At 38.2% G+C, this 72,089-nt stretch overlaps 2 protein-coding genes across 3 annotated transcripts in view; one reads left to right on the forward strand and one right to left on the reverse strand.

Annotated features, from left to right (window-relative positions):
* Positions 1 to 4,785: 4,785 nt before the first annotated feature.
* sts (steroid sulfatase (microsomal), isozyme S) lies at positions 4,786 to 42,502 on the forward strand. The gene is made up of 11 exons (XM_028800867.2): positions 4,786 to 4,929; positions 5,412 to 5,482; positions 18,054 to 18,200; positions 24,338 to 24,459; positions 28,480 to 28,602; positions 33,334 to 33,739; positions 35,369 to 35,505; positions 35,786 to 35,923; positions 38,003 to 38,162; positions 38,649 to 38,770; positions 41,970 to 42,502. The coding sequence occupies exons 3-11, from the start codon at positions 18,055 to 18,057 to the stop codon at positions 42,356 to 42,358; spliced, it is 1,743 nt and encodes a 580-aa protein (XP_028656700.1). The 5' UTR covers positions 4,786 to 4,929; positions 5,412 to 5,482; position 18,054; the 3' UTR covers positions 42,359 to 42,502.
* A 20,581-nt stretch (positions 42,503 to 63,083) lies between these two features.
* pnpla4 (patatin-like phospholipase domain containing 4) overlaps positions 63,084 to 72,089 on the reverse strand; it is a 23,136-nt gene continuing 14,130 nt past the window's right edge. For both annotated transcript variants that reach the window (XM_051927280.1, XM_028800868.2), the window contains 2 exons: positions 71,732 to 71,884; positions 63,084 to 63,310 (listed from right to left, as the gene is read on the reverse strand). In XM_051927280.1, the coding sequence (XP_051783240.1) occupies positions 63,179 to 63,310; positions 71,732 to 71,884 (285 nt within the window). In that variant the 3' untranslated portion in view covers positions 63,084 to 63,178. The remainder of the gene's footprint in view (positions 63,311 to 71,731; positions 71,885 to 72,089) is intronic.

The following is a 72,089-nucleotide window of genomic DNA, read 5'->3' on the forward strand; positions in this document are numbered from 1 at the left end:
CTTCCTGATGTAACCCTCCCCATTTATCCGGGCTTGGGACCGGCACGAAGAAACACACTGGTTTGTGCATCCCCTGTGGCTGGGTTAAATGCAACAAAGTTCCATGTCCTTTTACTGCTAGTAATTCCTATTTACTGGTATATAAATTCACCCCTGACACTTTACAGAATTTTTAATGATGTCCAAGGGCCTCATTTATAAAACTTGAGTATGCACAAAATGAGGCTTGAAATGTGCATACACAACTTCCCACTCAAATGTCGGGATTTATAAAAGAAAACGACTCAAAAGCTTGTGTATAATTATGGCAACTCTGAACCATGAGCATGCAACATTTCAGAGAAACTGGGAAATGACGACACCCTTGATTAAGCATGGAAATGCAGCCAAACCTATTAATGATGACTCATGCATAATAATTCATATCACAGAGCCGTTACTATAATGTGCGCTGATGTGGCAAATATATTACACCTGAAAATGATTAATATAATGTACAGACTATATTTTGGTTCACATTTTTAAAGTGCCAATGCTGTGTCTTTTCACTGAAGAACATTTTCTTAACACACTGGTGTATGGTGTAGGTGTACATACATCACAAAAACAAAAATGCAATCTGCAGTAGTATCCTGTTCTCCTAATTGGAGCAATTTACTGTACTAATCTTGCAATAAGTGAAAGTGAAGATGCATTTGTCAATCATAAGTAGGTACAGTACATTCCATTAATACACAAGATGTGTCTGGCAAACATTGTCTCTCAGTCACCAGTGTCAATCCGTGATTCATTTATTTTGAGGCAAAGTAGCTGTAACAGATGTGATGATATTGTATGTGGTGGTTGGCTTATTGACTAAGGTAAAATTTTTCATATGGACAAGTCCCCAGGAGCATAGTGTCCCACAATGTTTCTGATGCCTAAACAGGTTTCTACAGGGGCCCCAGTGCAGTACTTTGCCCTTGGGATCTATGATGTTGTTAAGACAGCCCTGACTATACTATTCATTGTTAATAACAATCATGTCACTACATGTGCCAAGTAATAGCAGCTACCCGCTCAGACGATGCTGCCATACATCTTTCTTGGACCACCAGAGCACCGAGAAGAAGCGCAGTGCATGATCTTATGTTCTCAGTTGTGGAGCAGAGTGAGACTGTGGGATCTGGACATGTCAGGAAGGAGAGGCTGCTATACTGGCCAATGATGTTCTGCAACATCGAGATTGCATATGTATGAGGATGATTAGCATACTCCATATATTGATGTTTCAGGGCAGCGTTCGAAGCATGCGCAAACATGCACATTTACGAGGTGATTGCTATTTTATAAATGGTAAATTGCATAGTAATTTGTGTACGTCAGATGTGTTTTTTTTGTTGGCGTACGAATTTTCCCATTTTTTTGCGTGTACATATTTTCACACTTGAATCCACGCAAAGAGTCCTCAGGGCTTTATGCGCTTCATTATTGTCATCTTTTAGATCTTTTAATTTCATTTTCTTTGAGTTTATTTACTTGAATTGACTTTGGCTTACCAAGAAAATAATAATTTTAGAAATAAGGTGAAAGGCCGGAGGGATAAAGTGCAACCTTGAAGTATTATTTCTGTTACCTCCAAATCGTGGGGTGTCTCAGGAAACTTATTTTTTTCATATAATTTGTATTAAATGCTTTTCACATTTTAAAAATATGTAATACCTATATTGTAACAATTTTTATACACAAAATAAAGAAAACTAAAGGAAAAAATTGTCATAGAAATTCTTAAATTCAATAAAGCTGAAAAGCCACAACTAAGCAATAACCTTTGGTTTTGCTGAGATCAGAAACTTCTTAACGTAGTGTTTCTTAAGCTATGGGTCGTGGATATGTTTGTGAGGGATCGCGACATGATTGTGTAGTAAAGTTAGCCGAGTTCATCCAAACGCAAATTCAGTGTCAAGTGATATAGCGCCACTTCTTTAGCTTTGCATTTATTACGGTAGTTATGTGAAACAATGCCATTGACGTAACATAAACAGCCTTCGTTTCTAAGACCCCTTCTCACAACCTGAGAAACAATCAATCTGAAAAGTATACACACTCATGGACCCCGTGATCATCAGAGGTGACTGTGTGCAGAGAGTGCAGACCTATAAATACCTGGGAGTGCAGCTGGACGATAAATTGGACTGGACTGCCAATACTGATTCTCTGTGCAAGAAAGGACAGAGCCGCCTGTACTTCCTTAGAAGACTGGCATCCTTCAACATCTGCAGTAAGATGCTGCAGATGTTCTATCAGATGGTTGTGGCGAGTGCCCTCTTCTACGCAGTGGTGTGCTGGGGAGGCAGCATTAAGAAGAAGGATGCCTCACGCCTGGACAAACTGGTGAGGAAGGCAGGCTATATTGTTGGCATAGAGCTGGACGGTTTGACATCCGTAGCAGAGCAACGGGCACTCAGCAGGCTCCTATCAATTATGGAGAATCCACTACATCCATTAAACAGTGTCATCTCCAGACAGAGGAGCTGTTTCAGCGACAGACTGCTGTCACTGTCCTGCTCCACTGACAGACTGAGAAGATCATTCCTCCCCCAAACTATGCGACTCTTCAATTCCACCAGAGGGGGTAAACGTTGAACATTATTCAAGTTATTGTCTGTTTTTTACCTGCATTTTTTTATTACTCTTTAATTTAATATCTATCTATCTATCTATCTATCTATCTATCTATCTATCTATCTATCTATCTATCTATCTATCTATCTATCTATCTATCTAATATTTTTTGCTGCTGGAGTATGTGAATTTCCCATCTATCTATCTATCTAATATTTTTTGCTGCTGGAGTATGTGAATTTCCCCCTGGGATTAATAAAGTATCTATCTATCTATCTATCTATCTATCTATCTATCTATCTATCTATCTATCTATCTATCTATCTATCTATCTATCTATCATATAAGAAATGTGAGGAGGATTGTGGTGCTTGACGTGTCAAAATGAAAATAACGGATGTGAACAGTTATGAGGGTGAGTGAATAGATGGGAATATACAATATGTACAGTGACAGTGCTGTACAGTATGCTGAAAGCAGTTTCTGTAACCGTGAACAATGTGCTTTATCACGTGTTCGCTGTTACCTGATATATTGAATCAAATTATGTAACTGACGGACAAAAAGATAATGCATTGATTTTAACATGCCCCAGGGAGGAAGAACTCCTTCTTGTGACACAATTTAAAGTGGTTTCAGTTTACTGGTAGTGTAAAGGACCTGTTTGGACCATTGAGAACTATACGAACACCAGAAAATATCCAAAAGGTTGACACAGGCGGCAGACATCCAACAGCATTAAACATTTTTAACTGGATTGTTCGCCAAATTCTCAAGATTGACCCTATCACCCATACAGTATAAACTAATAGTGAATACATTTTAAGGAATAATTTACTCAACTTAATAAACATTGATTGAAAAAAGGAGATAAGTTGAAGTATTTGTGAACCCACTTAGAAAAATCTATTTTATTAATGGTGGAGCTAATTTGAAAAACATTTTAAAATGTTATTTAAGACATGGTATATAACCTGGAAGTATTACTTGTTTGCCTAATTTATTCTTATCTGGTGTCATAAGTCAGGTGACAAAGTTAAATGACCATTCTTATTAGTCTTTCAAAAAATATCAATTTATTTGTGTTAGCTTTACATACGCTTACACTAAGTAGTTACACTGGCAGTGATATACTGTACCTCAGGTTTCTATTTCCTGTTTTAAATGTAATAGATTTTTTTATCAATGTTAACTTTCCACTTTTCTCTTTTAGTAATAATCATGTGAGAGACAGATGGAAAAGAAACAAAAGTGTTTTTATTATTACATGGCCATTGTAATTTGTCTGTTTATAGCCCCACTGTCATTATACTAATAATCCAGTCGATTTTCTTATGTGGGTCCTCGGGTTAAAATATTTATAAAACCGTTGTGTAATTAAATAAATCAGTGCGTACTAAAGATATAAATAATGGTAACCTTTTGGAGAGCCTCATCTTATGTATATAAAATTTACCTAGTATAAAAACTAAATTAATTATATAGTGTTCAACCGATCTAAATGGGGAAATAACAAAAAATAACAAGACGTATGTAGCAACTTCCAGGGTGCCAATCCCTATCAATTCTTTGCTTTAAGTCTAGGAAAAGATTTAAACAAAAGGAGCTGACAAATACAGAATGAAAAAATAAATGTTCAATAGACTCTGTAGTCCTTTACAAAACATTACTCATTACTCATATCAAGGAAATTACATAGCGTTTTATTAACCGGGCAATATCTGTGCAATATTTTAAACAGCAATTCTCTGATTCTGTTGCTGACCTTGTTTCTGGAAAGGTGGCACTACTACCTAATCTGCTTCTTTATGCTTATGAGGCTGCGTTGTTTCTCCGCCACAATTCCCTATTCAGAAAATAACTCCAGGCTGATCGGCTGCTAAGGGCCAAACGATTTTTTTAAGCAGTACTCTGAAAAATTGTATTTGGAATCCGTTTAAGTGAAAACATGGGAGTTCAACCCTTCACTCATAAGCTCAGATGACGACAACGAGAAAATTTGGGCCGAGTACTAAAATCGCGAGAGCTGCCGTATATTGTAAACTATGTGAATTCACGCTTTACGGTCGTGTCAATAAAGTTGTGTTTGAATATTGCCAGCGGGGTAGGTTAGTGGGCGGAGGCGTGAATAGCTGTCAGTGCGAGCTAGAGCTTCAAGTTTGCAGAAGTTTGACATATGTGTTTGCAAATAAAGGATGTTTTCATTAGTTCATTAGTTACAAATGTCGTTATTTACATATTGGTGAATTCAGATTTTTTTTAATAATGGGATCGGGCTTCCTGAACGAACTAAACAGAAAGGCTTCATGAGGTGTCACGACGCAGGTACGTACAGTAGGCACCTGCAACAATTACATGTGCGGCTGAGGCTTTTGTAATTTTAGCGAGGAAAGTAAATTTACGTACAAAGGGATGCTGCGGAGTGTGCTTACCCCGAGTACAATACGTTTCTTTTTTCCAATAATGAACTTGTTTTGCTGCCATGTTGACATTACTGCATGGTAATCAGTTTACATATTTAGCTGACACCTTTATCCAAGACGATTTACAGTATTTACGATGCAATTGGTTGCATTTCCTTTGTTTCTCCATTTGGGGCACAGGCTGGTGAAGTGACTTGCTTTTGGTCAAACAGTGTCAGTAACGGGATTAGAACCTACAATCTCAGGTTTTGAAGTCCAAAGCTTTCACCACTGCGCCACATAAAAACCGTTGTTTGTTTATAAAACCTGCAATATCAAGATTGAAGTTAAAACTTAACTCGGTTCGACCCAACTAAAAAAATCTTCATGTTTTTTTCTCTTTAGAAGTTTGCAGCTTGACAGCTTGAAAGTCGGAGCTCTCAAATTTTTAAATTCTAAGACTCGTTCGTTTAAAGGTATAGTATATTAAATATGAATATTTTTATATTGCTGTATAAATCTTACTGCAGAAATTATACTTACTTACATCCCACAGTGGCGGTTAAATTGATCTTATGCAGTATGTCAAACTAGATTAGTTATTAATGTTTTTATTCTTTGTATGATCTGATGTTTTAAGTGCTATATGTGAGTATTCGCACTGATGCTCCATGGAGTCCAGAATTGAGCTAAGCATTTTAAGAAAAAACGGTTTCCTCCCACAGTCCAAAGACATGCAGGTTAGGCGGATTGGCGATTCTAAATTGGCCCTAGTGTGTGCTTGGTGAGTGGGTGTGTTTGTGTGTGTCCTGCGGTGGGTTGGCACCCTGCCCGGGATTGGTTCCTGCCTTGTGCCCTGTGTTGGCTGGGATTGGCTGTGTTCAGATTCAGCTGGTTGGAAAATGGATGGATGGATAGGTAGTCTGGCATTCATCCCACATCCAGAATATGTGCGTATCTGGTTAAACCGATGCCACATTATATGACGTCTCACAATGACGGTTAAATTGATCTTATACTGTATGTCAAAACTAGTTATTAATGTTTTTTTGTATGACCTGTAGTTTTAAGTGCTATATATACAGTTGTGCTTGAAAGTTTGTGAACCGTTTAGAATTTTCTATATTTCTGCATAAATATGACCTAAAACATTATCAGATTTTCACTCAAGTCCTAAAAGTAGATAAAGAGAAACCAGTTAAAAAAATGAGACAAAATATTATACTTGGTCATTTATTTATTAAGAAAAATGATTGAATATTACATATTTGTGAGTGGCAAAAGTATGTGAACCTTTGCTTTCACTATCTGGTGTGGCCCCCAATTGCAGCAATAACTGCAACTAAATGTTGATCAGTCCTGCACATCGGCTTGGAGGAATTTTAGTCCATTCCTCCGTACAGAACAGCTTCAACTCTGGGATGTTGGTGGGATTCCTCACATTAACTGCTCGCTTCAGGTCCTTTCACAACATTTCGATTGGATTAAGGTCAGGACTTTGACTTGGCCATTCCAGAACATTAACTTTATTCTTCTTTAACCATTCTTTGGTAGAACAACTTGTGTGCTTAGGATCTTTGTCTTGCTGCATGACCCACCTTCTCTTGAGATTCAGTTCATGGACAGATGTCCTGACATTTTCCTTTATAATTCTCTGATATAATTCAGAATTCATTGTCCCATCAATGAAAGCAAGCCATCCTGGCCTAGATGCAGCAAAACAGGCCTAAACCATAATACTACCACCACCATGTTTCACAGATGGGATAAGGATCTTATGCTGGAATGCAGTGTTTTCCTTTCTCCAAATATAACGCTTTTCATTTAAACCAAAAAGTTCTGTTTTGGTCTCATCCATCCACAAAACATTCATCCAATAGCCTTCTGGTTTGTCCACGTGGTCGTTAGCAAACTGCAGACGAGCAGTAATGTTTTTTTTGGAGAGCAGTGGCTTTCTCCTTGCAACCCTGCCATGCACACCATTGTTGTTCAGTGTTCGCCTGATGGTGGACTCATGAACATGAACATTAGCCAATATGAGAGAGGCCTTCAGTTGCTTAGAAGTTACCCTGGGGTCCTTTGTGACCTCGCCGACTATTACACGCCTTGCTCTTGGAGTGATCTTTGTTGGTCGACCACTCCTGGGGAGGGTAACAATGGTCTTGAATTTCCTCCATTTTTACACAATCTGTCTGACTATGGATTGGTGGAGTCCAAACTCTTTAGAGATAGTTTTGTAACCTTTTCCAGCCTGATAAGCATCAACAACTGTTTTTCTGTGGTCCTCGGACACACTTCCACAAACATGTGTTGTGAAGAGCAGACTTTGATAGATCCCTGTTCTTTAAATAACACAGGGTGCCCACTCACACCTGATTATAATCCCATTAATTGAAAAAACCTGACTCTAATTTCACCTTCAAACTAACTGCTAATCCTAGAGGTTCACATACTTTTGCCACTCACAAATATGTAAGATTCGATAATTTTCCTCAATAAATAAATGACCAAGTATAATATTTTTGTCTCATTTGTTTAACTGGTTTCTCTTTATCTACTTTTAGGACTTGAGTAAAAACCTGATGATGTTTTAGGTTATATTTATGCAAAAATATAGAAAATTCTAAAGGGTTCACAAACTTTCAAGCACAACTGTATGTGAGTACTGATGCTCCATGGAGACCAGAATTGAGCTAATCAGATTAAGAAAAATGGATGGATAGGTAGTACCAATGCCACATTATATGACGTCTAGTCGTTAGGTAGGTCAAATTTGCTAACAGCAGTTGTTAATTTCATTGCTAGACCATGTCAGTTTAAAAGACTGAAAGTTGCTCAGTTGGCAATGAGTGCTAATCTTCCAATACAGTCATCCTCATCCCTTTTTGTGATAGCTAATAACATGCTGTGCAAAGGGTTAACAGGTATTGCGTGTTCGGCCACTGTCTTCTCGCTTTCCTCTTTTTTCCATTCTGTCATGTTACGTAAAATACAAGATATAAGACAAATGAGCTCTGTTCTGTTTTTTAGGTCCAAACACCTGCATTCCTTATTCCTCATAACTGCATTCCATGAATTCTGCTTCCAGATGACAATTTATTGGTTGCAAGCTCTCATGTAATTCAAGCCCGCACCACAGCAAAAGCATAAATCAAACCTGTGTCACAGTGAATCATAAACTAATTAGATAGATAGATAGATACTTTATTAATCCCAATGGGAAATTCACATTATCCAGCAGCAGTATACTGATAAAATAAATAATATTAAATTAAAGATTGATAATAATAATAATGCAGGTGAAAAACAGACAATAACTTTGTATAATGTTAAATGTTCACGTTTACCCCCCTGGGTGGAATTGAAGAGTCGCATAGTTTGGGGGAGGAACGATCTCCTCAATCTGTCAGTGGAGCAGGACAGTGACAGCAGTCTGTCGCTGAAGCTGCTCCTCTGTCTGGAGATGATACTATTTAGTGGATGCAGTGGATTCTCCATAATTGATAGGAGCCTGCTGAGCGCCCTTCGCTCTGCCACAGATGTCAAACTGTCCAGCTCCATGCCAACAATAGAGCCTGCCTTCCTCACCAGTTTGTCCAGGCGTAAGGCGTCTTTCTTCTTAATGCTGCCTCCCCAGCACACCACCGCGTAGAAGAGGGCGCTCGCCACAACTGTATGATAGAACATCTGCAGCATCTTATTGCAGATGTTGAAGGACGCCAGCCTTCTAAGGAAGTATAACCGGCTCTGTCCTTTCTTGCACAGAGCATCAGTATTGGCAGTCCAGTCTAATTTATCATCCAGTTGCACTCCCAGATATTTGTAGGTTTGCACCATCTGCACACAATCACCTTTGATGATCACAGGGTCCATGAGGGGTCTGGGCCTCCTAAAATCCACCACCAGCTCCTTGGTTTTGCTGGTGTTCACTTGTAGGTGGTTTGAGTCGCACCATTTAACAAAGTCATTGATTAGGTCCCTATACTCCTCCTCCAGCCCATTCCTGATGCAGCCCACGATAGTAGTGTCATAAGCAAACTTTTGCACGTGGCAGGACTCTTGAGTTGTATTGGAAGTCCGATGTATATAGGCTGAACAGGACCAGAGAAAGTACAGTCCCTTGTGGTGCTCCTGTGTTGCTGATGACAATGTCAGACGTGCACTTCCCAAGATGCACATACTGAGGTCTGTCTTTAAGATAGTCCACGATCCATGCCGCTAGGTATGAATCTACTCCCATCTCTGTCAGCTTGTCCCTAAGGAGCAGAGGTTGGATTGTGTTGAAGGTGCTAGAGAAGTCTAGAAACATAATTCTTACAGAACCACTGCCTCTGTCTAAGTGGGAGAGGGATCGGTGTAGCATATACAGTGGTGTGAAAAACTATTTGCCCCCTTCCTGATTTCTTATTCTTTTGCATGTTTGTCACACAAAATGTTTCTGATCATCAAACACATTTAACCATTAGTCAAATATAACACAAGTAAACACAAAATGCAGTTTGTAAATGGTGGTTTTTATTATTTAGGGAGAAAAAAAAAATCCAAACCTACATGGCCCTGTGTGAAAAAGTAATTGCCCCCCTGAACCTAATAACTGGTTGGGCCACCCTTAGCAGCAATAACTGCAATCAAGCGTTTGCAATAACTTGCAATGAGTCTTTTACAGCGCTCTGGAGGAATTTTGGCCCACTCATCTTTGCAAAATTGTTGTAATTCAGCTTTATTTGAGGGTTTTCTAGCATGAACCGCCTTTTTAAGGTCATGCCATAGCATCTCAATTGGATTCAGGTCAGGACTTTGACTAGGCCACTCCAAAGTCTTCATTTTGTTTTTCTTCAGCCATTCAGAGGTGGATTTGCTGGTGTGTTTTGGGTCATTGTCCTGTTGCAGCACCCAAAATCGCTTCACCTTGAGTTGACGAACAGATGGCCGGACATTCTCCTTCAGGATTTTTTGGTAGACAGTAGAATTCATGGTTCCATCTATCACAGCAAGCCTTCCAGGTCCTGAAGCGGCAAAACAACCCCAGACCATCACACTACCACCACCATATTTTACTGTTGGTATGATGTTCTTTTTCTGAAATGCTGTGTTCCTTTTACGCCAGATGTAACGGGACATTTGCCTTCCAAAAAGTTCAACTTTTGACTCATCAGTCCACAAGGTATTTTCCCAAAAGTCTTGGCAATCATTGAGATGTTTCTTAGCAAAATTGAGACGAGCCCTAATGTTCTTTTTGCTTAACAGTGGTTTGCGTCTTGGAAATCTGCCATGCAGACCGTTTTTGCCCAGTCTCTTTCTTATGGTGGAGTCATGAACACTGACCTTAATTGAGGCAAGTGAGGCCTGCAGTTCTTTAGACATTGTCCTGGGGTCTTTTGTGACCTCTCGGATGAGTCGTCTCTGCGCTCTTGGGGTAATTTTGGTCGGCCGGCCACTCCTGGGAAGGTTCACCACTGTTCCATGTTTTTGCCATTTGTGGATAATGGCTCTCACTGTGGTTCGCTGGAGTCCCAAAGCTTTAGAAATGGCTTTATAACCTTTACCAGACTGATAGATCTCAATTACTTCTGTTCTCATTTGTTCCTGAATTTCTTTGGATCTTGGCATGATGTCTAGCTTTTGAGGTGCTTTTGGTCTACTTCTCTGTGTCAGGCAGCTCCTATTTAAGTGATTTCTTGATTGAAACAGGTGTGGCAGTAATCAGGCCTGGGGGTGGCTACGGAAATTGAACTCAGGTGTGATACACCACAGTTAGGTTATTTTTTAACAAGGGGGCAATTACTTTTTCACACAGGGCCATGTAGGTTTGGATTTTTTTTCTCCCTAAATAATAAACACCATCATTTAAAAACTGCATTTTGTGTTTACTTGTGTTATATTTGACTAATGGTTAAATGTGTTTGATGATCAGAAACATTTTGTGTGACAAACATGCAAAAGAGTAAGAAATCAGGAAGGGGGCAAATAGTTTTTCACACCACTGTAGATGATGGCATCCTCTGCTCCCACCTTCTCTTGATATGCAAACTGCAGAGGGTCAAGGGCATGTTGAACCTGTGGCCTAAGGTGGTGAAGCAGCAGCCTCTCCATGGTCTTCATCACATGTGATGTCAGAGCAACAGGCCGAAAGTCATTCAGCTCACTAGGACGTGATACCTTTGGGACTGAGTTGATGCAAGTTGTTTTCCAAAGCCTCGGGACTCTCCCCTGTTCCAGGCTCAGGTTGAAGATGTGCTGTAGAGGACCCCCCAGCTCCGATGCACAGACCTTCAGCAGTCGTGGCGATACTCCATCTGGACCCGCTGCTTTGCTGGCATGAAGTCTCCTCAGCTCTCTGCTCACCTGCGCTGTTGTAATTATGGGTGGGGATGTCTCTCCTATGCTGGTATCAGCAGAAGGATGTGTGGAGGGTGCAGTACTCCGAGGTGAGAGTGAGAGTGGGTTAGGGTGGTCAAACCTGTTAAAGAAGATGTTCATTTGGTTTGCTCTCTTCACGTCTCTCTCGATGGTGCTACCCCGCTTCGAGCTGCAGCCAGTGATGATCTTCATCCCATCCCACACTTCCTTCATGCTGTTATTCTGCAACTTCTGCTCCAGCTTTCTCTTGTAGTGCTCCTTCGCCGCCCTGAGCTGGACTCGGAGTTCCTTCTGCACGCGCTTGAGCTCATGCTGATCACCGTCTTTAAAAGCCCTTTTCTTCTGGTTCAAAAGGCCCTTGATGTCACTTGTAATCCATGGCTTGTTGTTAGCTTAGCAGCGTACAGTTCTTACTAGAACTACAATGTCCATACAGAAGTTGATGTAGTCAGTAGTGCAGTCAACAACTTCCTCAATGTTCTCACAATGTGATCCCTGCTGGATATCCAAGCCTGTAGTTCCAAAACATTCTCTTAGAGTATTCTCAGCCTCCGGGGTCCACTTCCTGAATGATCGTTTGGTTACAGGTAGGACTCTCACTTTTGGTTTGTAGTGAGGCTGAAGCAGAACCAGGTTATGATCTGCTTTCCCAAGCGCAGGCAGCGGGGTGGCACTGTATGCGTCTTTAACGTTTGCATACAGTAAATCAATAGTCTTATTTCCCCGGGTGTTACAGTGCACATACTGGGAGAAGGCAGATAATGTTTTGTCCAGCGTCACATGGTTAAAGTCTCCAGCGATTAGCACAAGCGCCTCAGGGTGCTGCGTTTGTAACTTAACAACTGCAGAATGGATGATGTCACTCGCTGTCTCCACGTCCGCCCGAGGAGGAATGTATACAATAACAACAATGACGTGTCCAAACTCTCTGGGCAAGTAATAGGGACGCAAACCTATGGCCAACAGTTCGATGTCCCTGCAGCAAGTGGAGATTTTGACGTTAACATGTCCAGAGTTACACCACCGTGTGTTAACATAAAGAGCGAGTCCTCCTCCTTTGTGCTTCCCGCAGGTACTTGCGTCTCTGTCTGCTCTAACTGTGCTAAACCCAGGTAGCTCCACGTTAGCATCTGGGATGGTGTTAGTTAACCACGTTTCACAAAAACACAACAAACTGCATTCTCTGTAGGTTCTGACATTTTTCACCAGCGCAGCCAGTTCGTCGATTTTATTTGAGATTGAGTTCACATTCCCCAGAATCACAGAAGGCACCGAAGGCTTAAAACACCACTTTCTCGCAAGCCGCTTCATTTTCAGCTTCGTGTCCGCTCTGCTGCCACAATACCGCCTTCTTACCTCGTCTGGTAAATAGGGAACCACACCGGCACTGGCATTTGTTCTCAGCGCTCGAAGTTGAGTACTTGAATAGGCGAGTCTCGGCATGTAAAAATCCATGCCCACGTTGTAAAAGTAAGTGTGTCCAGTGAACAAATCCACATAAAATAAAGTGATAGGATTGATCAATAAATAAAAATAGAAAAATAAAAGTAGAAAAGTACACATACACATACAGTCATACATGGAGCTGCTGAAAAGGCTGCCACTCTCGGCGGAGTCATACATGGAGCTGCTGAAAAGGCTGCCACTCTCGGCGGCACCGGATGGAGTGAGTTGTTGGATATGTCACATTCTGGAACTTTTCCAGCAACTTTCATTTGTAGCCTTTCATTTACATAATCTTAGCAAGTTGCCTGCAGTTGGTGGTGCGTTCCTTTGAACCAGTCACTTAATGTAACATTGCCTTTAATGGGCAAGTCTAAACTGTGGTAAAAATGAACTTGTTTGTTCCCTGCAATGAATTGTCACTCCTTGCTGGAACTGACTTTTAGTGTTGTTGCCCTTGCTGCGCAGTTAGTCAATGGTAGTGAAATTGGTTTAAGCTGGGGGTGAGCAATGTCGGTCCTGGAGGGAGAACTGCTGATTGTCTTGTTATTTGCGACTTATTACTAATAAGGAGCAATTAGGAACAGTGAATGAAGCTGTTTAAGATAAGCAATTAAGTGTGGAGAATCTTAACAAGTGAGGCAAGTAAAGTGAAACATTTAAGCAATCAGTGCTTCATCAGCAATAATTAACTTCTCATTAAGAAACAAAACAAAAACCTGCAGCAACTGTGGCCCTCCAGGACTGTTTTTGCTCACCCCTGGTTTAAGGAAATTTGCTATTTAGATAAATGGTTGATGGATGTAAGGATATAGTTTTAAATAACAACTTTGTGCAGACTAGCTAAAGAAAGATAATTGTATTTTGGTAAGCTTAACATGCATTTAATTACTTAATTTTTCTTGGCGAATAAATGCGTTGTTGAATTTTGCTGATTGACAATAGTCACCTCCGCTGACGAAGGACCTTCTTGCCCAATTACTTAAGTTTGGCCAGACTGCCAACTTTAGGTGGAGTCCTTATAAGGGTATAGGATGTACCGTATATACTCACGTATAATTGGGTCTTGAAACCCGAAAAATCAATCATAAAATCAGACCCCGACTTATATGCCCATTCAAAAATGCAACACTTCATTTTTTTTTTTTTTTTTTACATCTTCTTGCCTCTTCCAATCTCGCATCAGATTTTGTTGTAGCAGCGCAGTTACCAATTTCTTTTGCTACTTCAACAACGTTTAATTTAAAACTAGAGTCTTATTTTCTTCTGATCAAACTCTCCATCATAGATAAGGGTTGTTCTTACAATAAAGGTTTATGAAGGTGTGAGATACAAAAAACAAATCAGTGCAAACGTTGCTTTGGAATAGTTTGAGTATTATGTGTGGTCACATAGGCACAATAGAGAGAGAGAGAGAGGTTAGGAGCACACGCTGATACAGCGCATTGCCGCACCCACATAGAAAAGGAGACAGTGTGCTCCGTGGTTACTCTCTCAGGTGGGCATTAGCATATCATAATCCCTTGTACAAAGAGCATGAGTTTTCTGCATTTGACTTATACAACCGACATTATAAAATACCAGAAATTATAATGTAAAAGCAAGTCCCGACATATCCGCAGGAGAACTTATCCGAGAGTATATACTGTAGTTTTAAATAATAACAACTTTATGCTGACTAATGAAAGAAAGAAAATTGTATATTGGCAAACATAAAATGCATTTAGTAACTGACTTGTTCAACATTTTTGTTAACTCTTGTATTGTTAACAAAAATGTAGAATCATTATTATGTTAAGTAAATTGATGAGTCTAAATTGGCCTGATTTGAGTGTGGCTGTGTAAGTGAGTGTGTCCATGATAGGTGATTGCCTCAGCCAGGCTGGATTCCTACCAAATGTGGCCAGAACAGGCTTTAGTTCCCTGAGGTCCTATTTTGTCATAAGCATTTTAAGAATGGTTGGATGGGTAAAGTTTGAAATGGAAATGCCTATTAATTTATCAAATAAATAAAAAAAACTCTACCTGCTAGCAAATCTAAAGTACTGTATATTCAACAACCAAAATGTGTGTTTACCATGACTGGTTGGAAAATGAAAAGAAGCAATGTTAATTGTTAACTTGACACTGGCCTGATGTAATGAATTAAGTGTATACATGAGTAGGTACAATGTTGGACTGGAGTGGAGTTTTGTCCATTTCTGATCCTTACCTTGATAAATTGCTGAGTGAATTGGGCCCAGCGGCTTCATAAAAGTGAATTCAGATAATAAATGGATAAGCCATTCCTGTTAAGTGATAAGCTCAGAGATATGCAGGTCGATGAGCCTTTGGTGTCCTGGATAATAGACTATCTGTCAGGCAGACCACAGTTTATGAGACTCAAGGACTGTGTTTCTGATAAGGATGTGAGCAACACTGGAGCACCACAAGGAATAATCCTGTCTCTTTTCTCTTCACTCTGTATACCTCAGACTATAAATATAACACCAAGTCATGTCACTTGCAGAAATTATCAGATGTTTCTTCACTTTTGTGGTGTATTGATAAGGAGGATGAGACAAAGTGGAGAAGTTTGTTTTTTGGCGCAAAGAGAATTGTCTGCATCTTCACATTGGGAAAACCAAGGAACTGGCTATTGACTTTCATCGCACCAAAAAGCCTCTATTTCTGGTCACTGTTCAAGAAGTGGATATAGAGGTGGTCAACTCCTACAAGTACCCAGGGGTCTACATTAATGACAGGTTGGAATGGTTTCAGGACACAGAGGAACTATATAAGAACTGGCAGAGCTGGTTCTTTTTTCCTTAGGAGACCGTGACCCTGTGTTAGGATATAGCAGGTTGGAAAGTGACTGACTGACTGACTAACTGTGTTCTTTTATTGTGGGAAGTGGCATCCTTCACATCTTCTATAACTCTGTGATTGTCAGTGTGATTTTCTTTGCTGTGGTGTGCTGGGCTGGTAACATCACTTCAAGAGAGGCCCCCGAATCAACAGGCTAATTTAAAGGGCAAGCTCATTCACAGGACACACTCTGGACTCTAATATAGTTAAGTGAAACAATAGTAACATCTGATAAAAAATAGCAGTCATTCATGCAGCGTTTCAAAGTGTTCAAGACTCACAAAGTACTTGGTATTAGAACTATTTCTGAACCTGTAGCTCTGTGCATGATCCTTCAATCTCCTAGTAATCTTTTAACCTGTGTGGTTGTAATAATCCTGTTCGTTTTTGTGTCATTGGTAATTGTACTTTAGAATTATGCTAACAAGGTGGTCCTCTGCATCTTTGATTTTAGCAAACTGGACCACTAACGTATACGAAACATGTTGCTTCTTGTTTATGTTTTAACAGTTTTAATTTAAAAAGGGAATTTAAATATATATACAGTTTAATTTGTAATCTTTTATGCTGTTGAGTAGACTAAATCAGTTGCTTTCTCTATTCAGGTAAAGTGAATTGTACTTTACAGAATGCCTCTTTTTTGTAAAACTACTCCTGGATTTTAGTCATTGGAGGCAAAAAAATTAGCAAAAATATTTCCTGATCTGCATCTGGTATGTCAAATATTGTGGCTGTTTTGAAACACTGTATGCGTGGACCTGAGTGCAAAAGCTTGCACTACAGTAATCCCTCGCTATATCGCGCTTCGCCTTTTGCGGCTTCACTCCATCGCGGATTTTATATGTAAGCATATTTAAATATATATCGCGGATTTTTTGCTGGTTCGTGGATTTCTGCGGACAATGGGTCTTTTAATTTCTGGTACATGCTTCCTCAGTTGGTTTGCCCAGTTGATTTCATACAAGGGACGCTATTGGTGGATGGCTGAGAAGCTACCCAGCTTACTTTTCTCTCTCTCTCTTGCGCTGACTCTCTCTGATCCTGACGTAGGGGGTGTGAGCAGGGGGGCTGTTCGCACACCTAGACTATACGGACGCTCGTCTAAAAATGCTGAAAGATTATCTTCACGTTGCTACCTTCTGTGTGCAGCTGATTCGTGAAGCGACATGCTGCAAGGTGCTTCGCATACTTAAAAGCTCAAAGGGCACGTATTGATTTTTCTCTGTCTCTCTCTCTCTCTCTCTCTCTCTCCCTACTCCTGACAGAGGGGGTGTGAGCTGCCGCCTTCAACAGCTTTGTGCCGCGGTGCTTCGCATACTTAAAAGCCAAATAGACATATTGATTTGTTTGCTTCACTCCTTTGAAGAGGAAGATATGTTTGCATTCTTTTAATTGTGAGACGGAACTGTCATCTCTGTCTTGTCATGGAGCACAGTTTAAACTTTTGAAAAAGAGACAAATGTTTGTTTGCAGTGTTTGAATAATGTTCCTGTCTCTCTACAACCTCCTGTGTTTCTGCGCAAATCTGTGACCCAAGCATGACAATATAAAATAACCATATAAACATATGGTTTCTACTTCGCGGATTTTCTTATTTCGCAGGTGGCTCTGGAACGCAACCCCCGCGATGGAGGAGGGATTACTGTACACCATATGCATAAGTTACTTGAATTAATTAATCACATCAAAATATCACTTTTTTCGCAAACGTCAGGATACCTACTTTGAGGTTAAAGCATGAGACTATTCTGAGAAGTACTGGAAGTCCAATCACTATTCATAGGCAAATGTGTTTGAGCAGGTTTGCTTCATTAGGTCACCTACATTCATTAGCTACTAAAAGACATTTTTAAAAATTACTCTGAAGTGGCAAAAAACCCTTCCACTTTTCATGTCCATTGCTGCTGCTACAGTACATGCTTAGTAGCTCCTGAAAAATTCTGCTGTGTATTTGAATCCTTACAGTAAGTACATTGTTAGTGGAGATCTGCATCATTGTAGTGGTCCCACAGAACTCCACTTAATTTTCTGAGGCAAGAAATAAAATTTTAGCGCTGTAGATGGGAGTGGCTGGTTGAGGAATAAAATGAAGAACAAAATTTATATGAAGCTTTAATAAGTTTTAATTAAAGTTTTAATTTGCTGCATTGAACAAAAAATTTACTTATAACAACTAACTGTTTTGATACTATGTATGCCAACACAGGAGCAAATAAGGACAGAGACAGCTGTGCAGTTCTTATCACATCATATGATATACCTTAATGTATAATATATGCTTAGTATATGCTTAGTCTGCATGTAGCTTTTGATAACATTAATTGTGTTACTGTACATTAATCAAGAAATAACACAACAATGGAAGGTATATCCAGTATTTATGTATTTATGTTCCAGAATGAATGTTGTTTGGATTTTTATCTTGTACCATTCCGTTTTGGGTGTCCGATGCACGACAGAAGACAACCTACCAAACTTTGTGCTAATAATGGTTGATGACTTGGGCATCGGTGATCTGGGATGCTATGGAAATACCACCATAAGGTATTAGTTTAATTTTTTATAATTGTTTCCTTGCCTTGTTCCTTTTTAGGGACATTGTCGTCCGTTTTATGGTAGATGTTTTTCATTGCTTTCTGCCTCAGATTTTGGGCAGAATTAATCCATTAATGTATAATTGCTTTGGTCTGACATGTATTTTTTGTAACAGTTACCAGTTTTGCTTTACTTAGAGTAATTCATTTTTATTAGTAATAATTCCAACTTTAAAGCATTTATTTATTTAGCCTCCTAATAAAGAAGATATAAACATATACAAACTATTAACTACCAAAATTGACAAAAGAAAATGAAAAGACAGTTTCAAAAAAGTATAAACAAAACAAATTATTCAAAAAGTTTGGTATGTATATTTAAGCTTTCACAATATTAGATTTTCCTTTCTTATTAAGGTATTAATTTTTATGTGACATGTAAATGTAGCAAAAATGTAAAAAATTTAAAAAAAGAAGAAATACATTTATAACTAAACCTTTGCCAAATTATGTTTTACTGAATCTCCATTTCCTTAACACCATCCCTTTATTCCTGGTGTACCTCAAAATTCTATCATGTTCATTCCTGAAATCAAATACACTTAAATTTGAATTACATTCAAAAGAGACTGACAACTCTCCCTGTCACTATTGTTGAAGATTGCTATTTATTATTCCTGGATTTTTCAAATGGTTCTGGATCCAAAAACATTGAATTGGATTAAATTCCTTAGACCCAAGCGTCACTTGGGCAATTGTATAGATGTGTCTTGAGTAAGCATTAGACCTAAGGTTTACTCGGGCTGTAAAAGTACCAACAGCATTAGTACCAAACGATGGTCAGAAAACAATATAGGTATGTGTTGTGTAAGTAACAGGCCTGAGTGTTACCAAGGCAGCGGTGCAGACACGTTTTCCCTCACCTCATAATGGCGTCTCATAAGAAATGTTTTTCAGCAGCCAGGTGTTATATGCTGTTGACAGTGATACAAGTAGTGATGACGAAGTGAATCTGTCTTTAGGCAGCAAAATTGAAATGGACAGTGAAAACAAAAGCAATTCTGATGAATATGAAAATGATGCTCATGTCAATCGCACACGAGCCATGTGCTGTTCAAAAGCTGGTCAGTCTGGAAAGAAAATCCGCAAGGAATCATGCTACTAATGTCCCAACTGTGATGCTGCATTGTGTATTTCACCGTGCTTCAAGATATACCATACATGATGACACATTTTGACTGTATATATGGTATTATTATTATTTATTATTATTTGTATCATTATTATACTTACTACACTTCTGACTTTGTACTTTTAGTGTTTTGCACATTTTACAGAAATAAGATCAGATTTAATAAATATGTAATTTTTTAAGCAAAAAAATACAATTCTTTTTACATGTTTTTTCAAGAAAAAAATGCAACACTAAGGAGGTTAAGCAATTTCGAAAATATAATGTTACATTACACTATTTGCAGTTTGTTTGAATTATGCCTTTTAAATCTCCAGTGGTTTAGTTCCACTTCAAACATCAATGATTAAAAATAAAATGCAAACATATAGCATTTTTGTCAGTTGTATAGAATTAACTAAATGATTATATTAGCAGACGTGGTCAGCTGCTAATGGTGTAATAAGAACTATGAGCGGAGTAACAACTTTGTGAGTGGTCACCCTAAGGACTACAGAAGTGTGCAAAATACCTTGTGGTAATTGGTGTGTTCCACTAATGCTTAAGTGTTATGCTGTAACTTAGAATATGGCTATCGTAAGTTAGTGAATAACTTCAATAAAAGATTTGGACTCTACATTGAAAAGTCACACCGTCTTCTAACCAACATCACACAGAACAGCCACTGCGCTTACATGCTCTGTGTGAGTGCATGTGTGTGTTTGAATGAGTATCTGCAACACTACTCTGATCCCTCTGAATGCGTATTCCTTTTTAAAACTAGTATCCCTGAAACCTACGAAAAAACTCGGGTCACCTTAAATTCCCTCGCACCTCCTCATCAGCGTCTTTTGTTTTGCAAATGTGTCGATCAGCACCAGCAGCAGGCAGCCTGCTATCCCAAATCCCACCAACGCAGCTTTAGTCATACACAAAGTTTTCCCAGCTCAAGTCTGTGTATTGTGGTGTGAGGTGCCTTGAATTGTATTGGGTAAATAATATATCATTATTTGGAACACATACATTTCATGTGTGTTCTGTGTCTACAACGATCTGTGTAAATATAGGATGATAGGAAATACGAGGTAAGAAATGTTGAACACATAACTAGAACAGAAACTTTTTTCATGTTCTACTAATAACTGGCAAAATGCTGATGTAAAGTATATAATGTGTGAAGGCTGAAGACCAAATATCAAATAAACACTTTCACAAAAGTCACAGATATAACAAAACAAGTACGCTTTTTTTCTAGAATTTAACCAAAGTAAAAGAAATTGGGATAGGGAATGACACACACACATACATATACATTTGCTTGGCTGGTGCAGAGGTAAGAACTGCTGTCTTCAAGTCGAGAGGTTGTGGGTTTGATTCCAGGTCCTTCATGCATTACCTGTTTTGAGTAGTGAGCGGCTATTATTATTATTATTATTATTATTATTATTATTATAAAATAAAAACTTACATTTGATTTATTTGAGTCTGTAACAGCCAGTATAAATTTATGGTACTTGTAAAATTTAGAGTTTTGTTTTATTATTCACTTTTATTCTGTCAGTCACATTCACCATCCCCTCACTCTGCGTGTGGCAGATTCACTGGCAGGATGACACCCAACCTCTTGCTGCATGCAAACAGTGCCATCTTTCGCCTTTAGGCCTGGTGCAGCAGTGTTGTTCTTATATGTGAGTGGACGTTTCTTGCAGGGGGGCTTCTGTTCTCTTTCTCCAATGTCTTCTGAGTTCACCTGTTATAGCATGTCTTTATTTGAAAACTAACAGTGTCAGATCAGGGGGAGTGTGAAAATGACCGAGACTTTTTGAATGCACAGAGAAGGGTTAGGGCTCAATACAGTTAGCATCTGTTTAGACCTGGGCTATCACATTGTTATTCGATTACTGAAAATATTCAGATGTGAAATACATCTGAATATCCAGATCTCTCCACTCAATGCAGGTGCACCCTATTCATCTTTTTGATTGCATAGCTTATTATGAATAGCAGCCTTTTCTTGTCAAATGCAAGCTGCTGTACAGAGGTTCTTATGGCCCAGTACCACAGTCCCCATCTCCTTGTCATCTATAGGGGCATTCTTTCCAAATCTGGACTTGGATGTTTCCATTAGTCTAGACAAATCTAATGGCTTCTTTCAAAAGTGAGAAGTGTCTTCATTTTGATTAGTGGATGCATGTTAATTGCCCGTTCCCATTAAAGCATGTAAACAGGAACAGACTCGACACACGTAAAAAGGTTTGGGGCAGCCACCCGTATAATATTCCTGGCTGAAAATGTTTTTTTGAAAGTAGCACAGAGCTGTTGACAATACTGAGTCCAAAACAGAACTGATGAGGATTGGAAAAGATGGCGGCTTTAAGGGATCAGACCAGAAGTCATGTAGGGGAACTGGAAGTGATGTCCTTCTGACATCAGCCTTTGCACCGGAAGTGACCTTCTTCTGGGAGCCAGAATTGGAAGTGACCTGGTCCATAGAGATAACATGAGAAGGTTTAGTGCACTCCTCAGCCCAGACCCGTCGGTCGGGCATACCGGTTCGAGAAGTCTTGGCACCGAGAAAGGGCATCGGCATTGGCTTGCAGTACACCACAGCAATAAACGACCGAATACTTATATGGCTGCAGATCCCAAAACCACCTCATGACACGTGGATTGGACTCCTTGTGCAAGGCCATCCACTGTAATGGGGCATGGTCCGTTACAAGAGTGAATTGACGCCCCAAGAGGTAGTATCTCAGCTAAGTAATCACCCATTTAATAGCCAAAGCTTCTTGCTCCACTGCTGTATACCTAGTTTCACGATCCAACAGTTTCTGGCTCAGGTACATAATGGGGTGTTCAACTCCATCGACGCTTTGGCTCAGCACGGCTCCATGACCTGTGTCCGAAGCATCCGTCTGGAGAATGAAAGGCATAGAAAAGTCAGGTGCCTTCAATATAGGAGCTGACGTGAGTGCCATTTTCAGGTCACTGAATGCAGCCTCTGATGTTTCAACCCATACCACGTGATTAGGTCTTCCCTTCTTTGTAAGGTTTGTCAAGTGCGTTGCTCTCATGAAAAACCTGGGTACACACCGGCGATAGTTACCCGCTAAGCCGAAAAAGGCCTGACCTGTCTCTTGTTTATCGGATGGGGCCAATTTAAAATGGCATCTATTTTAGAACACTGTGGTCTCACCATACCCTGGCCCACTAGGTAGTCTAAATATTTGGCTTCTACCAACCCAAAGTAACACTTTTTCGGGTTAATACAAAGCCCAGCTTTTGCCAGTGACCACAATACAGCTCCAACCTTCTGCATGTGTTCCTCCCAGGTGTTGGAATAGATGACAACGTCATCCAAGTAGCACTATATGAATTATGAGGACAGAACACTTTGTCCACCAGATTTTGGAAGGTCGCAGGTACCCCATGTAATCCAAATGGGAGAACATGAGACTGCCAGTGCCCGCTAGGGGTGCTAAACACTGTCCGTTAAGGGAACCTGCCAGTACCCCTTAGTCATATCTAAAGTAGTCAAGAATTTGGTGTTTCCTAGCCACTCGAAGAGGTCGTCCACTCGCGGCATCAGATATGCATCAAATTGGGAGACTTGGTTAAGCCGACAGAAGTCATTGCAGAACCTCCAACTTCCATTGGACTTAGTGACATGACGACCAGACTGGACCAGGGACTATAACTTTCCTCAATCACGCCTAGGTCCAGAATTTGTCTGATCTCCAGTTCCACTTCAGCCTTTTTTGCCTCAGGAATTCTGTACGGACGTTCTCGGACTATAACCCCAGGTTTTGTCACAATGTCATGCGCAACCAGGGAGGTCCGTCCTGGATTTTCACTGACTACCTCAGGGACAGACAGGATAACTGCTTCGAGCTCCTGTCGTTGTTGGCAAGTCAAATTATCTCAGAAATTAAGGTTTTTAATTTATGAGCGAAGAGAGAGCGGGGCTGTCCAGAGGTGGGCTCGGAATCCCTGTCCTTCCACGGTTTCAGCAAATTGATATGATAAATCCGCTCACTGGGTTGACAATTTGGTTGTTTCACCAAATAATCGACCAGCCCCTTCCTCTCCTTAATTTCATAGGGGTCCTGCCAATGAACCAGTAATTTGGAACATGAGGTAGGAACTAAAACCATGACTCGATCTCCCGGGTGGAACTCCCGAAGAGATGTACCATGGTTATAGCATCGGACCTGGGCTGCTTGCTCCTTTTCCATGTGCGTTTTCAATACAGGTCTAATCTTCTCAAATCTATCGCGTAACTGTGCGACATACACCAATATATTTGTTGAAGAGAGGGCCTCTTCTTCCCAGCCTTCTTTTAAAATGTCTAATATGCCCCGGGGTTGCCGTCCATATAGTAGTTAAAAAGGTGAGAACCCCGTGGAGGCTTGTGGGACTTCCCGATATGCAAAAATGATGAGGAGGAGGAGCTGATCCCAGTTCCTTCCGTTTTCGTTGACTACCTTAAGCAACATCTGTTTATGAGTTTGATTGAACCTCTCTACAAGACCGTCGGTTTGAGGCTGATATACAAGGTCTTTAAGTGCTTTATTTGAAGTAACTTGGCAGCCTCCCTGAACATCTGCGATGTGAAAGGCATCCCTTGATCCGTCAGGATTTTCTTAGGGATGCCGACTTGAACAAAGACCCCTACTAATTCCCGTGCGATAGCTTTTGAAGTAGCTGAGTGCAGCGGAACAGCTTCCGGAAACTGGGTAGCATAGTCTACCAGGACCATTATATATTTATGACCTCTGGCTGAGGGTTCTAGGGGTCCCACCAGGTCAACCCCAATTTGGAATATTACATTTTTGCATTATATAAGGAAATAAAGAAAGTTAAAAAGAAAAATGCCTTTATTTTATATATTGTCCCTAATATAAAGAACCTGTCAATAAACATGATATATTGTTATACAGTACTGGATAACCTTCCATTTTATTTTCTTTATATAGAACTCCCAATATTGACAAACTTGCTAATGAAGGAATGAAGTTAAATCATCACATTGCTGCTTCGCCATTATGCACCCCCAGTAGAGCCGCATTTATGACTGGGAGATACCCTGTTCGATCAGGTAAAAAAATTATGCATTATTATTCATAATAAAGCACAGAGCACTTGTGATTTATTCATTTATTTATTTTGGTATACTGCAAAAATGATATCTAAGCTAGTGAAAACATTTTATATCGAACAATTAAGTCTTGTTTTCCTTATTGTAAGATTTATTCACTAATCAAGAAATTTGTATTTAAGATTATGTATCTTATTTTAAGAAGTCTTGTAAAGTAACTTTTGCTTACGTCATTGGAATATTTTGTGGTAAATGAAAGCAAAACAACTTTTTTTTTGTATTGCATTTTTTGCAGTGTAACACGAATCACAAATGTTTTAGATATTCAAAACTATGTGGCATTTTATTTCACAATATTCTTAAATAAAGTTCTTGTTTTTTTACAAGATTTGACACTAGTGAACTGTTTCACACATTTGGTTACTTTTGAAGCTTTATGTTCGCTCTTTGTGTCTCACTGCAGGGCTCAACACTGATTTTTAAAAGTGGTTGCCAGGTCTGTTAATCATGCATCAACTTTTGGTTGCTGAAACTGAAAATACGGTGGCCATATTTGAAATAATTAGAATGCTAGGCAATTATATGTTAGCTGCTTTATAGCATTTTAATCTAAAATGTTATCACTTAATATGACAGAATTCTGGCTCTGAGCACACCCAGTATTTGAGTATTTGAGTCAAGCAGTTTGTTCAAATATAATTTGATCCTGCAATCTGTTTTATAGTCTTTCTTTCATCTAATACTGTGCAGCAGTAAATGAAAATTACTTGCTTAAACAAATGTAAACTCCTAGAGTTGGTTCAGTATGCCATCCCCAAGTTCAATAAAATAAAAATGTTGTCCTACTTTTCGCATAAATCCTCAGTTCAAAACAGTATAAGCAACAGCATAGGTAGTCCTTGCAGGTTGCAATAAAGTATTAGCAATTTAAATTTTTTAACAAAGTACAAAGTAATAGATTCATTATACATACAGTGCAGCCGTTATGTTATGTTACAGTCTTATTACAAAATGGATTAAATTCATTTTTTTCCTCAGAATTCTACACACAACAGCCCATAATGACAACGTGAAAAAAGTTTACTTGAGGGTTTTGCAAATTTATTAAAAATAAAAAAACTGAGAAATCACATGTACATAAGTATTCACAGCCTTTGCTCAATACTTTGTCGATGCACCTTTGGCAGCAATTACAGCCTCAAGTCTTTTTGAATATGATGCCACAAGCTTGGCACACCTATCCTTGGCCAGTTTCGCCCATTCCTCTTTGCAGCACCTCTCAAGCTCCATCAGGTTGGATGGGAAGCGTCGGTGCTCAGCCATTTTAAGATCTTTCCAGAGATGTTCAATCGGATTCAAGTCTGGGCTCTGGCTGGGCCACTCAAGAACATTCACAGAGTTGTCCTGAAGCCACTCCTTTGATATCTTGGCTGTGTGCTTAGGGTCGTTGTCCTGCTGAAAGATGAACCGTCGCCCCAGTCTGAGGTCAAGAGCACTCTGGAGCAGGTTTTCATCCAGGATGTCTCTGTACATTGCTGCAGTCATCTTTCCCTTTATCCTGACTAGTCTCCCAGTCCCTGCTGCTGAAAAACATCCCCACAGCATGATGCTGCCACCACCATGCTTCACTGTAGGGATGGTATTGGCCTGGTGATGAGCGGTGCCTGGTTTCCTCCAAACGTGACGCCTGGCATTCACACCAAAGAGTTCAATCTTTGTCTCATCAGACCAGAGAATTTTCTTTCTCATGGTTTGAGAGTCGTTCAGGTGCCTTTTGGCAAACTCCAGGCGGGCTGCCATGTGCCTTTTACTAAGGAGTGGCTTCCGTCTGGCCACTCTACCATATAGGCCTGATTGGTGGATTACTGCAGAGATAGTTGTCCTTCTGGAAGGTTCTCCTCTCTACACAGAGGACCTCTGGAGCTCTGACAGAGTGACCATCGGGTTCTTGGTCACCTCCCTGACTAAGGCCCTTCTCCCCCGATTGCTCAGTTTAGATGGCCGGCCAGCTCTACGAAGAGTCCCGGTGGTTTCGAACTTCTTCCACTTACGGATGATGGAGGCCACTGTGCTCATTGGGACCTTCAAAGCAGCAGAAATTTTTCTGTAACCTTCCCCAGATTTGTGCCTCGAGACAATCCTGTCTCGGAGGTCTACAGACAATTCCTTTGACTTCATGATTGGTTTGTGCTCTGACATGAACTGTCAACTGTGGGACCTTATATAGGTGTGTGCCCTTCCAAATCATGTCCAATCAACTGAATTTACCACAGGTGGACTCCAATTAAGCTGCAGAAACACCTCAAGGATGATCAGGGGAAACAGGATGCACCTGAGCTCAATTTCGAGCTTCACGGCAATGGCTGTGAATACTTATGTACATGTGCTTTCTCAATTTTTGTATTTTAATAAATTTGCAAAAATCTCAAGTAAACTTTTTTCACGTTGTCATTATGGGGTGTTGTGTGTAGAATTCTGAGGAGAAAAATGAATTTAATCCATTTTGGAATAAGGCTGTAAAATAACAAAATGTGGAAAAAGTGATGCGCTCTGAATACTTTCCGGATACACTGTATAGTATAACACATTCTGTATAGCAAACATCATTTGAGTGAAAATATGTCCTCTCCATATTTAATTGTAAAATAAATCTAATAGCAGGCTGTTGTGCGTATCATCTCTGCCTACTTACCTTTTTTTGCATTTTTTTTAATATTTAGCAGCATTTCTCTTATTTAATATTTTATTTGTTTCTAAAATATCGATCCTTGTATCTTGTATTCAAATAAGAAAACAATTATTACTACTAAAATATACTATTTCATTAACATTGCAGTACTTTGAAGAAACAAAAAAAGTTAAGAATGTGTCAAAAAGTGCTGTTTTTACTTGTATGTAATGAAAATTATTGAAAGTCAACGTATTCTGCTATGTGATGCAATCTTAGCTGTCTTATCATGTTTGCAGTGCCAAATATCATAGCTGACTTTTTCCTAGCTGTTCTTGCAGTTAGTGTATCTTTCATTTTCACACACTTTAACATACTTCCACACAGCAGATATATTATAGTGACTGCAGGCTCTGTGTGACTTTTCAGCCTTTCATGTTCGTCTTATAATATTCCTGTTACGTGCACTACTGGCTCACATGCTCTTATATGGTGGATGGCTGTTACACTGTTTTTAACTTGCTTTACTTGCACAAAAGAAAGACATGAAGTGTGTTTTAATTGAAAAACTGACTAGCAATTGGCAAGTTATATGCTGATCTGCCAGTTATGCATAATGAGCAAAAATTGACCATTTTAGATTCACTTCCAAAAAAAAACAGTGGAACACTAATGTGGTTGACATTCTTGGCAATCAGGGGCAAAAGTGGGTGCCGGTTGTCACTGGCCACTATTTTAAGGCAACCGGCAAAAATGTGCCAATAACATATCCGTACAAAAGTACCATGCAGGTGGCGCAGTGGTAGCACTGCTGCTTTGTAGTAAGGAGATTGTGGGTTTGCTTCTCTGGTTCTCCCTGTGTGGAGACTGCTTTGAGTAGTGAGAAAAAGTGCTATATAAATGTAAAGAATTATTATTATTACAATGCTGGCAAGAGAACAGAACCTTATGGCATGTCTTTGTTAGTAGTTTTTAAGGATAACATGACAATATTTTATTTCTGTGATTTTACACATCAGGGCATAAATAAAAAAATAATTTAATCCTCATCAGTTTCTAAAATTAGGTAATCTTACAAACCCATAACATACTGTATTTTATTTTGTCATTATTTAATAGAAAACGGGTAAAAAGCATGTGCCAAAAGAAAATACTTTTTCTGTTTTCATATACTGTAACTAATAATGGCAATTAGTAACAGGTACTGATAAGCTAATGTGTTTGATTACACTAAAAAAAAACTAAATATCTGTATGTAAACTGCAGGAAAGTTTATTTTTGTGCATATCATATTCTACAGTATTATACAGTATTACAAATAACTAAAATATAAAATGTAATTCTCATTCCAGGAATGGCTAGCACAGGCAGAATTGGAGTATTTATAATAGCAGCTGCATCAGGCGGACTACCAACTGAGGAGCTTACATTTGCTAAACTTGCAAAGCAGAATGGGTACTCCACAGGATTTATAGGTGAAATTATTTATATTAAAAACTAGCTGAAGTACCCAACATTGTCTGGGTTACTTCTATAATGAGTTAAAGTAAGAAGGCAGATATTTATGTGTTTTTTAAATGCTGACCCTGTTGTCATTGCTGGCTAAAATGAAGTGGTCCATCCGTCATCTACAGTATGGCTCTAATAACTAGCTACATTATTTGTAGGTGAAATAAAAAATTTACAGAAGCTTCCAGAATAAATAAATATATTAATAAATAAAAAAAACAATATCCTTCATGAGTCGAGAATTTGCTAATTCCGTAACTGTGGAGCTCCTTGCTGGGTTGGAGCCATGAACCCTACCTCTTTGTATTTACTGGTTTACGGTGGTGTCACTAATAAATGTTTAATCCTTGATTAATACACTGGAAGATTTGTTAAATAATCAAATTACTGGTACAGTGTGTAAGTTGAGCAAAACTACCATTTTTATTATTGTTTCCTCTATTGAACTGCTATACATGATGAACGTTTTGAAAACTATGCAGGATATGTTAAGATAGGTTAACTGTAATATACATGCACAATTTCTTGAACATCACTTAGCTATTTTGGAATAACGGATGTTTTTTTTTTTGGTTATGGCTCTTCCATTACGACTTGCCTATGAAATTCTTACACTCATGTTTAACCCTGTATTTTAAATTGTAAGAATGTGCATTTGTTGCTAACCCACAGTCAGCACCAGGGATTGGCCTGCAGGTGCCAGGCATAAAAAGGCTCACGTTAAAGGCATTTTTCCTTTTCCATCAAGTGTTTACAATTCATGTTTGCCACAGTGTCTGCAAAACTGTAATTGAAGCAGTGCAGCTTGTGGGTTTTTCCATTCTGGACAGTTGAGTCACTGTGGGGAAAAACAGTGTAGGAATGTAATTTAGTGGGCAGTTAACAAAAAGGAAGAACAGGTTCTCCTGCACGTTAAAATGTGTTTAACTTTATATATTTTCCTTTGTGCCCCCTGCATCCAAACTGTAAATTATTTTAAAAGGAGATCTACTCCATTTTTAAAGTTAAAGTAACTTTAACACAAAATCTTCCAGTCTTAATCGCTCTCCTTTTAAAAATGGGTAAAACCTGGAGGATCGTACATACTACCACTCTGCTTCGTTTGTGAACATGAATCAATTGACAAGTTATTTTGTCGTGCCAGCATGTATCAAAAATTGTAACTGTCTTTCTTTCACAGTTTAAGAGTTTACCTTTAAATGAAAACATAAGAAACTGAAAAAAATCACGCATATATCACAGCTTTTAAATACGATATACATTTTACAAAACTTCCCTAAAATGCCAATAAAACGAAAAAAATATATATACAGTAACTACATAAACAAGACTAATGTACTTCTGTTTTAGGAAAAGATGAGATATCACATCCCAGACTGCCAGTTATTCCATTTAGCCAATATCCATGTGATTAGCAAGAAAAATAACACAGAATGCAAGAAATACCATTGCTTTCACACACTTTTTGATAATCTATGACAGTACAGCAATTTAAGTTTAGATTTGACTTTTATTCATTATCTGAGAATTTAAGTATGATCCAATCATTCCAATTTCATGTTAGGCATATTTTAATTCCCCTCAAAATTATACTTTGCATAGATCTTTTGCAACTTAGACTATCAAATGTGCAGCTTAGGTTAGAGCCTTCTGAAAGAGATTCCGTCAATTGCCTTCCTCTCTCAGTCACGTTTGTGCCCCCGCTACTTTGTTGGATTACAATTTGTATCTGTTTGAAAGCTAGGAGATACTATAAATTTGTAGTCATTTTTTGGAAAAATACCAGATAAGTTCTTTGACCATGGGAAAGGTGCTATAAAAAATTATAATTATTATTGTTACTGCTTGATAAACACTGTATTGTGATAACCAACACTATACTATTATCACATTCTTGCTATATGCCAAAATGGAAGGAACTTAAAAAGCAGTTTTTTTTGTGAAATTATATGTCCAACATTCTTCAAAGCTGTCCTCAACTAACACTCTTTTAAAGTTATCTGTGCTCCATTCCTGCTTGTTCTAGTTTTATGGAGATGGTGGTTTTTGTATATGACTGTTTAGTTATTTGGCAGCTGTAAATTGGGCTCTGCAAGCATGTGTGTTTATAGGTATGTATAAGCTGGAATACTTAATGTATTTTGTAAGTCTGTTTGGCTTGTTGACTCACATTATGTGTGGTTTGATACTTTGAATCAGACACAATTTTATAAATAAAAGCTCAACCAAATTTGTTCTATACATAGTGACTGAAGTTTCACCATTGTTGGCTAGTGGACAGTAGCTCCCTGTATTTTTTCATTTATAGCCATACACAGTACATGCACCCATCTTTTTAAGCACCCACTTCTTTATTATAGAACTTCTGAGAACCAAAATCTATCTTCTTATTTCGGCTGCTCCCGTTAGGGGTTGCCACAGCGGATCATCTTCTTTCATATCTTTCTGTCCTCTGCATCTTGTTCTGCTACACCCATCACCTGCATGTCCTCTCTCTCCACATCCATAAACCTTCTCTTAGGCCTTCCTGTTTTCCTCTTGCCTGGCAGCTCTGTCTTTAACATCTTTTTCCCAATATACCCAGCATCTCTCCTCTGCACAATCTCAAACCAACTCAATCTCACCTCTCTGACTTTGTCTCCCAACCGTCCAACTTGAGCTGACCCCCTGATGTACTAATTTCTAATCCTATCCATCTTCGTCACACCCAGTGTAAATCTTAGCATATTTAATTCTGCTACCTCCAGCTCTGTCTCCTGCTTTTTTGGTCAGTGCCACCGTCCCCAACCCATATAACATAGCTGGTCTCACTACCATCCTGTAGCCCTTCCCTTTCACTCTTGCTGATGCCCGTCTTTCACATATTACTCCTGACACTCTTCTCCACCCATTCCACCCAGCCTGCACTCTCTTTTTCACCTCTCTTCCACAATCCCCATTACTCTGTACTGTTGATCCCAAGTATTTAAACTCATCCACCTTCGCCAACTCTACTCCTTTCATCCTCACCATTCCTCTGACCTCCCACTTATTTACACACATGTATTCTGTCTTTTTCCTTCTGACCTTCATTCCTCTCCTCTCTACAGCATATCAACACCTTTCCAGGGTCTCCTCAACCCGCTACCTATTATCACTATAGATCACAATGTCATCAGCAAACATCATAGTCCATGGGGACTCCTGTCTAATTTCATCTGTCAACCTGTCCATCACCATTGCAAATAAGAAAGGGCTCAGAGCCGATCCCTGATATAATCCCACCTCCAACTTGAATGCATCCGTCACTCCTACCGCAGACCTCACCACTGTCACACTTCCCTTATACATATCCTGTACAACTCTTACGTTCTTCTCTGCCACTCCCGATTTCCTCATACAATACCACAGCTCCTCTTGAGGCACCCTGTCATATGCTTTCTCCAGGTCCATAAAGAAACAATGCAACTCCTTCTGGCCTTCTCTATACTTCTCCATCAACATCCTCAGAGCAAACATCACATCTGTGGTGATCTTTCTTAGCATGAAACCATACTGCTGCTCACTAATCATCACCTCACTTCTTAACCTAGCTTCCACTACTCTTTCCCATAACTTCATGCTGTGGCTCATCAATTTTATCCCCCTGTAGTTACTACAGTCCTGTACATCCCCCTTATTCTTAAATATTGGCACCAGTACAAGAACCAAAAATTGAGAACCAAAATCTATGCTGGTAGCATTGAAGTGCAAGGAAGGAACATAAGAGGGCTCTTTCATGCACACTTTTACACTCAGTCTTACTATTGAGGAGTTGCCAGTTATCATATTATGGTTGTTTTTGGAATGCAGGGAGAAAGTGGAGTTCGTAGAGAAAACACATACAGACATGGGGAGAATGTGCAGACTTCACATAGACAGTGACTGGGTCAGAAATCAAACACCTGTCACGGAAGCTCTGACCTACTAGTGCTAGTCATTTTGCCAACATGCTGCTTCAACAAATTGTTTATATGTGAGAAATAAATATTAAACACAATAAAGTACTAGTCTAGTGTACTTGTGTAGGTCTTCTGTTACCACTGTCTTAAGTCTGTAAAGTCTACATATAAAACAATACTGTTGTGGTTTAAAGGAAATTCTTTAGTATTTTTAGCTCATTTCATTCACAACCTCCCCACAACAAATAATTACTCACAAAGGCACACAGTTATTAAAGGTGTGTATAAACAAAGTGTAACACTGTTGATATTACTACATACAATGAGTATGTTTAAAGATGTTATTCTGTGAATATTAGCAAAATACTTATAAACACTTGATATTCATTAATCATTATATGAGATACTCTGTAACTTACTGGAGTTTAATAATTGTGCAAAAAAAGCCACTGATAAAAAAGATGGTTACAAAATGATGTATGTATATTCATATTTTAAACCTGAAGCATTATATATGAATGCAGTTCAATACAGCAAACATTTTAATTAGGAAAGAAAAGCAATGTGCACATGTAGCAACCCAAAAACATGAAATGTAGTAATAGAGAACATAAAACTGGATGGGTGTAGATATTGTTGAGGTTAGAGACAAAATTGTGCTTTTGTAAAGTGAATTACATTTGTAGGTTTTATCAGTAAATGTAAGTACTGTAAATGTTATGGTATAATATTTAAACCAGAAAAGCTAGAAAAATGTAACCTTTTTTATCTTCTCAGGTAAATGGCACCTGGGTTTGAACTGTGAAAGAAGAGATGATTTTTGTCACCATCCACTAAATCATGGTTTTGATTACTTTTATGGAATTACAATGACAAATTTAAGAGATTGTTCGCCTCAGCATGGCACTGTTTTTTGTAAAGCATCAGAGTTTAAATTAATTGTCCCAACCTTAGTCTTAATTATACTTTTGCATTTTGTGGGATTAGTGACTGTCCCAAGGATGCTGTTACAGCTACTGGCTCTGCTCGTAACAATTTCTGTCATTGTTTTTGCACTTTTTGTTTTTACATTTCCCTATTTCAATTGCTTCTTAATGAGAAATCATCAGATTATAGAGCAGCCATTTGCTGCAGAAAATCTCACTCAAAAAATGACAAATGAAGCCATAAATTTCATTCAGAGGTAAAGTTTTATTTCTTATGTTTTGCTTGGCATTCAAGCATAAATTAAAAATACAGTAAAGCATAAATTACCATTTTTCTGTCTATATTCAGCTTATGTGAAAAATGTAATTTAATTTATTTGTAGATTAGTATTAACTTTTAAAACGAATGTAAACAAAAGTTCAGAAAATCATGATGACACTTCAAAAGCTTTGTTTGCATGCGTAATTTAAAAACTTTGTCCTGAAAAGAATGCAATTAGTATAGTAAAAGTGAGCATTATAAAGTACATTTTTTGTATTGTATTTGTATATAATTTGAAGATTTACTACGTTACATAAAATTGATTTAATAGTAATCTGCACATTTGCTAAGTAGACATCTTCAACTGCTTTAACAACAATAAAGTGATCTGAATAAAAAAATAATTATATATAAAGGATAAATATTTGGCTTTCTCAGTCAGGTTTCAAGGGGAGTGCTGTGCCACTTGTAACCTCCTTCTTTCTTATGTAGTGGTTATTTTTCCTGCATGTTTGCCTGGCCATTTATGGAAAATCTTGAATACATTTTTGAAAGATGTACGCATGTGCCTTCACATTGGCCTGTGGTGGTAGTTCATCTATAGATGCAGTGCTTTTTTAAGGTTTTATTCCCATTTTAATGTAATATTGAAAGTTCTTATTTAATGATAATGTAAAAGTACTTAAAAAGAAGGAGCTTTAAACTAAGTGGATTGATTTTGCACAGTTTCCGTGTTTAATGAGATGTAACTAAGGCTTAAACTGCAATACCTTTTGAAAATTAGGTAACTGAAATATTAAGGTATTGGGACATCATAGGTCTTAGCTAACCAGCACACCTGGTTATTATTCTCACCTTCCTTATCTAAACATTTGTGTATGTTTGTATAAACAAACTTAATTTATTTAAAATAAGGCAAATTATTCTGTGGTTTGCAAAAATGTCCTCATTGTTTTATCTGTGAAACGATGATGTTATTCAGTCATTAGGTAATATGTGTTCTGTGCTCAAGAGCAGTGACATTTGGTAGTCGGTGCAAGAACAAAGGGAACAAGTAATGTTTTTTTTTTCTCTCTCTGTACTTTACATTGAAAAAATTCATGGAGTTGCTAACTGTAACTCAGACACAATGATGTTTGTAGATAAATCATTAACCATAAAACATATTGCCTAGGTTTTAAAATCAGACTTGCTGTAGTGTAATTTAAGTTGCTTTGAAACTGCTGAAAAAAGAAATCATTTGGTTTTCTCCTTTTCTCGTTTGGAATATTATTGACTTCAACGAATCAATGCTGCACACATTCTGTAAGGCAAAACATTAGGCCCAGTTTTAAGCTGGATGCTCCAAGCATTTAATCGGGCAGCACAAACTGTAAGTGTGTTGTATGAAGTGAAAGAAATTGTCCATCCTCCCCTCCCTTATTTATTACTTTTAGAACCTGTATTCCCCTTTGGCCTTTTTCAACAATAATGAACTTTTAATAATTTAACTTTTTTCCTCCAGTAAAATAAATCAAAACAAAAAATATGAATTCAGCATGGTTCAGTTATTCTTTAATCAGTGGTCTCTAGTATACTGCTTTTATTCATACAATGCAATTCTGTTGTGTCTTTTTAAATACAGAAATAGAAAACAGCCATTCTTATTGGTGTTTTCTTTTGTGCAAGTCCATACTGCACTTTTTGCATCTAAGGCATTCAGAGGAAAAAGCAATCATGGATTGTATGGAGATGCTGTGGAAGAAGTAGACTGGGGTGTAGGTAATTATTTGTAACGCTTGTTATGTTTTTGTGAAGTTACTAGTAAACCTGAGTTTTGCCAAAAATTGTTATTATAATGATAAAATGGTAAAAGTTTACATTTTAGACATACTTGATTAGTTTATGTAATGTGTACACTGCAGTTTTTTAATTACAAAAGCATTATTTTACACAGTTTCAAACTCTACAATACTACACTGTACTTTTAATTAGAATTTTCCAGTCAGTCAATTTTGAGTGATTTAAATTAAATAAAAGTCATAATTTATTTCTCGTCTAGGTCAGATAATTAATAAACTTGATGCCCTTGGCATAAGTGGGAAGACTCTTGTCTATTTTACGTCAGACCAAGGAGCTCATCTGGAAGAAATATCAAGCCAAGGTGATGTCTATGGGGGATCAAACGGTATTTTTAAAGGTAATTTGGTTACTAAATACATGGGAAAAAGTGGCAGACATTTTAAAATATTATTGTCCAATAAATGTACAGTGTCTCTTTATAACAATTTACATTATAACTCATTCTGAAAATTCACTGTTTGTATTTATTTTAGAACATTTGAGTGTAAATACTTAGCTTCATCTTAGAGATGCATACTAATAGGAAAAATGAAGTTTGTAAATGAAGTGTCACTCCAAAATTAGTTGTTATCATATCCTTAGAAAAAAAAAAGTGTACCAACTCAGTGCAAGTCTCAGTCTGAGGATACAGTAGGTTTGGAAGTAGTGAAGATCAAATCTATGATGTGTTCATTAAGCACACTGCACCAGAGCAGAGGTATAACTAGGGTTTTCAGCGCCCAGGGAAGGAAAAGAAACATCAATTTGGCGCCCCCTGGATGCTGCGCCCGGGGACAGATGTCCCCCCTTGCCCCCCCAGCTACGCCACTGCACCAGAGCTAATAATAATGAGCCCCTAGATATTTAGCACGAGGTTATGGATATTGTCAACTGTCTTGTTCTCATATACCAAAACACATTTGCAGCATACTGTTTATAATGGACATCAGAGGCAAAAGTATGAGTGGTGAAAAAAGTCTATACTAATAATGAGAATATTATGGGAAATTCATTTTGGATTAGTCCTTCTATACTAGTTAATAATTTCTAAATTGCTTTGTACCATTAAAAATGATATGGGGATGTATTGAATTTAAAAGGTTTTGTTTTGTTTATTATATAAATGATTGGTAGACATTGTTTGGAAGTTAAAATGTATAAAATATTGCATAAAGTTTTTTATTTCAATCAACCTCATATAAACATTATTACTTTAAAATAGTATTTCAGTTGCATGTCTTGTTGTATTTTACTTACAAAGATCGAGAAGAGGGGAGGTCACATTGTGGGGAGGAATACTGGGACAATAGTGCTGTTTGAAGACTTTCGACTCCTTGAAGCTTTCTTCAGAGAATCAAAATGATACTTCCCCTTCTGTTATTTATACTTTAGTAAAAGGCTGATATATAAAATGTGTCATATACTGTATATATACAGTGTATATATATATATATATATATATATATATATATCCATCCATCCATCCATTTTCCAACCCGCTGAATCCGAACACAGGGTCACGGGGGTCTGCTGGAGCCAATCCCAGCCAACACAGGGCACAAGGCAGGGAACTAATCCTGGGCAGGGTGCCAACCCACCGCAGTATGTATATATATATATATATATATATATATATATATATAGTTTATAGTTGTACACTTTATATTGTCTTAAACATTTAAAATTTTTGAAAAAATTGGTTTAACATAGCTTTAAAACTGTAATTATAATGAGATTCAAATTTGTGATTTTGCTGATAGTCATACTCCTAGGACATGCAGAATGAGGTCCAACTCACATCTTTCATAGGGTTCAATGAGTTGTTTTTGTGATCGGTTGCTTATTTTATTTAACAAAGTAGAAAATAAGTCAATATTTTAAAATGTGTAACAATCAATATTGAAACAGATGCACATGGAACCCCTCACGATGTCCAGTATTTGACAAAAACTTCCTGTTAGGGCTGTGCATGTGTGTGAAATGAATAAAGGTGCATAGAGCATTGAGTTGTGTTGTGGTTTACATCAAGAACCTTCTCAGACTCTCTCAGTCTGTGTGACTGCATTATCCTTAATGTTCAGATCATGTCTAAACAAATCCTTTGTTTTTAGTTTAAATATTATATATATATGTTGGACTTATTTTTTAACAGACCTTGCATACAAATGTTGGCTCTGCACTTCTGCTGATATACTTACTAACAAGTTACTTCTGTGTATATTAATTTCATTTTTTTCCCTTTCACAGTGTTTCTTCAGTAGTACTGTGGCATTACTTTTTATATATAAATACTGACATGCTCTCTTGATTAAAATGCATAAAAGTGCCACATACCATATATATATTGACAATTCTATACACTCCTTTTGTTTGACTACAAGTATTAATATTATTTGAAGAGTCTGTAACTTGCTTCTTTTTATGCATATTTTAAAAGGGGGAAAATCAACTAACTGGGAAGGAGGAATTCGTGTACCTGGTCTTTTAATGTGGAAGGGGGTAATACAAGAAGGTATGCAAAGTGATGAACCAACCAGCAATATGGATATATATCCCACTGTTGTTTCTCTGGCTGGATTAAAAGTACCCAGTGATAGGTAGGTGTACTGTTAGACTATTTAGTTTACAAAATAATAATAATAAAAGTTTGATTTCTCTTGAACTGAGCACTGAGGCAAATATTTTTATTTATTTGGTTTAAAGGGAAATTTGTCTTTTTTTGTTTTTTGTTTGTGTGTTTGTTTTCCTTCCAGAGTTGTAGTCAATGCTAGAGGAAACAGAGGCTGACTACAGCATTTCTAGGCAACATAGTTAGTAGTCTGAGAAGAGGAAGAATCCCCCCCCCCCCCCCCCCCCCCCAAAAAAAAGTTCTTAGTTTTAGCCATGTTCATACTTGTACCAGTATCTCAAATGGTGAGTTTAAAAAGAGAAACATTAAAATAAGCAGTAGATTCAACGCAAAAAGATGTCCTGCTTTCTCTGTTTACTGAATGTTTATTGATTTTGTTTTGTATTCCCCCTCCATAAAGTGTCTGTAATGCATGTATGTATTACTAACTTAACTAATTTGTCCTGTATTGTAGAGTCATAGATGGACAGAATTTGATGCCTCTTTTGCAAGGAAAGACTAAACGTTCTGAACATGAATTCTTGTTCCATTACTGCAATTCCTATTTAAATGCAGTAAGATGGCATCCAAGAGAAAGTAAGTTTTTTTTCCCATTGTATATTTTTATATCCTATTTAGAGAATAGAATACTTAAATTGACATGTTTGAGTATATTTTTTATTATATTAGACCATTTTTAAAGGGGATAAATTATTTGTAAGAATTAAAATATTTCTACATAACAGTATCAGAAAAAAAAAAAATTCTAATCTCTCTCTGTCTCTCTCATTGGCCTTTTTCCGCATTGATTCAGGATGTATGGTTGCTCCTATATTGGGGGTAATAGAGTAGAATTTTTAGACTTGAAAATTTATTACCAATGTTAAAATTTCTCATACTTTCATCAGGTTCAGTGGATAGGTTTTACTCACTTCCAGTCATTAAAAAGTGAATATTTCTACGTGTTGTGTTCTGCTCTGTGCAGTCAGATTTGTTTTCTTTATTCACAAATATGTCCTATTTGTAACAATATGGACATTTTTGGTTTTGTATTAGTCCAGGAAGTAATTTTGAATAAAATAGTAAAATACATCATATTCTTATTAAATATCTGAATGCTTGTGTGAAAAATTAAAACAAATATAAAACTGAGTGTGTATTTCCAGAATGGAATTTCGAGAGGCCTTGAGCTAGTAATGTTTCAAGGTTAAAGAATCCCTCTGTCACAGAAAAAGCCCCTTTATCTTAAAATACCACTGATGTCCATGCTTATCTTGAACTGATTTGTTGCTCCTTGACAATCTCCATACTTCACAAGTAATTATAGCAGTTCATTTCCCACATTTAATTAGGAGTGCATCTTATTTATGTAACCAATTTAGTCCTCTGAACAACATGCAGGAACATTCCTGCTAACACATGAGTAGCTCATTGTGAATTTGTATAGTGTTTCCTATCATTTTTATGATATCCCACGGTGTTTCCTATACTCTGCTTTATTATTTACTGCCCACATAATCTTGAAACCAAAGAATCAACATAAGTCAGGGGATTTATAATGAAAGCCTTGATCTCTTATTTGCAGTAGCCCTTGAAACTTCTATGGCAATTTGAAAACATAATGCTAAGTCAGCAATTAGGTGTCTCTCCATAGCTCCATTACATGTAATGTAGAACAAGGTAATCCCAAAATTTATAAGCATTGAATCTGTAGTGAATAAATACGGGCCTAAAATGAAGCTGCAAATGATAAAAAAATGCTGTTCAAGACAAATAACTCCAGTGCTATCTGTAAGGGCATATGTGAGCACAAGAACAACAGTCAAAAAATATTAGGAAAGCCGAAAGGCAGTTAGAGAAAATATTGTGGAAACAGTGAAAGATGACCAAAAAGATTCTTTCAGTATTTTAATAGTAAAAGAACAGTTACTGAGGACACAAAGTGGATCAGGAACAGCAAGAGCAAATTAAAATGTTAATATAGTGAAATAGCAGTTGATCTGAAGTTGCATTTTTCTGATGGTTACTCATGTAAAGAAGTCAATAACATCCCAGCAGTAACAGGGACAACTAAGGAACTACTGAATGATTTAGAAAGTGTAAAAGGAAAAGTGCTGCGTAGATTAAAAAGGCTGAAATCAAAACAGATTAGTGAGTATGTATAGGAACCTGTGCCGCATGTTTTTTGAAAATCACTGCACACATAAGATTTTACAAAGTACTAAGAGGCTAGCAAATATCCAGTTATATAGAAGGGATGATCAGGAGGATCCAAGTAACTGTGTGAGAGTGAGCTTAAAATAGTTAACAGGTAAATTGATAGAAGCACTTGGCAAGGAAAAGCATCTCATGGCAAAAACGGGTCTGTCAGTTAGCAGTCAGGAAGGGTCTAGACAGGACACATCATGTTTCATTAATATGGCAGAATTCTTTAAAGAAGCAATAAAAGCATATCAGGGAGGTGCGCATGATATTATTTATCTTGATTTTCAGAAGACTTTTGATCAGGTACCACATGAGAAGCTACTGATCAAATGAAATGAAGTGGGAAGTCGTCTGTAGATGGTCACAAAAGTAGTTGAACACAGGAAGCAAAGGGTCATGGTATCAGTAGTGAGGCCACTGCTCTTTATACTTTATGAATCAGAATATAAATTACTGCATAAGCTTGTTGAATTTCCAGATGATACCAAAATAGGTGGAATTGATTTGTGGGTATTGAAGTATAAGTTAAGTAAGGTATTACAAGCAGAAAGTAAAGGTGTTAGATTAAAATACACAGTAAGGGTTTGGAATTGTCAAAGTTCCCTTATGAGAAGGACCTGGTAGTCATAGCGGTATTGTCATCACCTACATCCAGACAATGTGCAGAGGCCATCAAGAAGGCTAACAGGATGTTGAGTTATGTAGGATGATGTGTAGAGTAGAAGTCATGGGAGGTTATGCTGAAGTTGTATAACACTCTAGTGAGGCCTCACCTGGAGTACTGTGTGCAGTTTTGGTCTCCATATTACAAAAAGAGACATAGCAGAGCTAGAGAAGTGCAACTAGGCCAATTGCAGGACAGCAAGCTATGAAGTGTGAGAAAAGATTAAAAAAAAAGTTCACCTTCTTTATTTTAAGTAAATTAAAATTACAAGGTGACATAATTGAACTTTTTAACATTACAGGAAGAATTAGTTCATTGGATTCTGGGCTGTTATTTTAAAGTGAATTCAACAACACGAATACGGAGACCCATTTGGAAGCTTGTTTGATGTAACTTTTGCACCAACCTTAAAAATTGTCTCTTCACACAGAGAACACATGAAATAAATTACTAAGTAGTGTGGTAAAGAGCAATACTTGTGAAATCTTCAAATCTTGATCTAATGTTATCTTAGATAGGTAGAATTGGTGAGCATTCTTGGGTTGAATGGCTTGTTCTCACCACAGTTGTTCTGAAGTTCTGCTTACAGTAACTGTTTACATAACTGTAACTTGGCTCCATGTATAAAACAACAAAATAAAATCTGACTGCATTTTTAAATAATAAAACATTAACGTTTTAGAGAGTTAGATTTTGCAATGATAGTTAAGAAAAAGTTGTTTCCCTTTTTACCATCAGTTAAAGAGCTTGTGCCATCTCTCGGCACCCTTAACCCCAAACATCTTAATTATATTGTCTCATATACTATATTTATGTGTGAGTACTATTTTGGTCATTTATCTTTGGCTTTCTCCAGTACAATGCAACGTATTTGAAAGATGAATGTAACAAATTGTAATTTACTGCCTGCGTATTTTTCTTTTTCAGGTAATTCTGTCTGGAAAGCTTTTTTCTTCACTCCTAATTTCTATCCCAGTGATTCAGACCTTTGCCTCGACACCCATGTTTGTTTTTGCATGGGTACGTATGTCACCATTCATGATCCACCTTTGCTTTTTGATCTTTCCAAAGACCCATCAGAGAAGAATCCACTGACCCCAGCAACAGAACCACAGTTCTACTCGGTGTTGGATGTTATACAAGAAGCTGTTGTCAATCATTCACGAACTTTAAGTGATGTTCCAAACCAGCTCTCTGTGAATAATATCATATGGAAACCCTGGCTACAGCCATGTTGCTCTTCTTTAACCAATTTATGTGTTTGTGCTAAAGACCAAGAAACAGCAACTTCTGAGAAAGACACTGAACTTAAATAAAGTGAAAACGTACAGCTCCTTTACTGAGGTTGCCTGTGTCAACGACAGTCACATAGTCTACGCTTACTGTATTTTTAGCTGGATTTTTAACATTAGAAAATGTGCTTCTTACAAGAAAATAAATTAACACTTATTTGGGTGGGAGGATACTGTAAATGCAGTTCTTGTTTTTTAGAAGTTTCATGCTGTCTGTTTGAACTTGTAGACTCATTTTCACAAAATAGAGAACTTCCACATTCAAATTAAATCTTGCATTCAAGGAAGCATTCAAATAAAATGAATCAAAATCACAGCCCAAATAGTCCACAAAAGGATGGAACTTGCACTTTACCTTGGCCAAAGTTAATTCACTCCAGCCTTTGCAGAACTCGCTTTTCTTCATGCTAAATGCTGTCCAGCTCCACAGCACTTGAAGGTCAGTCACTGATGAAATGAACACTGAAAAAGGAGACGACAGATTAGTTATGCAGACATGAAGCTTTTATATGTTTACTGAAGTCCTGTTATGGAGACCCAGATTCATAATGCTTGACAATCGATTCAGTGTTTGTACAGCTGGAGGCTTACATACACATTGATACTTGGGTAAGAACGTACAATACTCTTGAAACAGACAAAGGCCACTACAGTGCCTATAAAAAATAACTCACTCCTTTTGGAATTTTTCACATTTTATTGTTGTATTCAACATTGAATCAGTGGATTTGTCTTTTTTGACAACAGATCAAGAGAAAAAGATTCTTTAATGTCAAAGTGTGAACAGATCTCTGTGAAGTTGTTTAAATTAATTACAAATATAAAACACAAAATAACCGATCACATAACTCTCCCCCACACAGCAGTATTTAGTAGATGCACCTTTGGCAGCCATGATAGCCATGTGTCTGTATGCACAGGCCTCTCTGTCTCCATCAGCTTTGTACATCTGGACACTGACATTTCTCCCTATTCTTCTTTGTAAAACCTGCACATGCTATTATGCTGCATAGACATTGTGAAGTAGCGGCCTTTCTCAAATCCAGCCACAAACTCTTGTTGGGTTGTCTCATTTCTTGTCTCCAATCCGCTGTAGCTTGTAAATCCTTCGGAGTTTTCCCAGGTCTCTTGGTGGCCTCCCTTACTGGTCTTCTTGCAGAATCATTCCATTTTTATGGACTGCCCACTCTATGCAAAATTACAGCTCTGCCATACTCTCTCTATTTCTTAATGACTGAATTGACTGCAGTCCATGGGACATATTTTAATGTGTAATGGCCACACCGGAAAAGGTGGGACCCTTGGGGCCAGACCAGAAATGGTATAACTGCTTCTTGGTTGTTTCCTCCTCCATTAAAAGGATAGAAATAAGGTGCATGTCACTTACCTGTACAGAGTCCAATTAAACACTCCTGATGATCACTTGTGAAACAACTTAAAGAAAGATTATTAAATGTATGGAGTGATAGTAGACAAGCTGAGTTACCCAGAACTGTTCCACAAAAAACAATAACTACATTTTAACACAGGATTCTATTGAAATTGGTTATTATTATGTACATACATCAGATCAGGTTTGCTGCACTGCTTTTTCCGATAGATAGATAGATAGATAGATAGATAGATAGATAGATAGATAGATAGATAGATAGATAGATAGATAGATAGATAGATAGATAGATAGATAGATAGATAGATAGATAGATAGATAGATAGATAGATAGATACTTTATTAATCCCCATGGGGAAATTTGGCTTTTTAAAGAAGCTCTTTACATGTTTCATATATACAATGATAACGGATGTGGTGTGTAGATGTGACAGTTGAATGAATAGGCCGAAGGTATAAATCTTATTGTTTGTATGAAGACTACTAGGACAGGTACAGACTCTCACAGGGTCAGTTTCATAAATTCATGCCCACTAGAGAACAGCCCATGCAGACAAATGGGGGATATACAAAATGTACACATGCAGTGCCCTAATGGAATTTAAACCCAGAAAAAAACCTGCAGTTCAACTGAGCAGACCTGACCATATCTTACTGCTTCTGACGATTGACGGCTATTCTTTGCTTCTTGAGATTTCAATCTAACTATGGAGCTGTGAGGGAGTAGCACTGAAAAGCAATATTGGATGGTCATGATCTTTGGGCCCTCAGGCAGCCCTGCAATAAAAAGACACACATAACTCTTCTGAAAACTATCATATCTGTGAACTCAGTTTGTTACTACATCAACAAAGTCAATTATGAGTAAATGACTGACAGAGCACAAGTTGATATGAGGCTGTGGCCCACCATCACCCTGAACTAGACAAGCAGGCCAAGAAATGGGAGCATTGAAAAATGTACTTGGCAGATGGAAGACCTGCAATGGATCACACTCAGACATGAAGAAAATCTTTAGAAGTCATGTATTTTCTGCTCGGATTACAGATCCGTAGATGTTACAAATTATAAAGAAATATTTTAAATCTCTATTCCATATTTCATTTGCAATTTTTGCCCTACTGTCCCTTCAAAACATTCAAAGCAAAATACAGAAGAGACTCAAGGACTGCTCCTTGGATTTGTGATGGCCAATCATTCTTATCCACACACAGGATAGGAGAGAAGTGCCAAAGTTTAACCTTTATTGATGGAGTAGCAACAGGTAAATCTGTAATCAGTCAGCAATGCATCACTGAGCATTAGAACATTCGAAAGGATGTGACAACAACAGGCCATTCAGCCCAACAAGCTCCTCCATCCGATTGACCCAAATCATCCAACATAACATTAAGTCGAGATTTGAAGGTCCCTAATGTCTACTGTCCTCCACCACAATACTTGGTCATTTATGCCATGTGTTTATGGTTCTTTGTGCGAAGATAACGAGCAGTGATGCAGTGTATAGTGTATCCAGAATCATGTGTTTGTATCTCCCAAAACCACATTTTGTTTAAATAGCTGAGGCCAATTCTTTGTATAAAATAAACAAAAAAGAGAGGCAACGCCATGAACCAAATTTTTCATTTATTTACCATCCTTCAACGAACACCATTACCACCGCCTTCTTCCAATGACCAGTACCCCTACACCATCCCTACTACATCAACAAATTCTACCACTTCAACTGGAAAGGCCAGAGATGAGCCCACCCCAACCATCAGTATAGGTTGCTGGTAAGCGATGGCTAAGTGCAGAGGCTGAAGATGCTAATGGAGTCAGTCATTAGTTCGTAAGGCTTATGCTGACTAACTTTGTGGCATACTCTGTCACCTGTTTAGTCTGTCATTAAAGATTCAGAAACTGTCACTCCTGTGGAAAACATCCTGCATTGTTCCTGTTCCAAACAAGGTGTCGCTTCACCTCATGACTACAGACCAGTGGCACTTACATCTCACATCATGAAGACCTTTGAGAGACTGCTATTGGATTACATGAATCCTCTTGTGCAGGACCACCAGAGGACAGATTATTTCATTTCTTTCCCACAGAAATAAATTAGAAACCAAGAAAGTGTCAGAGCTAAGAAGCAAAATTACTAGAATAGATGAAGAACAAGCCAAGCGTCCAAGTGAAGCTCTCCACAGGAAAAGGCAGGCCCTGCATACAGAACTTAACATCTTAACAACTAAAGAAACTGAACAACTTATTTATAAGTCTAGACATCATTACTATGAACACGGAGAAAAAGCTAATAAGCTTTTAGCTCAACAAATTCACAAACAAGAAGTTCGCAATGCAATACCAGTAATCACCAACACGAATGGAGAAGAAATTATTGACCATAAAAATATAATGCACGTATTTAGAGATTATTATAAATCCTTTTATTCTACTGAGCTCAAAGACGACAACACACAATCTAATGAATTTCTGGATACATTACAGACACCACAAATAGATGCTTTAAGTGCTGAGGAACTGGATCAACCTCTAACGCTAACAGAATTACTAGATGCTATAAAGTCACTTCAAAGCAGGAAATCAGCAGGCCCTGATGGTTACCCCGTAGAATTTTATAAGAAATTCTCCACTCAGCTAGCTCCCCTCTTATTGGCAACATTTACAGAAGCTAGAGACAACCAAATACTACCTCAAACATTTCGTCAAGCATTAATCACCGTCTTTCCTAAACAAAATAAGGACTTGTTACAATGTGCATCATACAGACCAATTTCACTCCTGAATAATGATGTTAAGATACTCTCAAAAATTCTTACTAGAAGGATGGAGAAAGTGCTGCCCTCGGTAATATCACAGGATCAAACTGGATTTATTAAAGGCTGACATCTATCTTCCAATCTCCGACGCTTGTTTAATGTTATACATTCATCAGCAAAATCAAACACCCCAGAAATATTACTATCATTAGACGCAGAAAAAGCATTTGATATGATTGAATGGAACTACCTTTTCACTGCATTGGAGAAATTTGGGTTTGGCCCGAATATTTGCATGGATCAAACTACTGTATACCAATCCAGAAGCATCAGTTTGTATTAATAACATTTGCTCAGACTACTTTAAACTAGAACGTGGTACCAGACAAGGATGTCCCTTGTCGCCACTGCTGTTCGCAATCGCCATTGAACCACTGGCAGTTCACTGCCGAAATTCTTATCAGATAAAGGGGATTGTCAGAGAAGGACTGGAACAGAAAATTTCTCTATATGCAGATGATATGGTCTTATATATATCAGACCCAGGAAACACTGTCCCTGCAGTTTTAACAGCACTAACAGAATTTCAAAAGATATCTGGTCTTAAAATTAATCTGAATAAAAGTATACTCTTTCCAGTGAATTCACAAGCATATAATATTAGATTAGACACCCTACCTTTTACCATAGCAGATCAGTTTAAATACCTAGGGGTAATTATCACAAGTAAACATAAAGCTCTTTATCAACAAAATTTTGCCGTCTGTATGGAAAAAATTAAGCAAGACTTGCATAGATGGTCAACCCTTCATCTCACTCTAGCCGGAAGAATTAACGTTGTTAAGATGAATATCCTTCCTAAACTTCTTTTTTTATTTCAAAACATTCCAATATATATCAATAAATCATTTTTTAAACAGTTAGGTTCAATAATAACCTCATTAATTTGGAACTCAAAACACCCACATATCTGAAGAGCGACCCTACAAGGACCTCAGGCAGAAGGTGGCATGGCTCTACCTAATTTTCAGTTTTATTACTGGGCAGCAAACATACAAGCCATAAAAACCTGGACACAAATAAATGAACATACACAGGCCTGGTCCGCAACAGAAGTAAAATCCTGTAGTACTTCTTTATACTCCCTGCTCTGCTCTCCAATACATGCAAGTTATCGCAAATATACTAATAACCCAATTGTGCTTTACTCACTTAGAATATGGAACCAACTTAGAAAGCATTTTAAGATAGAAAATCTTTTATCTGTGGCACCTCTGCAACAGAACCACCTCTTTCAACCCTCGCAAACATATCCAGTTTTTAATACCTGGAAAAGGTTTGGGATTAAAATGCTCAGAGATCTTTATATAGACAACATATTTGCATCTTTTGAACAATTACGCTCAAAATTCAACCTCCCAGCTGCACATTTCTTTCACTATCTTCAAATTAGAAATTTTGTTAAACAGAAATTGCCCGATTTCCCCCACCTCGCACCCTCCACAATGCTGGAAAAAATACTGCTCATTTTCGAGGAATTAAACACCATTTCCGCATTATATAAAATCCTATTAGAGTCCCTACCTTTCAAAGATCCAAGAGGACATTGGGAAGAAGATCTCTTAATCAATATATCAGAAAAGGAGTGGAAGGTAGCAAAGCAGAGAATTCACTCGAGCTCCATATGCGCAAAGCATAGAATTATTCAACTCAAAATTATGTATCGAGCCCATCTGTCTCGCTTAAAACTGTCCAAAGTGTTTCCAGGGCAAGATCCAACCTGCGAACGCTGCAACCAAGCTCCTGCCTCACTGGGTCACATGTTCTGGGCCTGCACCAAACTGACATCATTTTGGACCAAAATGTTTAAGTGCCTTTCAGACAGCCTTGGGGTCACAATCCCTCCTAACCCATTAACAGCTGTGTTCGGTGTTCTTCCAGACGGACTTGAATTGGAGAAGGACAAGCAAACGGTGATTGCATTCACTACACTTTTGGCACGCAGACTTATTTTGTTAAATTGGAAGAATCCTAATTCTCCTCTTATAAGTCAGTGGGAAACCGATGTTTTATATTATTTGAAATTGGAAAAAATCAAATTCTCAGTTAGAGGATCTGTACAAAATTTTTTCAAAACCTGGCAGGATCTAATCAATATTATTTTAGAATAAGAGAAATAACTATTACTGCATTTAATTCCCTTCTCCATCTCTTATTTACATATATATTTATTTCTCCCTTTCTTTTGTTTAATGTTGCCTTATTAAAAAGCTCTAAGCAATTCTCCTTTAGCTAAGCTCTCCTTCTCAGGGGTGGGGTTTGATTTGTCTTCAATTTTGTTTGGTTATAAATTGATCTATTTGTATGGAATGATTACAATAAAAATTAATAAAATAAACAAAAAGACCACCTAGATCCTCTGCAGTCTGTGAATCAGGCAAGAAGTGGAAGATGAATGTACAGGGTGGCCCATATTTATGTATATGATTGAAAAGGCGTTATTGTCAGGAAACTACCAATGTTATTATCAAGCACATTGTTAATTCCATTCTTAGAATAAACAGTGATGCCATTTTCGATATTTTTTGAGCAGTATTTTAAATGCTACAGCCTTTGAAATGTCATGTACATAAATATGGGCAACCCTGTATATCTGCTCCATGAGGCTTATTCCCATCTGGACAAAGCTGGCAGCACTGTGAGGTAAACTCAGAGATATGCAGGTGGATGAGCCTGAGGTGTCCTGGATAATGGACCATCTATCAGGCAGACTTTATGAGACGCAAGGACCGTATTTCTGATAAGGATGTAAGCAACACTGGAGCACCATAAGGAATAATCCTGTTTCCTTTTTTCGTTCACCCCATATACCTCGGACAATAAAAATAAAACACTAGTTCTGCAGTAATGGGGTGTATTGATAAGGCTGATGAGACAGAGTCCGGTTGGAGAAGATTGTTTTTTTGTGCAGAAAGAACTGTCTGTACCATAACATTGACTATCACAGCACTAAACATCCTGTACGACTGGTCACTATTCAGGGAGTGAACGTAGAGGTGGTGCACTACGAGAAGTACTTTAAGGTCCACATCAACGGCAGGCTGCACTCCTCGTAATATAGAGGAACAATATAAGAAAGGGCAGAGCCGACTGTGTTTTCTTAGGAGACTCCTTAAAAGTGGGTAGTGACATCCTTAACATGTTCTACAACTCTCAGATGTGACTTTCTGCTCTGTAGTGTGCTGTTCTGGTAACATCACTTCAAGAAAGGACCACCAAATTCACAACCTAATTCAAAGGGCAGGTTCAGCTGTGGGACGCACTCTCGACTTGCTGCAGGTAGTGGCAGAGGAGAAAATGAAGATAAAACTGAATGCGATTATGAATGTAGCTGTGTTTAACCAAAATTACCAAAGTTCAACAGCTCTAGCTTGCTTCAAGGGATTCTGGCAAAAGCTTGACGCGTTGAAATGATTCCACAGACACAATATCTTCGTTTTAAAAACTTTAGTAAAAATTCAAAGTAAAACAGTTCACACAAAAAAGAGAAAAATTGATATAGCAAAAAAAAGAAAAGTTCTTGTTTAAGAGAAGTTCTGTTTAAAGCTTATAAATCTTGTTTAGGCTTTGGTCTATTATTGAAAATGCTAATCACCTACTTCATAGTGTTGTGGTTGGACAGAGGAGCGTTTTCAGCAGTAGACAGACTAGCATCAAGTGCTCCACTGAACGTCACAGAAAGTCCTTCCTTCCCACAGCCATCAGACTCTAGAACTCCTTTTCCGGTCTCTCACCCACACTTTAAGCGATTACCCTTTTTTCTTTATTTGATATCCAGGTACATTTTTCAAGTACTTGAAATATGCAACATACTATCTGTACTTGTGCAATAAATTGTCTTCTCTTCATATGAGAATGACCTGTTTGTTCTCAGAATGTGCAATATTAACTTGAGGTGCAACACTCTGCACTCTAGATTGATACTTACATTTATTATACTCTATTTATATTTATATGGTTACTTTTATACTTGCTCTTAGTGTAACATGTCCCTTGTCTGTTGTTAAGTTGTAACATAAGTAATTTCCTTCGGGATTAATAAAGTTTTCTGATTCTGATTCATTTCTTTTAAGTTTGCTTATACAGTTGATCCATTTCTAAACATTCAGAAAACTGTATGCTTATCCCATTTTTATGCTGTAAATGGGTCTTTCAGTCCCTGGTAGCACTGGGACCACCTATTCAAAATGACAACTGACTCAATTAACACACTGTATCTTAGTTATAGCATGATAGTTCTATCTCATATTACCTTACAGGGGGTAAAAGGCTATACCATTGTCTATGACTATGAAAGAAAATTATATTCTATTCAACATAACCAAACACTAATATGAGTTTAACTCAAAGCATTAATTTTCTAAGATTGGTTCTTACTATGAACACTGCTGCATATCCTCTTTGTGACACACTAGCATTGAGGACTTTTAGCTTTTGAACTATTGAGCAGAAGTGTGTCATGAAACGTAACTGGGGCTCCTTTATACCAAAAGCGATACCTCTGTATACAGCCTCACCGTGACTGCTCTTTTTAAATTTGGACAAGTCAAAAGCTTGCATTCTTTTGTAGTTTTCTTTCCTTTTAGTCTTTCTGGTGTGTATTTCAGAAGGAGTTTGTTGTTTGTCATAATATATTTGTTTATTTAGCATCTGTAAAAGGCAAATTTCCTTCCCCTATCTATCTATTGTCATGCGCGAGCGATTAGGGACCAGCTAAAGGACCCAACGAGCAGAGCGAAAACTGCAAGGCAGGGGACAGCGACAGTGTACTAACCGCTCTCTCTTTATTTCAACAGGAAAGACGAGAAAATTGAATTTGTCTCCAAAACCCTAGCCAGAAATCTGAGCTGCTTCCGGGTTCCTTTATTTCCTCTGGTCCTGAAATGATGATGTCGCTCCATCCCAAGATCCTCAGCACCCCCTTTCCTAGCATTCCCACCTCACAAAATGTCCGTGTTCCACTATACTCATTGTCTTTTTTGATGCACTTCATGACTGACAGTTTTTTGCTTGGAACGAATACTTTACAGTATACGGGGACAGAATCCCCAACGCTTAAAAGTTGTTTCTGTGTGTTCTTCACTCTATCGGTCGGTCGGTCGGTCGGTCGGTCGGTCGGTCGGTCGGTCGGTCGGTCGGTCGGTCGGTCTGTCTGTCTGTCTGTCTGTCTGTCTGTCTGTCTGTCTGTCTGTCTGTCTTTTTCTTTCTTTTAGGGACTGCCTAGAATGTAAATTACTTTCGTATAATGCCGAGCTTTAATCCTGTTATGTCTCTTAAAGAACGAGCCCAGACTTCAGCCCTTGTCATATTAGCCGTGCCATGTCTAATCTATTAGGAGAGTGTTTCTTCTAATCTCAGAATAAAAGTATTTTCTACAATATATTCAAATGAATTTATTTGAATTTCAAATCTTAAGAAAATTTTAAATGTTAAGCTACTATTTCTCATTAGAAGTCATTAGGAAGGCATCTGAACGGTTAAAGTGAAATGTAAAATGAGTGCCTCCCACAATGTTACTTTGTGTTGAAGCTGATTTAAATGATGAAACAGATACAGAGGGAAGCAGAACTATTCTATAGAAGCAGCCCCTTCAGTCCAAGAGGGGATAAAAACTAGAAAGCAGAGTATTTTCCTATTTTCAACACTACAGAACAGAGATAATTCATCACACTTTGTAGTAATGACAAGTGTCCCCGCTCAACAAGCTGTCTAAGCAGATAGATTAACTGCCACAACGCGGGTCAATAGACCACATGATAAACACCAATTGAACTTGATTCTTCAGTGATCTTATAATAGGCCACATTGATCAGTCCCATAGCAGAGAGGAAGTACAGAAGGCAGCTCAATTCTCAAAGCCTCCAACAGTGAAAGTGCTTCAGAAATTGGTACCATCCAAATAGTGTCACCCAACACTTGTTAAGGGGAATGCTTGTATGTCCCTGTGCCAGAGAAACAGGGACTCAGTCACATGTTACAGGGGAGTTTTCCCGTCTACCACAAGGAAGTGTTGATACACCAATAAAGTTTCCCTTCTGAACACTAAATTGTAAATTAAGTTTTCCATTTTTTAGTCTTTAGACATCCCAGGAGTTTAACCTGAAACCCCTAAATCTCTTCAATGTGCAATTTGGTCAAAGATACAACGATCATATACAAAAATGAATGACAATATTAACTCTGTGATTCAAAAAAACATTTCAAGAAGTTACTACATGAGAGTTAAATACCCTTCTTTCCTCACCTACTATCAATATCTACCCTAAAGCCATGCCGGCTCGTTATGACAATGATAAATGTAGCAGTTCTAGACTCTACCAACAGATTCCAAGGAATCACACCAGGAAATCTTAGGGAATAACGGAAAAGGGATCTTAGTGGTTTCAGATAACAATAAGAGTTTAGCCACCTAGCTATTCTGTCTCCAATCTGTACATAGCATACAAACATTTAGCTCCAAATTCTACATTGATCACATAAATCTCAATTACCACTTTTGAAATTGTATCAAGTTCACAATGTCACAAAGCACCAGCGTTGCAAGGTCATATGTTCTGGGACTGTAAGAGAGTAACATCTAACATATACATTATATGTTTTATTATATACCCCATAATATTTTTGGGGTGCGGAATGGATTAACTGGATTTCCATTATTTTCAATGGGGAAGTTTGTTCTAGATACGAGAAATTCGCTATACGAGCTCAGTGCTGGAACGAATTAAACTCGTATCTCAAGGTTCCACTGTAGTTTGATAATTCTATTTTTATTATTAATTTCTAACGATATAAATGTTTAATTTTATAGGGGAGGAAGCTGGATAAACCAGTCTTTGATTGAGAGCATTTAAGATTTAAAACATTAAGATAAAGACTTTTGCATGCATGTGTTTAGTCTCTAGCTGAAAATACTAAATCAGAACAAGCAGAAATTAACTGACTGATACTTGACGGTTTGGGGGGCTGAATCTGCCTAAGCTAAATCATTTGGAGTACTCACTCATATTCAGTGCAAAAGACGAGTCCAGAACAACAAGACTGGGCTTAATGTAAGGGACGAGAAGAAAAAAAAAGGTCTCTCTGTTTTTCATTCATGTAGAAGGTCATGCACTCTGCCATTTTTCCATCCATAGAGGAGGAGAAGAAGACTGTCTCTTTAAGCAGCCATTTTCTGTTTCTTTCATTCCATTCAAAGGCCATGTTGGATCAAGAGCCATGCTCAACCAGCCCAGACAACAGACTAATCAATATGACAGCAAGCCACCGGGTAGCATGTTATCAGGTTGTATTATTTTAGCCAACTCTTACATTTGTATTAAGCTATTTTGGTCATATTATCTGTAACGCATACATACATGCGTAACTTTTTTCCTTCCTCTTCTGCTAGTCTACAGTATCTTCTTGCCTGAGGTCAAAGACATAAAAGGTAACATAGATGGGATATGGGGACAGCTTGTTAAGGTCTACATCATAAAGATAATAAAGGGGTAAATAGAGTCACCCTAGGACCCTACCACAACAAAACAGGGACTATTTGGGGCTAAAATATTTTCATATGTCTCAAACAGCCTAAAAAAATCTAATGCAGGACGCAGACCATACTTCCATCTGCACCTGGAAATATTCCATATAGCTATAAATTCTTTATGGTCATCTTCAAAGAAAACCTGAAATGGTCAGAACAGATCTCAATTATTGTCAAGAGAGGTAATCATTCTCTTTAATACATTAGATGTCTGAGGATAGTCTGGATGAATTCATCTGTGCTTACCAATTTCTACAAGTGCACCGCACAGTCCATATTTACTGGCTACCTTACACCTTGCCGCAGCTCCCGCTCTGTGCTCCAAATCACAAGACCATACAGACGGTGGTGAGGTGGCTCAGAATATGAATGTTTTGGACATAAAAAAACACAAACTAACTTAGAAGGGCAAATAGTGTTATTTAAAACATTAGCTATTCTGCACTGCCACTTGCTTGACCTCCTCTGTTCTTAAAAATTAACACTTGCTAAGTTCATCTACTTAGGAAAAAACTTTCATATCTTTAACCCCATCTTAAATAACATTTGTAATTACGAATGTCATTCTTGAGTTTTAAAACTACTGAACAGCCCCTCACACTCACTGAATATTGCAATTGTGATGAGAACAGGCCAATCAGCTCTAAAGGCTTGTGCATCATCTTCACCTAGACTGCTCAAAATAACATCACGTTAAGGTCTGAAGGTCTCTGAATTCCGGTTATTTACCACACTGCTTGGTGATGTATTTTCCGTGTGTCTATAGTTTCTTATGTTAGGAAAACATTTCTATTATCTGTGCAAAAGCTAATGAAGTTTCCAACTGTGACCCCTTGTTTTTGAAGAATTTATTTGTATTTAATATACAGTATAATTTGCCCTAATTCCTGTCATAATTTTAAACACCTCAGTCATGTCACCCGCTTCACCTTGGTTTGCTTAAACAGAAAAGGCTCAACTCCTTTTGTCTCCTCATAGCTCATACCCCTCGTACTTCCAGAATCAGCCTAACTGTTCTTCTCTAAGGCCTCACTACTGTGTTATACAACCTGAGCATAACCTCCCTTGACTTCTACTGCCCACATTGTACTATATAACCTAACATTCTGCAAATCTTATTAATGGCTTCTGTACATTATTTGGAGGTAGATAGTGATGCGTCCACTATGACTCCTATATCCTTCTCCAAAGGCATACTTTCAATTTTAAACCTACCATTCTACTCCAACACTTTTACTTCCTACATGGAATACTTTTCATTTATGTACATTACACTTCATGTGTCACAAATCTGCCCAAGCCTGTATGCTGTCCATGCCGCTCTGTTACAATTTAGCTGATTCTACATTTTCTGCACTTCCACCTACTTTGGTATTATCTGCAAACTTAAACATCTTATTAATTATGTTCTTGTCCAGATTAATTATACTCATTAAGAAGAGCAGAGGCTTCAGCACCGATTCCTGAGGAACATCACCTAATCTTGGAAAAGCTCCCTCACCAAAACTCTTTGCTTCCTGTTTTTGAGCACATTTTGTACCCACTTGCATATCAAGTCTCGAATTCCCACTTTAGTTGGATGACTAGCCCCTCATGTAGGATCTTATCAAATGCTTTCTAAAAAACAAGATAAATAATATCAAATTCTTTTGTTGCTTCCTCATAGAATCCCAGCATATAAGTGAAACACAACCTTCCCTGTCTGAACCTTGTCTGTTACTGTACTTAATGTAGAATGCTGTATTCATTCTCTACATTTGGATTCTGTTGTTGCTATTATAGGCCTTTCTGTAGCCTGTGGGGGAGACATGGGGGATAGGCCTCTCTATGGATCAATACCCCGATTTGCTTGTGTGTTCATCTGTATATTATACTAGCTGTCCCCTGCGTCTCTGCCCACGTAGTAGTGAAACAGGATAAACTTAAAAAATCGATAAACAAATAGGTATTGCTAGCTAAGCAGAATTAAGGTACGCTTCAACACATGGAGAGAGGTACACCAACTCGAACGGAGGCTGGCGCATGAGTGAGGAAGGCCCCAGCCTGCTTCCCACTCCTGATGTCATGCTTCCCACTCTCCTCGGTCCGCAGCCTCTGTCTTGGATTTGCGTGAATAAATCGCTGCCACAAGCGAACTATGATACCTAGCGTGATGACAGAACTCGCAACATCAACCAGAATATTCAAGCAAATTATAGAAAAAACCCAATCTAAATTCGTTAAGTAGTTGAAAAGAGACAGACAGACATTGGATTATATATATATATACTAGTCATTAAGCCTGTTACAATAACGGGCACTAGAACAGTAGTGCATAAACATTAGTAGGAACAGGTCTATATTAAATGGCAAGGGACTTTGACCTCTTCTTTTTGTTGGTCGTATTTTTCTTTGTCTTTCAGCCTTTCTTTTGTTGATGTTTACTTGCTGAGCTGACTGTTCTTCGTGGGCTGCCGCCGTGTATTGTGTGTCTTTAATTTTCTGTGACAGTAATACTGTCTTGTACGTCTGCTGGCTTGTACGTCCATAATATACCTTTAATTTTTTCTGGCGGTAATACAGGCGTGCGCGTCGGTAATATGCCTTTAATTTTCTCTGACAGTAATACTGGCTTGTATGTGGCTGTAATATGCATCACTGTACTGTGTACCTTTAAATTCCTCTTGCAGTAATACTGGTTTGTATTTCCGTAAAACGCCTGTAACTTTCTCTGACAGTAATATCGTGCATCGCACCGTGCCCCGCGCATGCGCACTTCACCAGAAGACACACACACACGGACACCTGGATGCACACAGGGATTTTATTAAAGAGAATATATATATATATATATATATATATATATATATATATATATATATATATATAGTAAAAGATTAAGGTCTCCGTGACCCCTTTGAACCCTCAGACCAGACGTCAGACACCAGATAAAAGTCCAATTATTATTTATTATATAATAATAATGTGCACCAAGCACGCTCCACTCCACAATACTCATATAATTAATCGATAACAAACACAATAATTCTCCACACTCCCAGACACTTTGCCACCCTTCCTCCCAGCTCAGCTCAAATGTCTGGGCTTACCCAGAGTCCTTTTATAGCCCCTGACCCGGAAGTGGCTCCTGGCCAACCCCCCAAGTCCTTATCCCTTCCGGTCAGGGTAAACAGTCCTTTTCATCCTGGGAGCACGCTGCTTCCTCCAGTCACGTGACTGTGACGCACTCCCGGGTTATAGGGCATGCAAGAACCCACTAGCCCCCCTACAGCGACTCCTGGCAGCCCCCCAAGGTATCCAGCAGGGCTGTGTCAACAACACTACAAAGTCCATGAGGCCCTGCTGGAACTCGGGGCACAATATGCTGTCCGGAGGGCTCCTCCTAGCAGCCTGGGGGGGGCGACCGGAGTCCATAGCCGGTCGTCCATCACAGTCCCTCCCCCTTAGCGACGACCAGTGGGGCAGAGCGTTGATTCCCGCGAGGGACGTCCTCCTCCAGGAGGACGCGAGATCCGGGCCGTGGTTCCGCTGTCTAGATCCCCCAGCGAACCTTGGGGGAACGGTGTATCTGCTATCCCACCGCTCCCCTGTCCTCCGGGGACAACTACGCCACACGTGGCCCGGTTGCCGGCAGTTGTAGCACCGCCAACGTCCTCCTGGTGGCCTTTCTTCCCGAGACCTGAAACATCTCGGGAATTTGGTCAGCTCCACCTTCTCCTCCGCCAGGGAGGGTTTAACGGCCGCTTTGCTGCTCTCTGCCCTTTTCTTTAATCTGTCAGGAGACCCTCGTTTTAATTCGGGGATCTCCTGCTTTCTCTGGGGCTTGTGCACAGTATGAAGCTATCTATGGAAAAGAGAGAGCCTCTTTGCTGTTTGCACACCCGTTGTCCTATGCAAACTCGGAGGCGGCGTCATTAGTACCGTATCGCTCCGGGTAACAGCACTATTCAGCGACAACCCCCTCTTCACGCGGGTCGGGCTCTTAAGGTCCGCATTGGTCCAGAGCGGCGTCTGATACCGCCGCTCCGGTTCTATCGGACAATTGCCTGACCACTCCGTCATTGTGCCTCACTCCAATGTCGGGTTCACAGCGCTTTGGCAACCGCTACTTTTTAAACGCGGTGCCGGTTCACACTGTGTCCCCTTATTATATACGGTACAGAGGGCACCTACCTGCACCGCCGCATTAATCGAGGCCGGGGCTTCACGGCCTAACCGCCGAAGGTACTCCTGCAGTCCCTTCAACGGCGCTTCGGCTGCAGCTCCCAGCTCCTCCACTCGCTTCCTTAACTCTTGTAGTCCCTGGAAGAAAATATTTAGGGGCTCGAGATATTCGTCGAGCTCCCCTAAGTTTATAAAGTTATTTGTCTCGGTCGGCAGTAAGGCTACTTCCTTATTATGATCACCTGCCGACCGGGAACCAATGAGCACGTCCGCTCCTGCCACGTGGTCTGCTGGGCTTCGCGAAGGCTCCTGTGGATTTAAGTCCCGCATTTTAGACGGCCTGGGTGCTGCTACCGGCCGAGAGCCAATGTGCACGTCCGTTGTCGGCACGTGCTCTGCGGGGCTTCGCGGAGGCTTCTGGGAAATGGAGTCTTCTGAGGGACGGGTGGCTGCAACAAGCCGACTGAGGTCTGCCTTTTTACCATTTACGGCAGATCCTTCAGTCACTTCCCACCCCTCTTTCTTTTTATTTAACATTGGCGCTGCTTCGCTCGCCGCCCCCTTCCCCTTCAGGGAGCGCAGACGCGTTGGGGAATTATTGACCTCACCGACGGCTCCAAACTGACCTTCTTCCTGGTCGCCGTCGCGCGAGATCATGTGGACACATCCCACGAATGGGTTGGCCGCTTCCAGCCGACTTCCAGCCCGACTTGCCTTCTGGGTATCGCGGCCATCTTGCCACGGTACGAGGCAGGTATCCGATTCACCGGGAGTTTTCCGAAGGCAGGCCTCTGCAAAATAGGAATAACACATCCCTTGCCCATCAGGCGTTGCCCCGGCACATACCTCTGGATTTTTCCGCGGTGTCCCCGATTCATTCAGGGCTGTTGATGCAGCCGATTGCTGGCAGCCTTCTTGCTGCTTTGCCCTTCGGGCTTGTTCATCTTTTATCGGCTGCCGGTCCTCCTCACACCCAGTCAGGTAAGCCCAGGTCAGCTCGGCATCGGTCGCGGTCTTCACCCAGTCTGTGTTGTTCTTCTTTTTCCCCGACTTCTTTCCCATCTCGACCAGATACGAGGCGAGATTCATCAGCGCAGCCCACGGAGTATGGTGAACTTTTCTGTGCGTCCTGACGCTGTCTTCTTGGGGTTCTCTTTCCACAGAAATTTGTTTAATTTCAGGTCCTCTGCCAAAACTGAACGGCCAGAGAATCCTCCTGCCGACTACGCCACTGTAAAAGATTAAGGTCTCCGTGACCCCTTTGAACCCTCAGACCAGACGTCAGACACCAGATAAAAGTCCAATTATTATTTATTATATAATAATAATGTGCACCAAGCACGCTCCACTCCACAATACTCATATAATTAATCGATAACAAACACAATAATCCTCCACACTCCCAGACACTTTGCCACCCTTCCTCCCAACTCAGCTCAAATGTCTGGGCTTACCCAGAGTCCTTTTATAGCCCCTGACCCGGAAGTGGCTCCTGGCCAAACCCCCAAGTCCTTATCCCTTCCGGGTCAGGGTAAACAGTCCTTTTCATCCCGGGAGCACGCTGCTTCCTCCAGTCACGTGACTGTGACGCACTCCCGGGTTATAGGGCATGCAAGAACCCACTAGCCCACCTACAGCGACTCCTGGCGGCCCCCAAGGTATCCAGCAGGGCTGTGTCACAACACTACAAAGTCCATGAGGCCCTGCTGGAACTCGGGGCACAAATATGCTGTCCGGAGGGCTCCTCCTAGCGGCCTGGGGGTGGCGACCAGAGTCCATAGCCGGTCGTCCATCACAATATACATATATATACAGTCATATGTAAACGTTTGGGAACCCCTCTCAGCCTGCATAATCATTTATTTACTCTACTTTCAACAAAAAAGATAACAGTGGTATGTCTTTCATTTCCTAGGAACATCTGAGTACTGGGGTGTTTTCCGAACAAAAATTTTTAGTGAAGCAGTATTTAGTTGTATGGAATTAATTCAAATGTGAAAAACTGGATGTGCAAAAATTTGGGTACCCTTGTAATTTTGCTGATTTGTAACTGCTCAATACTGATTACTTGCAACACCAAATTGGTTGGATTAGCTTGTTAAGCCTTGAACTTCATAGACAGTTGTGTCCATTCATGAGAAAAGGTATTTAAGGTGGTCAATTGCAAGTCGTGCTTCCCTTTGACTCTCCAGTGAAGAGTGACAGCATGGGATCCTCAAAGCAACTCTCAAAAGATCTGAAAACAAAGATTGTTCAGTCTCATGGTTTAGGGGAAGGCTACAAAAAGCTATCTCAGAGGTTTAAACTGTCAGTTTTAACTGCAAGGAATGTAATCAGGAAATGGAAGGCCACAGGCGCAGTTGCTGTTAAAACCAGGTCTGGCAGGCCAAGAAAAATACAGGAGTGGCATATGCACAGGATTGTGAGAATGGTTACTGACAACCCACAGATCACCTCCAAAGACATTAGTGAGAAGCATTCATGTTTACCCCCCTTTAGGAATGGGTCTCTTTGAATTTTATGACAGAGTTGGGAGAGGATGTGCCTTAAACCAGTTTTGCGAGTGTTTCTCTGCTAACACTCTTTCAACCCCCGCAAGAAAGCCATAAAGACATATGGTCTTGGGAGTGGCAGGTTTTAAGATGTTGTATTCCCCCATTGGTCTGAAGTATGGCTGTTTGGAATTGGCTTCTATCAGAAGCTTTTAAGTAACATGATGTCCTATTGGCTCTAGGGGTTGGACAGAGAATCTATAAATCTGCTTGCTAAACCACATTCTCTCTCTCTTACTAACCAACATATGATGAAGAAGCATATCTCTCATACCAAACTGATGAAGACCATCACACCATGAACTGAAGAAGAAAACACAATGGTGAGCACAACTCAGCAGCCATATTGAGGCAGGCAATGCAGCCTGTTCTGAAGAAAGCTGAATGATGCTTTAACTAGAGACATTTTTAAGTGACTAACAAGTCTGTGTGCCGCCTGAAACTACACATCACCATTTAATCAGGTTGTATGGTTGCCAATATTCAAATTTACTTTGCATATTGTTATTATTTAAGAATATTATCAATAATACATTGTTTAAGTTGTAACTTAACTTCTGCTTGTCTTTTACTACACCTAATTGCCTGAGGTTATAGATGTAGGAGGGAAGGTGGGGATAAGTTATATACTATAATACCTTATAAACAGTGGTAAGTCTGTGATATCTGAGGCATTCTGACAAAGGAAACATATTAATAAAACAATAGGGAAAAGTAGAGCAATATATTACTCTACCAAGATATAACACCTCCATCCAGAATCCAGACACTCATCAAAAGCTATAGGAGGCGTCTAGAGGCTGTTATATTTGCAAAAGGAGGCTCAACTAAGTACTGTATTGATGTAATATCTCTGTCGGGGTCCCCAAATTTATGCACCTGTCTAACTTTGTTATGATGCATATTGCATATTTTCTGTTAATTCAATAAACTTAATGTCACTGCTGAAATACTACTGTTTCCATAAGGCATGTCATATATTAAAAGGAAGTTGCTACTTTGAAAGCTCAGCCAATGATAAACAAAAATCCAAAGAATTAAGAGAGGTTCACAAACTTTTTCATATGACTGTATATATAGAGATATAAATTGTATAACAACTGTATTTTTTTACATTGTTGAAAAGCAGATAGTGCTGCCACCTCACAAATTCAGATCCCTGGATTTTACTCTGCAGGTTTTCCTCCCACAATCCTCGAAAAGGACATGTGGGTTAGATTAACTAGTGATGCTGAATTGGTTTTATGTGAGTGGGCTCTGTGATGGACTGGTGTCCTGTCCAAGGCTGGGTCCTGCCTTGCACACAGCGTTTCCAGGAGGGACTAAAAGCCCTCTGTGTAAGCAGGTTTGAAAATGTAATGTGCTATGAAAGAAATGTCACAATAATTAGCTTATTTACTTATTTTAATGAGGCTTTTAGAGTTGCTTTTTTTGAAATGAGCTCCATCAACAATCTGTTTGGGGATTGGAAAACCACAAGCTACACTGAAAAGTTCAAGGAGGCTGGAAGAAGGGCAAAGAGCAGAGCTGTGTGACTTGTAGGTACATATTTTCAAAACATTTTCAATCAATTCTTTTTTGGGAGATACTTAAGAGATGTTTTTTAAACATTATCTGGTTTGATTAATTCAGTTATTGCATTTTGGTGCACACTCTTGACATCCCTAATGATGAACCTGATGCTCCCAATAAGTAAAAACAGTAACATAATACATAACACCTGACATTTATTATGCATTTCTAAATACAGATGTGTGAGTTTATTTCATTTCAGTGTTTTTTAAACAGCTTTACAGTTTTGGACTACTTTATATCAACACATACAGTATGAATAATTGCAAGCAACAAAAGCAGATCTGATGTGGCTGACATTATTATTTGTAATGAACAGGCATCCATTTTCACCAATCAAGATCATCAGAGTAATAACCATGTTAAATAACAAAATTCAAACACTTCATCCGCCAATTTCCTGAGATACTTGTCCAGTTCAGAATCACAAAGGGCCAGTGTCTATCCTGGGAACATTTAGCACAAGCCAGCAACCAACCTTGAATAAGGAGTCAGTCCAACTGATGGTCACTCACACTGGGCCAATTTTCAGTCTCCACTGATTCTAAACAGTCTATCTTTAGGATGAACATAAGTAGAAAAGTGAAGGAAAACATGAGGAGAATGTGCAAACTTCACACAGACAGTGCCCGGGCAAAGCTTTAGAGACTCTAAATACATGATTATAAAAAAATCCAGAGGTGTAAGACAAAAAAAATGACGAAATATAAAAAGCAGATTTTGAGTATTGAGAATTTTTATTGTTACGCATTATAAAAAAATATGATCACAAATTAATATTTTTTTAACAATCATACTGGATAGTAATAACACAAAATGGTGCTATAGAAACAAGTTTTCAGCTCTTAAATATTTCACAGCATTATCATACCCCATTTGGTACAACAGCTCCATTTTCTGCTTCACTGGTGGAAACAGAGCTTGATTCAGTCGTCTTACATTATTCATTGAAAGCTATTTGGGGGTAAAAGAAAAACATATTATAGTGTATCAAAACATTTTACCTAATCTGAAATACTTATATCCTAAAATACTATAGTTATTAATACCTGATTCATTTCCACTAACACAACAACTACAGCTAAGCTATTATTGTTACAGAAACTTTACGTATACTTCAATATATTTTAAATAACACTAGATAAACTTTTTTTCAAAAGCTCTGATTCTGGAAAAATCTTTGGTGATTATGATAGATAGCTTCAAAATAAACACAAATACAATTTCTGACTTGACTATCAAAACATGACATTAACGTTTATTCAGTTTAGTGTGTTTAATTGCTTAATGATGCTGACACACTGCATTAGTTCAATTCAGCTAAAAATGTTCATCTGCTGATTTTCATTTCTGCTCAGCATCTGATACTTTTCAGTTTAGTGTCCAACAATAATGGGCCGGCATTGACGGACTGCATTTGTCCCGATAGTACTTTTCCATCATCACAATGTACTGGTGAAACCTTTTACCGTATTCATCAATGACGACACCAAGATTAGGAGGGAAGAATCCCAAGCAGGAATACAGAATATTAATCTTTCCTGGCATGTTGCACTTCATGGTTTTGAATACTTGAAGTTGTGCTGTCAACCAGCTGGATATAGTTTGGTGCTGTGTAGTTGCCAAAAAAATTTTCAACAACATCCGTCATATGATTTCCTCCAGCCCCACTAGCATATGTTCAACTGCTTGTTATTGACAACGTGTCGGATTTTTGAACCAAAAAAGTCATCAGATGTATATCAATCTTCTTTGCTGTTCTTGTTTATCACTTTCATTAATGTTTCCATAGTCCAACAGTTATATGAAGTATAGGCAAAAATATCTTTGTTGGGTGAGCAAGTGGTTTTGGTAACACATTTTTCTGTCCTCAAATCAAAGCTTATGTAGTGGCCAGTTTTTTTTTTAAAAGTAATGAGGCTTTTTAGCATGGGTTTCCCATTTGGAAATAAAACAACAGGACTCTGTATATTCGAGCTATATTCCAATTAACACAGATGTTCTAATTATAGTTGTTGTACCGTATACGTATACCTATAATCAGAGATATAAAATAATGAAGTACAACTGCTTCATTACTATTTAAGTACATTTTTCAGTTATTTGTACTTTAGTAAATTTCATTCAGGGCTACATTTACTTTAGTCCCACAACATTATCATTACATTACATTGTGAATTTCCCCTTGGGGATTAATAAAGTATCTATCTATCTATCTATCTATCTATCTATCTATCTATCTATCTATCTATCTATCTATCTATCTATCTATCTATCTATCTATCTATCTATCTATCTATCTATCTATCTATCTAGTAAAATAGCATACCTTTTAGCTTCATTAAAATGTCCAGCAAGACTTCATTACACAAACTAACTATTATAAATTCATAAAAGAGACCTATCAGGTGTGTTACAGTTCAGCACAGCTCAGGCCCACAGGATGCCATATATCATTGAAAAAAGCGCAACAGTGAGCCTTCTACTGCTCATTTGTTCCCCTGCTTTTCGCTCACTTTTGAGACATGGAAACTGAAAGTACCTTTTCTCCACGTTCCTATTTAAATACTAGGGGGCTCCACCCTCTGCTCGCTTCGCTCTCCCACCCCCAGGTTTGGTTTAGACAGACAGACAGACAGATATAGATAGATAGATAGATAGATAGATAGATAGATAGATAGATAGATAGATAGATAGATAGATAGATAGATAGATAGATAGATAGATAGATAGATAGATAGATAGATAGATACTTTATTAATCGTTTACCGGATATACAATTTAAAGAGATTTGTTATTTTCATGGGAATTGTTACATATGCATTATTTTAAAAGCCTGTACAGTAGCTGTCCTACTGCCACTTCGCGTCTCTGCTGCTTGCGTTGTGAATGGGGGGGGTGGTTGAATGCACACTAAGGAGATGCAGACGGATCAGCTGCTGGCTTTGTGCTGCTGCTGGCGAGCTGCATGTTCTGCTTGTTGTGCTGTGTGTCGATCATTTAAAAGCCTGTACAGCAGCTGTCCTTCCGTCTCACTGCCTTGTCTTGCGGGACGTTAAAGTGTCTCTCGCGGGACGTCAAATTCTCTTCCGAGAAGCTCACGCCTCGTCTCCCTGCCAAGACTTTTTTTTATAATAGAGTGAATATGTTCAAATTTGTAAAATGTACAGGAGATTCATATATAATATGAAATATAATGTTTCCTGTACCTGCCACCACCAAAAGTAATCTCTGCCTTTAAGAATTCACCTTCAGATTTAAAAATACATGTTGAGGTAGGCGTTTTTTTCCCTCTTCTTCAGCTTTCTTATATGGAGCCCCTGAAGTCACAAAAAGCTGAAGATTGCACGTTATATACTGTATTTAATGAACAACATCCATAGGTTTACGCATAAGATATTGTGGTGGATCTTACAGTACATGCCCAATTACAGAAACACTAACACAAGCATGGCCCTAAAAGCTGCTGGTTAACTGGTGAAGACAGGCTTGGGTTCCAAACAAGATCTTGTAGCCAGGGATCAGAGGAATGTGCCTGTGCCTGGACACCAAGGTTTTGATGTCCCTTGTTATGCGAGTTCTAATAAAAATGGGTGTTAGCTTTCCTATAAGCAGAGGTAAGTACTTTTGTTGCTACCTTATGGAATTTGAGTTTGGGGAAAGCTAAGAGAACACTACCCTGTTGACGAGAAGCTACTACAGCCACTACAACTATGAAAGGCATAGGCAGCTTATTATCTGAATATTCTAGTTTTGGGTGCAAGTGTGAACTTTGATATATTTTGTTACCGTAAACTATTGAAGAATTACTGCACATCTGTTATTCTATCTTCCATTTAACTGAAAACTGTGCACTATATTATTTCTAAGCTGTCCTTTCTATTAGTTCTTCACAAGATTCAGCAAAGACCATTTCAATTTAACAGAATGTCCAGAGCATTCCTCAGTACAGCACTGACTCTCAGATTTGTATTTGCCACTTTATTATGTTGTTTTGAAGTTGAATTATTATAGTGAATGTTAATTGAAGTTGGTGATATGTGTGGGAAAATGTTATTCTCTAGAATTTAAATTGTGTATTGGAGTGAATTAAAAATATACATATAATGAGACAACTGGTAAATATCTGTTTATGTTGGAAAGTTAATAATAGGCCTTGACTTTGTGGATAATTTTATAGTTTACAAAAGCACTCACGAGAGTAATTTAAATAAAAAATTGGGTACTAAACTGAGCAGAAAAAACCACAGCTTTCTTAAGAGTATTCGTGTTAAACATAAACCATAATTCTAAAATTTAATGTAATAATTGTCCTTCTAAAATCTGCCTTTACTTTAGTGAAGTATAATAAACCCAATTTGTGTTGATTTTTACTTGTTTTTTATACTGTTTATCTATTCAAGTAATGAAGTTTTTCATTTAATTTTTCATCTTATTTTTATATTCTGTTGTCTTCTTCTTCGCTCTTGAGTAGTCGCACCTCATCTGCTGTTGCCAGGCATCTCAGTAGTGAAGGCACATAAGTGTAAGTCACATCCAAACTCACTAGTACCACACTTCTGGTGGCACTAACCACTAAATCCTGGAGCCCCAGCTGTCTGTACACCAAGTATGTGCAGGGTGGATGTTAACAAAATTGGTTAGGGCACAGGGGACCAGACCCTTTTGTGTTCCTGGCCACTCACAGAGACTGGGTGATTGATACTCCAAGAGGTCTCTATATTAAAATATCTTTCTTGTCTATTGTCTCTTTATTAATAAGAGTATCAAAAATATACTGAATTTTTTTTTTAACTGGTTGTAGGAATAAATTGAATAAAAAAACAGTGATTCCTTTGTAGTGTAGCTCAGTAATTATATTCAGTGTGGATGATATCTCTGTATTTAAATTCCTGCATTTCCAACAAAGTAGTACAATGTGATGTAATACAAAGAATGTCTTTGTAAAATAAATAAAATTTAAAGTATAACTATAAGTTATGTTCTCTGATCCATTTGTATTCACAAAAACCAATTACATACATGTATGGCTTACTGTATTTGTCCTTGAGGGAACACAAAACAAATGTTGTGGCCACGTGATAGTACATTGTGGATACAGCATATACAACATACTTCTCCTGTCCCCACAGAATAATAACTTGTGCACATAATATGCACATCTTACACAATATATCTTTTGACCACAACATAATATCTTACAAAGCTCAATGGCGCCACACAAAAAAATCACTGTGTTTTAATGAGACAATATTGAATTTATATCGAGTTCAATAGCAATGTAATGTAAATTAAGCTGTATCTTTGTCTGCTTCACAACACATAATCATTACGCAGCCAAATACAGTGGATAACTTTAAACTGAATAGGGCACATCATTAATTTCATGTCTAGTACCAAACAATATTGTCATTTTACAAATTTTAATCCTGCTTTTAAGTCACAGTAGAAATGCATCTTCTTCAGTGTCTAAAATCTTAAAACATTTTCACATCGAAAAGGCCAAAATTTGTCTGGACTCTTTAATAGATATTATTACTAACAGGACTCATCCAATGGCTACTGTTGTTTGAAAATGAAACATCCAACACTGCTAGAATCTTATTTAGCCCTACATGAGTACAGCAGGGCAGCTGGAATTTTGAAAATCAGCTACTGCTTAAGCTAAACAGTAGGTTTTACAGTTTATGAACTGTACAATATGGTTTGGAGAAAAATTACAAGTTCCTCTGATTAGCAGTTATGTACTTATCAAAGACATGATCTTTACTATTATTATAAAATGTGCTTTTATTGTTTATACTTGAGTACTTTTGAAAGAATACTTTTTTAGCTTTTATTCTTTTTTAACTGAAACTTGTGTTACTTCAGTGAAAGTAAAAATTTTACAAAGTAGGCCTACTTCTACTTTTACTCAAGTATCATGTACAAGTAATCTTTACAACTCTGCTTATAATATGGGAGGAAATCACATGAATAGCCGCCAACAATAAAATTGTATGTTACTGGAAAATGTAAAGGTGAATTTTGTGATCGGCTGACCAAATCAAAAAGATGCACTGAAAAGTGTTCAGGAATCAAAATCTTCATTATCCACAGTAATTAAAGTAAGTAATTAAAAGGCATGACCCTACACCTCTTACATTTTGCATTTACACATGATAGAAAACAAGGATATGCTTGCCATCCCTAGAATGAACTTCAGAATAAATGTGGCGTACCCCTGACTTCTCATTATATACTTTCCATTTAATAATAGTCATTTTACAATCTACGGCACTAAATGAATCATAAACCAGGTTCAGTGTGTCTGAGATAAGCATGGTAGTGACCTGAAGTCAGATTGTTAATAATAATAATAATATACTGCAACAGTTTTGTTCATATAATTCAACCTAAACCTAAGCCTTTACCAGCAATATTACTTGTTCATACATTTAAATCTTATCCATTCTTCTGGAAAGATACTTAATCATTTGAAGTTTTTAAATGTTATTGAATTAGAAATTATACTTTAAAAACTCTATTCTTTCCTGAAAACTCATATGCACGGTAAGAAAAAAAATCTAAGTTTTGTCGGGCGGTATTTTAAAGGAAATCAAGAAATGCAATGTACTGTTTGCATTAAGTATGCAGACCCCAATTAATAATATTTGGTTGACTCACTATTCACCACAGTAACAGCTGTAAGTCTTGATTTTTGTGAAAGGGCAGTGATTTTTGTCTGTTCTTCTCGACAGATGTGTCTCAACTTGTTCAAGTGTCATATCATTACTAAATGTGATACAGACTTCCTATGATGAAGCAGAATGAAATTGATTCTTCAGCACATGCCAAGTTGCTATTCAGCCAGCTTTGAGAAAATGGTCAATTAAAGGGTCATTTAAAAATACATAAAAAGCAATTATACATGTACACATAGGCAATCAAAAACTTTTTTGCCTTTGTAAATCTAAATCCTTATGAGTTCTGTCATCAAGAATCTGTACAGCACAATGAACAAAAATATAACATTGATACAATTGAATTTAAATGTTTTCATACACACACTGAGGTTCACTTTACTCCATCCTCTTAAAACTAAAATTAAATTCTCCCTGTTAATTATATTATTTCAATGAGTTATAAAACTGAAAAACCTTCTTTATTTTTTGATAAAGACAAAGTCAATGGAATGCAATTACAAAGCATATATATTCTGAACTATCATGTAATGTCATAAACTGACACCGGATCTGACAGAATAATAAAAATTCAACAAGCTTCACACCTGCATCAAAATAATGTGCAAATGCTGGGCAAATCAGGTAGGGGACAAATATCAATTAGCTACACTTACCTCCTTGAACATTATTTGAAACCAAGTGCCTTATCTTCAAAACATTTAAATATTATTTCATTAGAAACATGGGTAACACTTTACTTTATGTACTGTAAAAAGCATCTATTACTCATTTACTCTAAATAAATAACAAGACCTTCACAGCACCTCTTTGGGTCTTCATCACACTTCCAAAGCATCGGTAAAGTGTTTATTCATGTCTGCAATGTGTCCTACTAACAAAACTTTACTTTGGAGTGGTCTGAGATACATCTCTCTTGATATTACACTACCGGTCGAATGTTTTAGAACACCTCATTTTTTTCAGTTTTTATGGAAATGTACACAGTTTAATGTCTTAATGTTTCATGAAATCAAGGCATAGAACAAATAAACAATGGCAAATAAAAAATAAGTCAAGGAATCATTAATTGTACAAAGTTTTATTCAATTTTTTTTATTAATCAAAGTAGCCACCTTTTGCCGAACTATGGCAAACCTTTTGATTCAGAATGCCAGTCACTCTGCAAGTCGCCAACTCATCCTTCACTAAAAGAATCTCAGACCATCACACTTCCTCCTCCATGTTTGACAGTTGGTGTCACACACAGAGGAACCACCCTATCACCAACTCAATGGTGTATAAACACCCTACGTGATGAACAAATATTACAAATTTTGATTCATTGCTCATTAAAATTTTCTTCCACTCTGCAGTAGTTCACAGCTGCTATTTCAAGGTCCTATTTTGTCCTTTAAAAAATGGCTTTCTTACTGCCACTCACCTTGCCAAACCTGTAGCACAGTAGAAACTGATACTTGCTTTTCTCTACCACTGTTAAGCTGTTATGCTGTGAGGTGCCTATCACACAAGCTGGTGACACTCAGAAACTTGTCTTCTGATTGGGTTGTGACTTTTGATCTGCCAGATCTCTTCCTATCAGAGTTTCTTCCAGTTTCGCCTTTGGAGTGTGTAAGACACCACTGTTCTCACTGACAGTTTGAATTTTTTTGCAATTTCTCTAAATTAAAGGCCTACACATTTAAGTGTAATAATGCTTGGTCTCATTTAATTTGTTAATTGCCATTTTCTTGCCATTATGTCTTCTATGTACAACATTCTACAGTGTAATATTGTCCAAGTAGTACTTCAGAGAGTGTAGAAACACAGTCTGTTCTAACTCTGCTTTAACACAGACAGAGGGTTTTTAAGTAATCAAAAGAAGTTGGGACACCTGCGCAAACTGTTTGCTTCAACTTGCAAGGCTTAATTTTCTTTAATTCCTGCAGAACATCTGTAGGTTTTAACCTATTAGTTGTTCCCTGAAGAAAGCCCATTTGTAATATCCTGAAATTTCTCTTTTTCCAGTTTTTGCTAGCCTAAACTTTAAATGTAAACCTCTGGAAGTTTACAGCTTACCTTTTCACCATCTTAGGTCACTAACTGCATTTCAACTGATTAAATTTGAAGAAAAACTGGAAAAACTGAGGTGTTCTAAAACTTTTGATAGGTAGTGTACATATTTAGTATATGACCTGTGACTTCTTCATATTTTAACAAATAATTTCATCATCATGTCAATATGCCACACTGCACAGAGATAAATAACCTATGTACTGATGTTTTATAAGTGTATGTTAAGGTGTTGTTACATAAGAGTAAATGAGTAATGGATGAACTTTTGCCGTATCTAAACTAAAGTGTTACCTAAACATGTAACACGTAACAAAATTCTGTAATGTGGTTCCAAGTATTTCAACTGTAACGAGGTACACTACTTTGTAACTGGGAAATGTAATTAGATTATAGCAAAACTGAGCCCCTGAAATGAAGGGATTGTATTAAAAAATGCTTTAGTTGCATCACATTTTTATGCAATCATTTTGTTCACCCCACTGAATTAAAGCTGAAAGTCTGCACTTCAACTGCATCTGAGTTGTTTCGTTTAAAATTCATTGTGGTAATGTACAGAACCAAAATTAGAAAAAAAGTTGTCTCTGTAATTACAATATTAACTTGAGAATGTTAAGAACATAAACAAGAGATAACTCACCAGAACATTCTGATTTGCTAATTTGACACAAGTAGTCATTAATCCTGTATCATCTGGACAAATGTCATAGGGACCACTGAAAGGTGTGACTGTCACAGTACGGCCAAAAGAAAAGATTGGCAAGCTGTTAGAAAGTCCACCATCCATCCATTTCTAAAATAAAAAGGTCAGTTTAGAAAGTTAAGCAAGACTGTCAGAAAAATGTGTGAATAAACAGCTTTTCACTGTTAGGAATTTGCCATCTCCACTACTTTTATAACAGCAAAACCTCTTGTAAACTCATTAAACCTCAACAATATGGGGTATATGTGGCATACAATGCAAGCTGCACTTGAAAGGTATGTGGTTGCAACATATA

Source organism: Erpetoichthys calabaricus, chromosome 4, assembly GCF_900747795.2.
Source record: "Erpetoichthys calabaricus chromosome 4, fErpCal1.3, whole genome shotgun sequence".
Classification (NCBI taxonomy): domain Eukaryota; kingdom Metazoa; phylum Chordata; class Cladistia; order Polypteriformes; family Polypteridae; genus Erpetoichthys; species Erpetoichthys calabaricus.

Bases quoted from the DNA above. Each gene is read 5' to 3' on its own strand.
- sts (XM_028800867.2), top strand. From the start codon at position 18,055: ATGAATGTTGTTTGGATTTTTATCTTGTACCATTCCGTTTTGGGTGTC. The intron at 18,201-24,337 runs GTATTAGTTTAA...TTCTTTATATAG, and splicing joins TATGGAAATACCACCATAAG to AACTCCCAATATTGACAAAC. The intron at 38,771-41,969 runs GTAAGTTTTTTT...TTTCTTTTTCAG, and splicing joins AAGATGGCATCCAAGAGAAA to GTAATTCTGTCTGGAAAGCT.